Below are 72,089 nucleotides of genomic sequence, written 5' to 3'. Positions count from 1 at the left end.
AATGTTTTATTCCCACCAATAAATCCTGAAGCATGAACAAATATACATCCAGGTATGCCACTCTTCTCTGACAGTTCTTCATCTCTAAGCCCACGCCATTCTTCAGGCAATGATAACCTGAAATTGAAAAGTAGCTAAGTACATTTCAGAGAAACACTGAATTGAAAATATCTCATATGATAATACAGTGACTTGTGGGATGTTTGGCTGAGTGTCATATACATGGCTACATACCAAGGGGGATTGAGTTCATATGGAGAATGAGCTGAATTGTTTTTGCTGAGTGCCTAAAACCTTTTCCTAGAACCGCCCTCCCCCCCCCCCCCTCCAGGTCCACAAAAGAGATTGTCCATAGCACACATGGTATACCATAGCATGAAAAATGCGCTACAACATAACAATTTTGTTTTAAAGCACTGTCTTTTCTCAAATAGCACTCTCGAGAATGTCTCAGATATTTGAAGTACAAAGATTAACTAACCAAACATAATCATAGATCTGAAATTCCCAAAAATTAATCTAAGATATTACAATGAAGTCTAAATGATACATTCTTTAATTTTTAAAGTTAAAATGTTTAAAGTTTGTGAACTTAGAAAATCTCCCTCTGATACAGAGTGTGATGCCTTATAGTAAATGTTTTTAAAGATCAATAGCCACACTTGAACCTACATGTTTTTAAAAGATCCATCACATTCAGACTGGTACTGGTAATTATTTTATAAGATTAGATAAGATACACACCTGTTTTCAAAAGATCCAAGTTTTTTAGAGACACACTGCACCCTCCAGCCATTGTTCTGATCAGCAAATAAAACATAAACTATAGGTGGGCTTAGGTTTTGTTCCTCTTCAAGCGTGTAAAGATGGTCCTTCCAAGGCACTCCACCTTCTTTAAGATAGATGATTCTCCCACTGGAGTCAACCTTTCAAAACACATCATTTACATTACATCAGTTATGATGTCTGAGTATTCACATTAGAACATTAACACCTCAAAAGTTATACTGACTCAGAACTGTTACACTCTGTTCATTATCCTTAACATTAAAAAAACAATATAAATAATGTAAAAAGTATATAAATGTATACTTAATGATCTTCTCAGAATATTAGTACAATAAAATAATACACAAATTATACTGTGATTAAATGCTTTTTAAAAGTAACACATGAAATCAGGACAACCAAATTATAAACAATAAAAATAGAGCTTTCAGGTAGAAAATACAAAGTAGAACAATATGCTGAATGATCACTAAGTAAATTACTTTTGAGGGTCAGTGACACTATGTTACCTCCTTACCTCAAATCTATTTTTCACTGCTTCAGCAACAAACTCACGTGCAGGCAACCATCCATTCTGATAGTAAGTGATTCTTTCCATGAATTCCTCACCCGCTAATTTCATTGCTTTTTCAAACTGGAGCTGAGAAATGAAATAAAATTGAATCAATACAAACATTATGAGATAAACAGTTGACCTTAAGCCAATCTAAGCATAAACAAAAGCCACAAGAAAAGATTTGTCAGTGACTGAGAATAATGCAAGAAGAGTCTATGACAACAGAAAAGTACAAAATATGTTAATGGTGGTTTTAAAAAAAATAGAGATTTTGCTTTAATTCTATAAACCACTTCATATATTTCATGTGGATTTTTAGTATGCAGAGTATTAGGATATTAGGTGATTTAAAAATTTAATTCTTACTGAATAAGAGTTGGCTTCCTTAGTTTGTTATATTTCAATTTAAACTATTCTGTAGTTAATGTGTCACATATTGTTTACAAGCTGTTTTAAGGTTATAGACTTACTTGGACATCAACATCTTTTTCATTCCAACCTGGATTCAATATGTTCACTCTGCTGCTAAGATTGGTTGTTATCTGGTACCTAGGATATAAAAGTTAAAGAGTTTTTTTTTTGTGTTTTTTTTTAAATATCTTGAGAATATATATCTAAATATACGAAAACAACTAATTAATATATTGTAAGTCTCATTGGAATCCTTATAATATATATATATACATGTATATATATATATAAATGTTATTACATTTTGATAAAGTAATATTTAAGTTTAACATAAGAGTAAAGAACTTTTTTTTTCTTGTAGTACTTTATCTATACAACTGAATGCCATAACATCTAAATCAATTTTTTTAAATCAAATTAGAAATCCCCTGAAGAAAAAACGCATGCAGGTTCTGAAAAGAACAGGATCTTAAATAAAGAAAACATTTTTGTGGCTTGTAAAAAAAACAAAATGAGCATAGCAGTCTATATGTGTTCACCTTAATTCTCCCTCAGCTTGATTGATTCCATTGTCAATGGCATCTATTTCTTCCATGAAATTTTCATATACTTTATCAAAGATAACCTTTGTGATATGGTCATCAGCGGGTAGGTTCAACTGTTTAGCAATAATGTCGGCACCAAAGTGAAAATACACCAGCCCAGCGCTGGAGAGTTTAGTCACCCATTTCTTTTCAGGATAAAGGCTGTTCATACTCTCATTGAAAGTCCTGTACATAAATAGTTACAAACAAAACAGTTATATTACTAACAAACCAATCATTAGATCATTGACAACTAAAACTGGAAAAATAAAGTTCAAGAAACAGAGACTATAAAAACTATACCAGACTGGGGAAATAAAAACTATACCAGACTGGGGAAATAAAAACTATAACAGGCTAAGGAAATAAAAACTATAACAGACTGGGGAAAGAAACTATAACTGACTAAGGAAATAAAAACTATAACAGACTAAGGAAATAAAAACTATAACAGACTGGGGAAAGAAACTATAACTGACTAAGGAAATAAAAACTATAACAGACTGGGGAAAGAAACTATAACTGACTAAGGAAATAAAAACTATAACAGACTGGGGAAAGAAACTATAACTGACTAAGGAAATAAAAACTATAACAGACTGGGGAAAGAAACTATAACTGACTAAAGGAAATAAAAAATATAACTGACTAAGGAAATAAAAACTATAACTGACTAAGGAAATAAAAACTATGACAGACTAAGGAAATAAAAACTATGACAGACTAAGGAAATAAAAAATATAACAGACTAAGGAAATAAAAACTATAACTGACTAAGGAAATAAAAACTATAACAGACTAAGGAAATAAAACATATAACAGACTGGGGAAAGAAACTATAACAGATTGGGGAAATAAAAGTATCTGGACACACATAAATTGTGCACAATGTCAAAATGACAATAAATATTGTTTTTATTTTTTAAATAAAAATGATGGGAGAATGCCTGAATTAAATTGTGATTGAAATTGAAAGCTCTAGACTAATGTACCTCTGATGGTGATCATATCTATGTTTGCTGGGATCATAGGTTCCTCCCACATCAACCACAATATCACAAGTATCCAGTATGGCCTGATCTCGTGTTCTGAAAGAAACAAAGAAAATAAATTGAACTTCAAAGATGGAACAATGATAAACCTCTGTAAAGATTTCTACACTGCTAAAAAAAATTTATCTATTTTTAATTTTATTTTATATCTGAACGACATATGCTTGGATCAAATGACCAGCTGTGGCCTGCCAATAAGTAAAGTAAAGTTCCTCTTTCAGACCTTATGGTCTATAAGACAGTTGATGTAAAGGTCATCTGTTTCAGTAGTATTTTTCAACTGAAGTAAAAAATTCAGAGTAAAACAGCTCTATTCTTCTGAAAAAATTCATAGATAATGTCAGTACAGGAAGCAAAATAATTTACCTAATAATTTCAGCATCTTTGTAATCATCCAAAAGTTTTAGCATAAAGCAAGCTAATGCTTCATCACAATGAAACTTGCCATTATGAGTTCCAATTTTTTTTGAAAGATGTGGCTTTTTAGGAGGACTTTCCTTTGTTCCTGTCATGTTTGAGGTGATGAAGGAGAACTGTTTACAAGCACAAGGAATTTGTTTCTTCTTGAATGTGATGAAAACCAATCTAGCAATGAAAACAAACAATAGATAGATATTAAAAATTATATGATGTGCAAATTGAAATGTTTTGATGTGCTTTTACTTTAATATTCCACAAATATGTTTTTAAAAGTAGATCAATGTAACTGTATCTTTGATTGCTTTAAGCACTTAAAAACTTTATGTTCAATGAGAAAGCTGATAAAAGCTCTAAACTTTAACTTAACAGGAAAAATTATTATTCTAAGCTTTAGAAGCTGATTGTATGAATTAAAATTACAATCGAGACAGGTGTGAGACAGGGGTGCATCTTATCTCCCTTCCTTTTCCTCCTAGCCATCGACTACATAATGAGGAGAGCAATGAACCAGACTGCCTTTGGTATTCCATGGCATGAACAACTCCGATTGACGGACTTGGATTTTGCTGATGATGTTGCACTACTCAGGGCTACAAATAAATGCATTCAAGAAATGACGGAGAGCCTAGACAGAGAGGCACCCAAAATTGGCATCCGCATAAACTTGGATAAGACTAAAATTATGCGAGTGGGATATAAGGCAAAGGGTGTCCCCACCAGACTTGGCGAGTCAAAGCTTGAAGAGCTGGACAAGTTCACGTACCTTGGCAGCATCATAACAAATGATGGAGATGCTTACCATGATGTAGCATGCCGAATAGGAAAGGCAGGGAGCATTTTCCAAAGGCTGCAGCCTATTTGGATTAGCCAAGCCATTGGACTCGAGACAAAAATACACCTTCTCAACACAATTGTCATTCCAACTGCTACATATGCATGTGAGACGTGGAAGTCATCTGTCAAAATTGAGAAAAGACTAAATGTGACTTAACAGAGATGGCTGAGACAGATTTTGACAATCAGCTACACAGATCGGGTCTCAAACAAGGAAATCCTATGCCGAACTGGGAGTCGAACACTTAGTGAGGTTGTGACTGAGCGTCGCATGAGGTTTGCGGGACATGTTTTACGTCAAAATGAATTACGCACACCAAGAGTTGCAATAACATGGAAGCCAAAACGAGGAAAGCGCAAACAGGGACGTCCTCGTATTACTTGGCAACACACCTTCATGGAGGACCTCAGAACAGTGGACACCAGGTGGGAGGAGGCTTCAGACATTGCCAGTGACAGATCTTTATGGAGACAGCTTGCCGCCCAATGCACCGAACGGCATGGGAGGACATAAGTCTAAGTAAGTTAGAAGCTGAAGACTACAGGGGATAGAAGTCACCTAATCAATCATAGCAAGGTTCTGCCAACAAGCTTAATCCAAAGATTACAAACACAAATGAAAACATCTTAGCAAAATAAAAGGTATGATTCAGGGCAATGAGAAGTACAACAGAACAAATTTTAGTCTGCGGGCACTTTAGAAGCAAATAAAAAATTCCCTAAAATAAATAAAAATGGCTTTGACATTAAAAAAGGATTTGACAGATTTGACCACAGTGTAATCCACCATTTCACATTATCAAAAGCCTATTTATAAAACATGGCAACCAGTACACTAAAAGTCAACAAAGATTATTGACTGCTTCAGAGTGACAGGGGAGCCCAATAAGGCTATTTCCTTTTTTCAAGCCTTTTCAAAATCTATTAGATCTGGAAAGGACCATGACTGAATCATTGAAAGACCATATATGATCAAATAGTAATTTTGGTATAAATCAATGGTAAAAAAAAAAGACTAAGATCATGGCTTAAAGCTAAAGTAGCAGAGACACAAGTAAAAGGAAACAAACTGGTGATGGTCTACTAGAGAAAACATGCTTGTTAGAAGATTTCAGACAACTGCATCATTGATCTAAATAGCATTATATATGATGAAAAAAAGGCATTTCAAAGAGCAACAAATCTTTTTTCCTGGTATATATGAGTATGTGAAGCTCTGAAACTTATTAAAATCTATTTCCAGGTGAAGCTCTGAAACTTATTAAAATCTATTTCCAGGCCATTTATATACTAAAGATATTTTTGTGAATGCCATAGAATATATAAAACAAATGTTAAGTTCTACTAAATAGACAAATATAATTTGCATTTTGATAATTTGTTCTGCATTTTAGAAGCTAAATTAGCTTGTTTTACATGGAATGAATAAATGGTATGAAATCAAATGGAGGACTTTTTTTTCAAGTGGAAAAATAGAGAAAGGAGATGGATGAAAGAAATCATCAAGGAGTGGACAGGTTTATGTTCAACAAATTAACAAGTTGGTCATTGATTGCTAAAACAGGCGACTTAAATTGTGACGTAGATCTAGTTGAGAAAATAGAGCATTAGATCTAAGTCAATCTAAGACTAGTAAGACTTAGTCTAACTAGTCTAAGTTCAAGTGTTATAGATCTAGCTAGATTATTGAATCATATCCATAATATTAATAATAATAACTGCAGAAGATATAAATTAATAATGTCTATAATTAGACTAATTAATAGTAAATTATACTAATTGACTAATTATAGATCTTTAGATCTTTCATTCTATGGCTAGCTAGATTGCTAAATACACATCAAACAAAATAAATAAATGCTGGTTTAATAATAGACTAAAGAAGCTTTGTAAACAGAAGGAAAACCTATATAGAAAATTTAACCCTAACCCTTACCAAAACCTTAAGGACATAAATGAGCTTTTCATAGAAACTTTACACAACCTAAGTTTAGATCAAATCATTAAAAAGCCAACTAGATTAAACAACACATTAGATCTCTTCTTAACCAACAGACCTGGATTAGTAGTTGATTATGATATTATCCCTGGTCTATCAGACCATGAGATCATAAAAATACACAGTCAGATAAAAGCAGTAGCCAATACAAAACCCAAAAGAAAAATCTTACTCTGGAATAAATGTAACCTAACACAACTACACCAAGCTGCATTAAACTTTCAACAAACATTCTTATTAGAAAAAGACATTAACCAACCAGTCGATGACCTCTGGAATTTCATTAAAAACCATCTTAAAAGCATTATAGAAAATCAAATACCAACTAAATACACATCAAACAAAATAAATAAATGCTGGTTTAATAATAGACTAAAGAAGCTTTGTAAAAAGGAAAACCTATATAGAAAATTTAAAGAAACTAATGCAGAAAGAGTTTACAAAAAGTATATAAAAATTAAACACTTAACCCAAAAAGTAAGCAGACAGCTGCAGAGTGAATACATAAACAATGTAATATCTAAAGACAACAACAAAAACCTATGGTCATACATTAAGTCTAAGAAAATGGAAACAACAGGCGTAGCGCCATTAAAAGATGAACATAACATAATACATAATGATAATGAAACTAAAGCAAACATTCTAAACAAATACTTTGCATCAGCATTCTCAGCCCCAGGAGACAAAGACATATTACTGAATTTGAACCAAGTAGACAACATAGAAGATATAGTAGTACAAGAAAATGGAATTCAAAAACTATTAGCCAACACCAAACCAAATAAAGCTTCTGGACCTGATGGTATTCCAGCTAGATTACTCAAAGAACTAAGTAATGAGCTAGCCCCAGTGTTCAAAATACTCTTTCAGGCTTCACTTAACCAGGGCAGAGTACCAAAGGACTGGAAAGAAGCTAATGTCACCCCCCTATTTAAAAAAGGAGAAAAATCTGACCCAGGAAACTACAGACCAGTATCACTTACCAGCATCACATGTAAAATCCTAGAACACATAATATGTAGCAACATCATAAACCACTTAGACAAACATAATGTCCTCACACCATACCAACATGGCTTTAGGAAATATAGATCATGTGAAACACAACTAATAGGACTAATTGATGATTTTTCAAAAGGTTTAGATAATAGTGAACAAATAGATGCTATCTTACTAGATTTTTCTAAGGCTTTTGACAAAGTTCACCACCATAGTTTGCTTAAAAAATTAAAATATTTCGGCATTAATGGTCCACTGTATCAGTGGATTAAAGACTTTCTGATAGGGAGAGAACAAACTGTAATAATAAATGGCTCTAAATCAACACCGATAACAGTAAACTCAGGTGTACCTCAAGGAACAGTCTTGGGTCCACTACTATTTTTAATTTACATAAATGATTTACCAAATTGCATTACTTCAGGAACAAAAGTCAGATTATTTGCAGACGATTGCATAATATATAGAACAATAAAAACAACACAAGACACAGATATTTTACAAAGAGAATTAGATGAATTACAGAAATGGGAATCAAATTGGAGCATGTCTTTCCACCCAGAAAAATGTCAGTTGTTAAGAGTAACAAAAAAACTAAAACAAATTAATTCCACTTATCTTATTCATGGCAAACCAGTAACACAGACTAAAAACGCAAAATACCTAGGTGTTATAATAAATGAAAAACTGTCATGGAATCCACATATTGATGAAACTACAAAAAAATCAAACAAAGCATTAGGATTTATTAAAAGAAATTTCTATAAATCAAATAAGAACATAAAACTAAAATGTTATTTAACCTTGGTTAGGCCAATAATAGAATATGCATCCTCTGTTTGGGACCCCTCAACTCAAGAAAACATTAAGAAACTAGAACAGACACAAAATAGAGCAGTGCGATTCATAACAAACGAATATTCACATTTGACTAGAGTAACACCTTTAGTAAAATCACTAAATTTAGAAAGCCTTCAGGACAGAAGGCTCAAAAGTAAAGTAGCAATAATACATAAAACACTGAACCATAATCTTCAAATACAAAAACAAAATTTAATAAAATACTCTGAAAGACACAAAGATAAAGGCACATTCCTCGTCCCATATGCTAGGACAAATTTGTACAAATACTCCTTCTTCCCTAGTGCTATTCGAGCATGGAATGGGTTGCCTGAGCTAGCCAGGAAAACCAGTGACTTGGCAGAATTTAAGTCATTGGTTAATATGCATGACTAAATGCATGACGCGTAGGACGTAATCATCTTCTTTTTTGAAGTAACGTCTGTATTATATAAGATAAGAAGATGATCACTAGCAGTGAGTCACTATTACACAAGTCTAGAATCTAGATCTATAAGTGTATAAGTATAATGACTAAACGATCATGATTTTTCTAGCATCTAGACTAGATCTAGAGTAATAATATATATAGAGATTAATTTCCCTCTTCTGAACACCCCCTATTTTCTGACATTAACGAACACCCCCACAATCTTTATTAAAATGAGCCTCTATTTTGATAGCTGTGACGAAACTAGTCTAGTGTTTTTATTTATACCCATTTCTTTATAGTTCAGACACATTTAGTTTTGTTTACTCTAAAAAACAAGGGTTTTACACGGGTTCAAAGAGCACTGGTAGGACGATGCCATTTTTTTTCTTCTTGGACAGAAGGAGGGTAAGTCCAGAGGGAAGGAGATTTTTTTTTTAGAAAATTTGAGTATCAGCTAAACATGAACTATCTAAAATGCTTCTTCATGATATTCATTTGTCACAATTAATGACACTAACGAACCCTATTTTAATGTTGAAAATGCATATCAGAGGGATGTAACTCAAGGCTGGGAAATGGAAATTTCTTTGATAGGTTTTACATTTTCTTACTTAATTTTGCTTATGTTTTAGATGAGGGGTAGAGTTGGGTATAATGTGAATAATGAAAAAAATTAAATGTTTTCATGAGTGGCACAATCCTGCTCTCTCTCTCTTTTTTTTTTCCACTCCTTGTCGCTCTAATTATATACTTAGCATAGTATCACCAACACAGTACCAGAAAAAAAAAAGTAGTGGGAGGGACAATTTTTTAACAATCAGGTACCAAATTAGGTCACATTCAGTGAGTGGAGTGAGCAGGCTAGATGTGCGGGGTTGTGCAGTTATTGTTTTTTTTTGTTGGGTCAACTAGATCTAGGAAGGTCACAGTATATGTCCCTTTGTAAAGTTGAGGGATTAGCAGAGAAGGGAGCAATTAAAAGAGGGAAATGTGACACTAATCTGTCAGTCTTGAGTTGGTTAAAAAGAAATTGCTAATAAAATTTAAAAATTGAAGATAATATTATTTTAAAATGCAATAACTAAGAGGTGTTCGTTAGTGTATAGACAGTGTTCGTTAGTGTACAGAGCAGGGAATGGTGTTCGTTAATGTTAGCACTGGACCTCATTGACCTGACCCTCTTCAACATCATATAATGACATATTTTACTGCAACTATGCATAGCGTAACAAAACAATATAGCTAGTTTAATTGACAAATGAATGACGAGTTTATAGATGTTTGTAGTTTTTTCCTAGGACTAACCATTACATAGCTATAAAAATTCCAACGTAAAAATTGCGGCAGCAGTGCTTTACTTGTTAGGAAGAGGGAAATTACTATAGATTGATAGATCTAGAATTCTAGATTATATAAATTCTAGATTTAGATCTAATCTAGATTCTCTAGATATCTACTAGATTAATAGATCTATCATCTAGACCTAGACCTAGTGACTAGTTACAGTAGTACTACTAGAATACTAGATAATATATTTCTAGATCTACATAACATACTACATTACTACCCTCAAGCCTCAATTTCAATGGCCATCACCCTGTTCTCTAATTCTCTATTTTCTACTTGACTTCTTAGTTCTACTAGTTAGACTTAGATATTTCGGTATTAGTATACGACACTAGAAACGCTAAATTAGGTTTCTGTTATATTTTCAGAATATGCAGAAAAAAATGCAGATTACAAATATGTAATTTGATTTCCTCGGAGATAAATAGTTTTTAAAATATATATTTTTAAGTTTTATTTCTTATTACCATATATTGTCATTGGAAATACGCCATTTTGGTTTTAAGACTTAGTACTAGACTATCTCCCTTGAATTACTTGCCAACTTTTTTCTGTTGCTGCTTTGTCTTTCTTTCTAGCTAGATCTAATATTAAAATTCATTTAAAATGCAAACAATCTTTTGTACTTTGAAAAATAACTAAAAATCGAAATTAAAATCATGTAGTTAAATTAATAAAAACAGACAAAAAAATTAATAGAAAAATAAAAAAATAACTCTAAGCCTAACAAAATATCTTTTATTGGCAAAATAAAAGTAATTAAATAAATAGATACCGGTACCCTGACTTTAAATACATGAAAATAATAGACATTAAATGTTATTTAAGATATTAAAAACATGCAAGAAAAAATCAAATAGCTAAATAGATCTAATCTGAATAGATTGTAAGATGAAATATTAATCAACACTTAAAAATTTAGCCTAAAGCATCATACTCCAAGCAGTGGATTTGGCAAAAAACAGTTACATGTGGCCTCTTGTGGTACAACCACATCAAAGTGATTACCATTTGTATGCAATAGTGTTATGTTGCAGCATATATGGCTGTCTGTGTGGGATAGTATGTATGTGTTTGCATCATGAAATAAAGGTTTTAATAATAGCCATGAGTATTTTGTTTTGTTGTGGTTTGGTGAGAATGTATAGGTGTCTCTTTGCAGTAGTGTAGCAGCTGCAAGCATTTCTGCAGTTGTGGCCCATGTATCTTTTTTCATCAGCTCCATATGCTGCTGTTAAAAAAAAAATATGGTAGCTATAAGTACAAGTTCTTTATCCTTCTCTTATTATGTACGGTAACTTATAATCATATTGAATGAAAAATAATGCACAATATAAGAACAAGCAATATCTACAACAAGGTAGAGAAAGTAATGATAGGACTGAAGAGTGGAAGGGAACTCCTTTTATAACAGATTCGGGAAATGTTACAATGGCATCACAGTTAGTAACCTTGTGATGGCTCCAAATAGGGATGAGGCAATGAAAATCAAAGACTTTATCAAATCTCTTTAATGAGATGAAAGAACTTCAAGATAAAAATACTATGTCACTACTTCTGTGGACCAAGTAGGGGAGGGGGACTAGAATCTATGACAATCAGAGTGTATTTGTCATACGTAACTACTTCTTGATGTAACTACTTATAGACTGCCGGCCAACACGATATGATCCTACCACGGGAATTTTTGTCGTACATAACTATCTGTACAAGCTGGCCGACATTATAGGATACAACCAAGAGAGTTTTGATCGTGACATCGTTATGTTGCGTCACGTTTCAGTCTTAGTCTCATCCGACGTAGACCTCAGTTGAACTGCATGTCGGTGAAACGAACCGACAAAGAAAGCGAAGAAGGATAAATTTTGACCAAGTAAAACACCGTACCTTGCCCTTCTCCCTTTATGAGCATACCAGCGATCCTAGCAGTAGATGACCTAATATGACCACGGCGCCGGCGAAGCTCCGAGCAGGGGAAGGTGATGTTACATCACACCTAGTTCTGCCATAAAGACAAATATCGCGTGTGACGGCCGGCGCAGCGAGGGTTTAAAGGTACGTAAGAATAAACGGAGACAATCGCCACCTGTACGGTACGGCGGGAGAGAAAAACTTGCTTTGGACTCCGTAACGGAATGTAATACATGGGCGCTAGTGGATCCATGTGAAGAGAATGGTTGGTAGGTGGAGTCGCTAACCCCCCCCCCCCACAACTACACATCTTAAACAAATTTAGTGTAATAGGTGAGGAGTTGTTTTTTTTTAATGAAAGTAAAGATGCATAAATTATCTAAATAGTAGTGTATATGCTTCTTATCTGTTTCTTTATACATTGGCTTTTGTTCCCCACTCTACGCAAAGTAAATTTCAGATTGTGAAACATGATAGTTTAACAGGTGCTACGTAACGTTTAACAAAGACGTTCGTGATCTAGTTACATTCGACCTGTCCTCCCTCCAAGAGAGGTGGAGCCAGAGGTAGTGGTAAGAGTTATAAACACAGACATTAGTCCTATCTGATCATAAAACACACGCCAAACAATCTCTGGTAGACAGTAGACTCCACTCAGAAGACCTCACGGCGAAAGAGAAAGGGACACTGATCTGTGTCAGCTTCATAAAATTCTTTCTCTTCGTGGTGTGATTTTACGAAAATAGAGAGCGCTCAAAATTCGTTAGAAATGTATAGATCTAACTGTAGTCTTAATCATCAACAGATAAACATAAAAGTATTATTTCTTATAGTAATAAGTTTCCCGTACTAGATCTATATCATTTATTGTCATTGCTCTAAAAATATCACTAAGTCATAATGCATAATTTTGTTCAAAAAATAATAATAATTAAACATAACATGTATTATATCTATAATAGATGCGTGTTTCATTTCATTTAATTCATGCATATTTGTTTTTTATTTTATCAATATTTCGCTTTGCTTGGTGAGTTAATATATTAATTATAGATCTAATTGCTAACATATATTTTTTAATTAATAATTTCATAAGTAGAAAAAAAGAAGAAACAACAAGTTCATCAATTTATTAATAACATTTTATTTAGACCTTCATTTCAGTAAATACACTTAAAAAATCATAAGTTGACAGCATAAGAACAAAAACTCTCTTTAAAAAAAGTTATTGAAAGTTCAATATAGGTAAGGGAGATAAATATGCTTAACAAACAACATGGTGGTCGGCAAAGGTATCTGCGTATCTAAAGTCTAAACTATTACCGATATTTCTAGTAAATTCTAGTCTACCTGCTGTAACTCACTATTACCTGTACAGTGATGAGTAACATTAGTTTTAAAATACTAATCTAGTTTTAGTTTAGTAACAAATGTTATTTTGTGTTAGTCAATTAGTTGAGTTAGTCATTTAGTGTGTTACTCATAGTCATACATGATTATGATACTGACAATACTGTGACTGTGTAGTACCTCACTCAGGCTCACCTGGTGCTTTGGCGTACTAGAAGATCTAATTTGTTAAGCATATATAGATCTAGAGTCTAGATTTAATAGATCCGTATGCCAAGATCGAATTTCGATCTAGCGATATTTCAGTTTAAAATATAGATCAAGACCAACAGCCAAGTTGATCCAAAATGTGTTTAACCGTTAGTAACGTTACTAGAGATCTAGACTAGAAGAATATTATAACATGATCTATATAATCATAATTGTCTACATGGACAATTTTCAGTTCTTCAGTAATGAGAGTTCCAAAGTAAGTTCTCACTGACCTACATTTATCTATGTCTAAGCTCTAACTGACCTACATTTATCTACAGATATCTTTGTGAGACTTGAATTAAATCCAAAATATTATTATCCATATATAGAGTCTATACAGAGGGGTCAAAATAGATCTATAATCTTGAGCACATAGTGTTCAAGATGTAGATTGTGTAGATCTGCAGACCAAATTTAATTTTAAAGATTATTTTATTTTATTTTGAAAAATCATAACGTCCTTACCAGAGTTTTCCCAGTGTGGTCATTGCAGTGGTCAATTAGCTAGTATTTCTTTTTCCAGATATGTACATACTTAAACTATAACATTTCTATCAAAGTCGTTAGAGCCGTTTAAGAGATCGGTGTCCATGCAGGTTCCAGGTTTTTCTCATAAAAAATTTGCAAGCTGATAAGAGGAATTTTACAAATAATAATATAAAACCACAATGCAATTTAACGTTGATAAGACTATATATAGTATTAGAATATGCATTCTTTATTTGCCCCCCCCCTCCCGGCTCTAGAAAACAAAGAAACTTAAAAAGACGCAAAATATACATATGTGATATGTATAACAACGAATATTCACATTCGACTAGAGCTACACCATTAATATAATCAATAAAATTAGAGACAGAAGACTAAAAATACTTAAACATAACTTACATATATACAAAAAAACAGAACCTAATAAAATACTCATAAAGACCCGAAGATAAAGGCACATTTCTTATCCATATGGTAGGACTAATTCGAACAAAAGCTCCTTCTTCCCTTTAGAGCATTTAATGCGTTGCCTGAATCAGCCAGGAAAACCAACAACTTAGTGGAAGTGAAAGTTTCAAATTAAAATGAAAATGCACGACTAGATTGTAACTTATAAGACATGAGATCGAAACACTTGACAAACTTATTAAACAACAGTTTCTGTGATGCCCAAAGTGTTGTGTAGTCGACTTAAGATGGTCTCCATTGACCTCAAACTTTGTTCACCTTTGATATCAGATTAGAGTTAACTTATTAAATGATAGGCTAATGACTTTCATCTTATGGGTGCTGTGACAGTTCGCTTAATCAGATTCCTCCACTTTTCCTGATCCACAGCTGTTCTTAGCAGGATATCAAGAGAGAGGCCGGTCCATTCTTTTACGTTATTCAGCCAGCTTTGGAACGACCCTTTCTCCATCCACTGTACCCTGAAGGATGGCTTTCATATAGTAAAAATATAAAATAACTAATAACACAAATATTGATTTTATTTAAGTAGCCCCTAGAAAAGAATGGACTACACATACATTTAACAATTAGTTTAACCTCCTCCCATTCTGACAGTTCTAGTTTTCTTTCTTAATATATTTTTTTTCTTTAAATTTGCCTTGAATGTGTGTTTAGTGTTTATTCATCTTGATCTGCAACTGCACATTTTTTAAAGTAAAAAATGGACAAATATTTTTTACATCTGCATTGTCGTTGTATATCGCTAAATGAACAATTGATCAAGTATAATGAACATCAACGCCAATGATTAAAAGAAAAATTACTATCGAATTATGACAATAAGAGATTTCTTGTCTTCATACCGAAAGGAGTCTGTGACTAGATCGACTCCAAACGTTCTCTATTGCTGGAGACGTTTCTCTCCGTCTCTCTCGTGTCAGACCATCGTTCTGTTGAGGTCTTTTTTTTTTCTTGATCACAGCAGACCAGCAGACGATCTGATGATCTTTACTACCATCTAAGATGATCTTCACTATCATCTAAGATTACCTTCACTACAATCAAAGGTGATCTTCAGTACGATCTAAGATGATCTTCACCACGATCAAGACTATTACAGACGTACGCGCTACATGCCTCGAACGTCTTTCACAGTTAAGCCTCGAGCTAACCATCCCTTTTTGGCGCATGCGCCCTTATTACATTTTTATGAGGTCAGTTGAAAGGATTTCTGCAGCTCAAAATGCAAGAAATAGCCTAGATCCCGTAAAAGGGGGGGGGGAGATTTCATTTGAATTTAGTGACTGATTTTTTCTTTGATTCTATTTATTTTAGGGGAGATTACTAGACCATCACTTGTCCCCAGAGCAACTAAGGGGGTTTTGAGTTTAAAACCCCCTACCAGGGGGTTTTGCAGTCAAACCCCCCTCTTCTATAAAACACCCCCCCTCCCCCCAAAAAAAAATGTAAACGATAATCTCCAAATTCCATGAGCATAGCTAAGGAAGATTTTGATTTAAAAACCTCCTCCGAAATTTACGATAAAACCCCCTATCTATACATCAGTCACCACGTGACGTTTTGGCGCCGCCGTTTTGGCCCCGCCGTTTTGGCGACGGGACGTTTTGGCGCGAGCCGTTTTGGCGACGGGACGTTTTGGCGCGAGATATCATTTGACGATAATTTAATAAGCACGTAGCTTTTTTTTTTTTTGAACCCTTGAATTCCAGCGACTAAGGCAAATAACCATGGTGTCTATGTATACGTAATTTAAAGTATTTTGAGAAACATGGTACATATACTATATTTTTACTTATATTAGAAAGTGTTTGGTATGTATAGCTGGAGATACCATACAGTTATTAAATAAACCAATGTTAATGTAAACAAATAATTGCATCAATTTTTAGTCTTTCATCGTTTCATTTTGTTTTTAATTTTTAAAGTAATATCTTAAAAAACTTTTTTGAAAATAAAAGTGTGCCTCTTAATAAACACACATACACAAGCCAAAATGTTTATTAAAGAAAATGATGTGAAAAACAAACACACATTTACATTTAGTACGTGAAAAATATGTCTTAACACAAACACTCATGCAAAACATAGATATGAATAATTCTTTTAAAAGAATTAATACGAAAAACTTACATGATGTATTTCGCGCCAAAACGTCCCGTCGCCAAAACGACCTTCGCGCCAAAACGGCGGGGCCAAAACGGCGGCGCCAAAACGTCCTGCTTCGTATTAGCGTAGACCGGAGGGGTTTAGTGTTTAAAACCCCCCTCCAGCGGGATTAGAAGATAAAAACCACCTCTTCAATCTAAAAAAGCAAATTACACACTCAGAATTCTATGAGCGTAGCCAAAGGGTTTTTGAGTTTAAACCCCTTTCAGTGGGGTTTTAAGCTAAAAGATACCTCTTCAATATAAAAAAAAGCAAATTGCTTACTAAAACAATCTATGAGCGTAGCCAAAGAGGTTTTGAGTTTAAACCCCTATTCAGTGGGATTTGAAGCTAAAAAATACCTCTTATATATAAAATAAAAGCAAATTACACACTCAAAATGTTATGGTCGTAGCTAAAGGGGTTTTGAGTTTAAACCCCCTCCAGCGGGGTTTGAAGCTAAAAAAATACCTCTTGAATATATATTTCTAAAAAAAAGAAAATAACACACTTAAAATGCTGGTTCAAAATAATAGATTAAAAAAGCTTTGTAAACAGAAGGAAAACTTATATAGAAAATTTAAAGAAACTAAGGCAGAAAGAGTTTTTATAAAGGACATAAAAATTAAACACCTAACCCAAAAAGTAAGCAGACAACTGCAGAGTGAATACATAAACAATGTAAGATCTAAAGATAACAACAAAAAGCTATGGTCATACATTAAGTCGAAGAAAATGGAAACAACGGGCATAGCGCCATTGAAAGGAGAAGACAACTTAACACATAATGATAATGAAACTAAAGCTAACATTCTAAACAAATACTTTGCATCAGCATTCTCAACCCCAGGAGACAAAGACATATTACTTAATTTGAACCAAGTAGACAACATAGGAGATATAGTAGTTCAAGAAAAGGGAATCCAAAAACTATTAGCCAACATCAAACCGAATAAAGCGTCTGGACCTGATGGTATTCCAGCTAGATTACTCAAAGAACTAAACAATGAGCTAGCACCAGTGTTCAAAATACTTTTTCAGGCATATCTTAGCCATGGCAGAGTACCAAGGGACTGGAAAGAAGCTAATGACACCCCCCCTATTTAAAAAAGGAGAAAAATCTGACCCAGAAAACTTCAGACCAGTATCACTTACCAGCATCACATGTAAAATCCTAGAACACATAATATGTTGCAACATCATAAACCACTTAGACAAACATAATGTCCTTATTCCATATCAAAATGGCTTTAGGAAATATAGGTCATGTGAAACACAACTAATAGGACTAATTGATGATTATTCAAAAGATTTAGATAATAGTGAGCAAATAGATGCTATCTTACTAGATTTATCCAAGGCGTTTGACATAGTTCACCACTATAGTTTGCTTAAAAAACTAAAATATTTCGGCATTAATGGTCCATTGCATCAGTGGATTAAAGATTTTCTGATAGGGAGAGAACAAACTGTAATAATAAATGGCTCTGAATCAACACCGATAACAGTAAACTCATGTGTACCTCAAGGAACAGTCTTAGGTCCACTTCTATTTTTAATTTACATAAATTATTTACCAAATTGCATTAGTTCAGGAACAAAAGTCATATTATTTGCAGACGATTGCATAATATATAGAACAAAAAAAAAACACAAGACACAGAAATTTTACTAAGAGAATTAGATGAATTACAGAAATGAGAATCAAATTGGAGCATGTCTTTCCACCCAGAAAAATGTCAGTTATTAAGAGTAACAAAAAAACTAAAACATCTTTTGTTGTCTAGGTCTGTAGGAGTAGGGCTGTGCATGTTTGTTAATCTGTGTAGGTGTTACTTTAAAGTTAGCTGCATGATAAGGATGATATTGACAGATCGAGGGTAAGGAGGAATAAGAGTAGCCTTCAACATCGATAATAATAATTTTTATTTTATATTTGAATGCATTGATCTAATCCTACAAATAATAGATGATAGATGTTTCTTTAAAAAATATAATGAAAAAAAAAACAGACACATTCTACTAAATCCTTAATTTTCTTGGCTGATTAAGGCAATCTGTTCTATAGGCACCTGAAAAAAGAGAGTGGGTCTACTTACATGTATTTTTTTCTAACATTTAAATTTGGAAATCTCTTGTCTCTCCGTGTATTTTAATATGTAATATTAGTGTATTTGTAAGCTTAGGCTGTGGTGTTATTTGTATTATTGTTACTTTACGCTGTAGTCTTCGGTCCTAGAGTGTCTCAAAATTAAGTTATTTTATCAATGGTATCACTCTGTTCAAATGGGAGTAGGCCTATGTCAGAAGAGCGATTTTAGATAATTGAGCATTTTCATTTAAATGGAACTAGAATGAGGATAAAGATCTACCTAAATTAAACTACTAATTTAGCACTCTTAATATCTATATCTACTAGATATAGGTCTAAAATATATATTTGGGATAATGTAGATGTAATTTAGATAAGATTTATATTTAAAAAAAACACTAGATAATCAATAAATAGACTAATTGCAATATGAAATATTTAAATAGTAGATTAGTATGAGTATTTTATAACATTGCAATATTGACATATTGACAATCTAGACTTTAGAAATAAAAATCTACACTTTAAGCCTAGAAATTGAAATTATAGATCTTGATCTAGTCTAAATCATGGCTGTCTGGTAGTGCGGTTTGCGCGCTGGACTGTCGTTTGGATTCATCGATGGTTCAAACCCTGCCCGTTCCTATCCCCCGTCGTCCATGTAAAACAACAAACATTCTAAACTAGACCAAGAAATTCTAGATCTAGATTCTATAATGATTTTAATTAGAACTTAAATCTAAATCTAGTTTTAAAAATCTACTCTAGTGTAAGAAAAAATAAAACTAGATCTAGTGTAAAAAATCTAGCTCTAGTGTAAAAAAAAATCTAGATCTAGTGTAATAAAATCTAGATTAGATCTAAATCTATCTATTATGTCTTTAAAATGCGAGTCACATTACGAGGTTTAATAAACATTACTATACCGAGTTGTTTTAGCATTAAAAGAATTTATTCCATATGACGTCAAAGGAAAAAAATCCACTATGTCACACGGCCTAGTTAGACCATGGAACTATACTAATGGAACACCAGCTTCGAGATTTTATGATCAGAGTGCCGTCGCGCATCTTTTTTCGCGCACCATACCAATTTGAAAAATCGATGAGGATGCCAAAGAAGAAATTTACTCCGAGAGCTACTTGGATTGACCTTCATTGAGAGTAAAACTTCCCCACACTATATTTTATTAGATCTGTAAAAACTTTATCCATTTTCTGACTATCTGATAAAATAGATACAATTTCCCTGAATAATGGATCGTCACAAAAGATTTTTTTTTAAGGCCACTTCATTAAAATAGGTGTTTCCAGTACTTCCTCATTTGGGTATTTTACACAAAATCTGGATTTTTTTTTATGTACATGTCATTTTTATCATCTGTCCCGCGCAACCAAACCATCCACTTTTCCCGGTCACCAATGTCCTTAACAAGATATCAAGAGAGAGAGGCTGGTCCATTATTTGCGTAGTCCAGCCAGCTTTTTTTTTTTACAACCTTTTTTCGTTCTCTCTCATGAAGGATATGTTTTGAAAATTAGTCTTACAAAATACAATTCCAAACCAACTCATGCAGTTATCGTCTTTTCACAGTATTGAGGAGTCATCCTTTTTGCTAGCCAGAGTGTTAATTGGCAAAAGTGAAAAATTCATTTTCTTTAATTTTTTAAAGTAAATATTCATAACTATATCTTTTATATAATAATATATTTTTAAAATAATAATCTTTTATATAGACATGCTTTAATAGATCTAATAAATGATTAACTCGGACCTACCAATATGGGTATATAAATACTTAAATCTGGGTATTTAAAATTTAGAATGCGAATTTTAAAAAAACCGAACTTATATTGATCTAGATCTAGATCTCTTGTATAATATCTAGAACAATATAGATCTACAACACCTAGGCCTAGACTAAAGTTAAAGACTAAGGTCTAGATTTATTTAACGTTTAAAAAAAAAATCAATAGATCTAATATAGACAGTCATGAGATCCACTCTATTTTATCTAGATCTAGACCATACATGAGATCAATAATTGTCAATATGAATATTTATAGATCTAGTCAAATCTAGTGACTCTAGTCTAGATTCTCTAGATCTATCGATCATCTATGATCTAGTCTGTCTATAGCTATACTTACTATTATACACTTTTACAGTATATGAGTATACTCATACGAGTCATACTGGCTATACTATAGTCTATAGTATAGACACTATAGTTAGTATAGTTAATACTTTTTAATAGTAGATATATAAGTATAATCTATCAATTCTATCTAAATTATTCTAAATCTAGACTTCACTTTCACATCACATTCAGTCATTCACACGATATTTGATACAGACAGTGAATGAAACGAATGCAGTAGTTATACTGATTATACTTAAAGTGACGATACTACTTATAGATCTACCAGTTGATAAACATCATCATCATAGATAATAATCTACATCTATAATCATAGTGCCCTTTATTTAGTCAATATAGTCAAGTCAAGGTAGTGGAACGTAAACTCGAAGGTGTAATACAATATGGTATGAGTCTATGAGTTAGTATATAATCTAATTATTTTGTTACTTTGTATGTGACAGTATGTCAATGTCTCAATTAAAATAATTAATATCACCAGCCATATCATTTTAAATATTTAAAAAGTAGACATAGATTTTTATTATATTATAAATAGATAGATTAGATCTACATATAATTTTACAAACTTTAGAAATGATTTTTTTTTTTTTTTTTATTGATAAGCCTTCTAGACTAGATCTAGCATCTCTAGCTAGACTCTAACATGTAGATTGTAGATCTTTGAATTGGATCGATATTCACCTTCCTAAATTGTCTCTAAAGTCTATAGCTGATTTGAGAGGCCCAACGAGTCTATTAGTACTCTGTCTCTTGATCTATCTAGTAGGCCTACTAAGCTAGTGCATTAGCCATAGTGTAGTCAAATCTTGACAACTAGTCTTCTAGATCTAAGCTTCTAGAATAATTAGATCTAGATCCAGTTTAGATTTAGAGTATAAAAGTTTTTACTACCTAAAATACTAAATCTACTGATCTAAATTCTAGATATATAGATCCAGTTCAGATTAGGATATAAAAATATTCCACTAGCTAAAATTCTAAATCTACTGATCTATACTTAATATGTTAGATATTATATGACATCTATCTACAAAAATTATTATTAAGATATAATTATAGATTCTAGACTAGTTATATATGTACATAAAATATATAAATAAAAGATACAATTTATGCAGGCCTAGGTCCCATAAATTTATAATTGATCCAGATCTATCAGTAAAAGTTACCTTCGATTGGCAGTTTTACCCAATCTAATCTATACAAGACAATTTATAATCCATGCCTTGCCTACACCCCATATATATTAGTTTCCATTCCATGCCATACCCAGACCCATGAGTTCATGAAATAATAAATGATGTGGTGTCAAGTTGGATCTATCCCCTGAAATTCAGTACTTTAATATAAAACTCACATATCTAGTTAATTATTTGCTGACACTCTGATAAACTTGGACTTGTGTGATACATATATGTTTCTTATCAGATTTAATTAATGAAGTTTAGGTGCATTTTAACCAGTAATAAGGCTACAAAAGTAGCATCAGGTGTATTCTAACCATTGGTATTTTTCCTGGCAACATTTCTATTCTAGTCTGTGATAAATTATAAATAAAAAAAAATGTTTGTAATGTTTCAGTTATTAACAAGTAGAACCATGGCAACCAGTTCTGATGATGTACCAGAATGGCTCAAGGATCATACTTATACTATTTCTACTCTCTGGGCATCCATTCAATATTTAATGTAAGTACTACTATACAATTTTTATTTTAGTTATCTAATAGATGTTTTATGAATTGTGTGATTTTCATGGTCAAGCAACATCCAAATATCTGGGATGGAATTTAACATTTTTCTCTAAGTTGTTTTTTTTTTTATTTATAACACTCTTAAGCACATTCATCTTTCATGAATGCCTAATATACCTTGGCTGTTGTGCAGGCCATTCCTTTACAATAAACTGTTAGATGAAATTAGGCAAAATTGTCTGATAATTTGTATGTTTGATACAACGTTTTCAATTTAATAATATTATTTCAAAAGAAATTAACCAATATGCCTAATTGTATAATTACAGTTATGTTTGGAAATGCAAGAAAAAGGCATGCATTCCTGAAAAGTCAATGATTGGTTGCACCTCTTAAAGGTAAGGTACTGCAATTTTTCCCATGTACTTTTCTCATAAGCTGAAGTACTTGTATTTTTGAAAAACTAGTTTTCCATGAAAATGTAAATCATAATATATGTTATAGTTGCTTTTAGATTAGTTCAATGTGCATCAAATTAACTGAACATCTGCCTTCACCTATAGTAATAATTCATTACTATTAAGGTCAGGGCCATGTCTACACATTAACGCAGTAGCTCCTTTTAGGTACAGACTATTTTTAGAATGGCAAAATTATATAACTATAATTAATAACATATATACGTTTAGCATGGTCAACACATATGTCACACATATTTTTTAATTTTTAAAAAAATCCTTTTATTTATTTTTATAACTAGATAACTTTCTGTTATGAGAAAAGATGAGATTCTTGGACTCCTGCATAGCACCACCAGAAAGGAAAATCCCATCATGTTGCAAAATAAAAGTCTTGGACCAATTTTAATTTAAGATATATATATTATACTGTAAGCTGTATACATATTTATGTATATCCTGTCATTCAGCCAACAGGTTTGGATTTAGTATTTCTTTAAATCTGTTTGATATTGTACTTGAAAACTATTAATCTGAGCCCCATTAAAACAAGAGGGAGTGCAGTGGATGAGTGGTAAGGGAAATTTTACTTTTTTAAAATTAAAATAAGAATCTAACAAAAGTAAACATATAAAATATGGTGCATTCTCCTTCAAACTAAAACCTGGTGCAAAGGTTTAAAATGTTGGCAAAAAAAAAGCAACATCAATTAAATATTCTTAATTCCCTTTGCAAAACTTACTGAGAAGAACATGCATGTTGTTCCCTCATAAGTTTCTTGACAGAGGAAATCTTGTTTATATTAGATTTGAATTAAGCAAATTAAGAAAAAAAATTATAATCATTATTTCAAATGGTTGTATCTAAACCTTATGAATTATTTTTCAGTTATAAGTATATTGAAATGAATGGATAATCATGAAATTGTTAAATAATTGCTGCTATCATTCCATTGACTAAAGAACCATAATTTTTTTTAAAAATTAATTTCAAAATTAATTAATTAATTAATTTTCAAGCAGAGTTCACATAGATCTTGAGTGAAATTTTTCTTTTTTTGACTAATGCTTCAATTTTATTGTATCATTAGTTTTTTATTTTTATTACCCAGAATATTTTAAAAATGAGTACACTATTTTCATGTAATAATGTAACTTGGTATTTACACATCAAAATACGCTATAATCTTTAGGCCATATAGATTTGTATAAATATAAATTAATTTACTTAAATACACTGTAAATGTATATTGTTTGGATAAGAATAAAGTTTTTCTGTAGACAATTATTGTTCAAGATTTGTTGATGCTCCTGCTTAATAAATTATATACACAGGTCATTAGTTTTGACACACTACTGACACAAGAAATGTCATCTATACGAGCAGCTTGTCGAGTGTTCATAGACATTGGTGCACCGAGTGAGATCTTTTAGCATTTCATTTAAAGAATTAACTCCATATGACGTCAAAGAAAAAAAAGTTCCATTACGTCACACGTCCTAGTTAGACTAAAAAATGTCATCTATACGAGAAACTTCTCGAGGGATTATATTATAGACATTGGTGCACCGAGTTTGTTCTTTTAGCATTTCATTTGATGGGCTAGTTAGACTTAATATATATATACATATATATATATATATATATATATATAAGGAATAAAGACGCTTTTTTGTTTGTTTTGTCTGTCAGTCTGTCTGTCCGTTATGTTATATAATAGCGAGAGAAAAAAAGCCTAAAAGCTATTGAAAATCTGATTAAAATTTAATTTCCCTTCCGAAACATCGCATTAGTTTTAAGTTTCTATAATAGATTGTTTCGGATGTTTACATATTTATAGTGAGAGAAAATAAGAATTCCAGATAAATCAAATGCCGTTAATTAAATTTGTGGGATGGTCTGTTCTGAAAATTAGATGTACCATAGTCTTATTGTTTTCCTTAAAAATTGGAGCATAATATTAACGATAATTAGATTTTCTAACGTTTTAGTTAGAAAGTTAAATCTAGTGTAGGAGAGAAGTGCAATTGTACATAAATAGAGTTAAACTATTTTTCATAAAAAATCCGGAACAACCAATTTACGTAAATGAGAAAATTATTTGTTTTATTTATTAGAAGAGGGATTTCAAACATTTATTAGAGTTATTAGATTTTTCATACAAAATTCGGATCATTTTTGGCGACGATTTGTAAGAAAATTAAGGTAATGTAGGTCGATTTCTTTTTCGAAACAAAATCCGGAACATTCTTTACCGATTAAACAACTTTTATTATGTTTCGGCAAGAAAATTAACTGTAAAATAAGTCTAAAAATTGATTTTCAATAATCGTTTCTAGTAAATTACTTTCTTATTTTAAAATCCTGAATAACCTATTGTCGATATTTTTGAAAAAAATAAAATTATTTGACAAACATTTGTTTTAAGTTAAAATTCGGAACAATTGATATTGATAAATAAACTATAGTGACATAGTGTCAAAGAATATAAGTGTAATATTAGTCAATTATGCGATTTCAAACAATCATTTGACATAATTTATTTTTTATAAAACAAGATCCGGAAAAACTTTATAGTTAATGCAATATAAATCAGTATAGATATTTTTATTTAGCATTTATATGCTATTTACATTAAAAAACCGGAACGATATATTAAAGATCATGTGTTTCTTGCAACGTTTAAGCATGGAAATAAAAACTAATATAAGTTAGAAGAGCAAACAAATATTCATTGGCATTGATTTGTTTTTCACAAAACATCCGGAATAATCTATTATAGATACTTAAAACTATTGCAATATTTCTGAATTAAAAAATAAAGGTTAAATAAGATTTACAATAGCCTCTAGTTTTGTTTATTAATCTGATCGTGACGGACTGACCAACAGACAAAACGCACAAATATATTCTTCTTCTATTCGGATGGGGGCACTAAACAAAAAATAAATAAAATCAGATTTTTTAAAAAAGTTTAAGGAATTGATTATGGGTCGCCGAGGTTGCGACGTTACGCTACTGCACGAAAATCGCTGCATAAAACTCCATTTAAAAAAATGTGCGTGATATTTACATACAAAGTGCATTATTAGCCTTTATAAACAAACAGAAATGTTTTCTTTTAATTTTAGCAGCTAGTTGACCAGAAAAAACATTTTTAACTATTATTTATATTTGTTGTAAACATTTCCTGTACATTTTTTAAATATATTTGACTTAGTGATACTGAAAATACACAAAAGTGAAGCATATTGTAACATTGCCTCCCTTACATTTACGTAATTGTTTTAGAATTGGTGTATTTTTATGAAAAAATCGCTTGCATAATTAATTTTATAAATTAAACGGTTTGCTTTTAGAAAACCAAAAGTAGCCGTTGCCGCTAAACTTTTCAAGCCGCATTTAATGATGAAATAATATTTTTTCATATTTCTTCTAGTTTTCGAGATCTGAGTGTGACAGACAGACAGACGGACATTTTGCACAAACCTAATAGCGGCTTTTTCCCCATACGGGGGCCGCTAAAAAAAAGGAATTGATAAATTAATTTATTAGTGGTTATTAATTAATTTTGTTAGGTATAGGGCAAAGGAAATGAATCTTACACTATTGAGACATATCTGCTGTAGATGTACAGTTCTTTCCTTTATATACAGACGTCCATTATGTGACTACACACAGAGACGTCTATTATGTGACTACACCGAGAGACGTCCATTATGTGACTACACACAGAGACGTTCATTATATAACTACACACAGAGACGTCTTTTATTTGACTACACCCAAGACTTCTATTTTTCGACTACACCCAGAGACGTCTATCATGTGACTACACCAAGAGAAGTCTTTTATTTGACTACACACAGAGACGTCTATCATGTGACTACACACAGAGACGTCTATCATGTGACTATTTGACTACACCCAAGACGTCTATTATTCGACTACACCCAGAGACGTCTATCATTTGACTACACCCAGAGACGTCTATGATTTGACTACACCCAGAGACGTCTATTATTCGACTACGCCCTGAGACGTCCATCATGTGAATACACACAGAGACGTCTATCATGTGACTACACACAGAGACGTCTATTATGTGACTACACACAGATATGTCTATTATGTGACTACACCCAGAGACGTCTATCATGTTACTACACCCAGAGATGTCTATCGTGTGAATACACCCTGAGACAGATATTATTTGACTACACCCAGAGGCGTCTATCATGTGACTACACCCAGAGACGTCTATTATGTGACTACACACAAAGACGTCTATCATGGGACTACACACAGAGACGTCTATCATGTTACTTCACCCAGAGACGTCTATCGCGTGGATTCACCCAGAGACGTCTATCATGTGACTACACCCTGAGACGGATATTATGTGACTACACCAAAAGACGTCTATTATGTGACTACACCAAAAGACGTCTATTATGTGACTACACCCAGCGACGTCTATTAATTGACTACACCCAGAAACGTCTATCACTTGACTACACCCAGAGACGTATATCATGTGACTACACCCAGAGACGTCTATTAAGTGACTACACCCAGCAACGTCTATCATGTGACTACACACAGAGACGTCTATTATGTGACTACACCCAGAGACGTCTATCACGCGACTTCACCCAGAGACGTCTATCATGTTACTTCACCCAGAGACGTATATAGTGTGACTACACCCAGAGACGTCTATTATGTGACTATCCACAGATTTGACAACACCCAGAGACGTCTATTATGTGACTATACACAGATTTGACAACACCTAGAGACGTCTATTATGTGACTACACACAGATTTGACAGCACTCAGAGTCGAGACGTCTATTATGTGACTACACACAGATTTAACAACACCCAGAGTCGAGACGTCTATTATGTGACTATACACAGATACGTCTATTAATTGACCTCACCCAGAGACGTCTTTCATGTTACTACACTCAGAGACGTCTATTATGTGACTACGCACAGATTTGACAACACCCTGAGACGTCTATTATGCGACTACACACAGATTTGTCAACACCCAGAGACGTCTATTATGTGACTACACAAAGATACGTCTATTTTTTTTTTACTTCACCCAGAGACGTCTATCATGTGACTACACCCATAGACGTCTATCATGTGACTACACCCAGAGACGTCTATCATGTGACTACACCCAGAGACGTCTATCATGTGACTACACCCAGAGACGTCTATCATGATACTACACTCAGAGACGTCTATCACTTGACTACACACAGAGACGTCTATCATGTGACTACACCCAGAGACATCTATCATGTGACTACACCCAGAGACGTCTATCACTTGACTACACCCAGAGACGTCTATCGTGTGACTACAGACAAAGACGTCTATCACTTGACTACACCCAGAGACGTCTATCACTTGACTACACCCAGAGACGTCTATCACTTGACTACACCCAGAGACGTCTATCACTTGACTACACACAAAGACGTCTATCATGTGACTACAGACAGAGACGTCTATCATGTGACTACAGACAGAGACGTCTATCACTATACTACACCCAGAGACGTCTATCATGTGACTATAGACAGAGACTCTATCACTTGACTACACCCAGAGACGTCTATTTTTTTTACTTCACCCAGAGACGTCTATTATGTTACTACACCTATAGACGTCTATCATGTGACTACAGACAGAGACGTCTATCATGTGACTACACCCAGAGACGTCTATCACTTGACTACACAAAGAGACGTCTATCATGTGACTACACCAAGAGACATCTATCATGTGACTACAGACAGAGACTCTATCACTTGACTACACCCAGAGACGTCTATTTTTTTACTTCACCCAGAGACGTCTATCATGTTACTACACCTATAGACGTCTATCATGTGACTACACCCAGAGACGTCTATCACTTGACTACACACAGAGACGTCTATCATGTGACTACACCAAGAGACATCTATCATGTGACTACACCCAGAGACGTCTATCACTTGACTACACCCAGAGACGTCTATCACTTGACTACACCCAGAGACGTCTATCACTTGACTACACCCAGAGACGTCTATCACTTGACTACACCCAGAGACGTCTATCACTTGACTACACCCAGAGACGTCTATCACTTGACTACACCCAAAGACGTCTATCATGTGACTACAGACAGAGACGTCTATCATGTGACTACAGACAGAGACGTCTATCATGTGACTACAGACAGAGACGTCTATCACTATACTACACCCAGAGACGTCTATCATGTGACTATAGACAGAGACGTCTATCATGTGACTACAGACAGAGACGTCTATCACTTGACTACACCCAGAGATGTCTAATTTTTTTTTACTTCACCCAGAGACGTCTATCATGTTACTACACCCAGAGACGTCTATCACTTGACTACACCCAGAGACGTCTATCACTTGACTACACCCAGAGACGTCTATCATGTGACTACAGACAGAGACGTCTATCACTATACTACACCCAGAGACGTCTATCGTGTGACTATAGACAGAGACGTCTATCATGTGACTACAGACAGAGACGTCTATCACTTGACTACACCCAGAGATGTCTAATTTTTTTTACTTCACCCAGAGACGTCTATCATGTTACTACACCCATAGACGTATATCACGTGACTACAGACAGAGACGTCTATCATGTGACTACAGATAGAGACGTCTATCATGTGACTACAGACAGAGACGTCTTTTGTTTGACTACACCCCAGAGACGTCTATCATGTGACTACACCCAGAGACGTCTATCATGTGACTACACCCAGAGACGTCTATCACTTGAATACACCCAGAGACGTCTATCATGTGACTACAGACAGAGACATCTATCATGTGACTACAGATAGAGACGTCTATCAGGTGACTACAGACAGAGACGTCTATCACTTGACTACAGATAGAGACCTCTATCAGGTGACTACAGACAGAGACGTCTATCACTTGACTACACCCAGAGACGTCTATCATGTGACTACACCCAGAGACGTCTATCACTTGACTACACCCAGAGACGTCTATCACTTGACTACACCCAGAGACGTCTATCATGTGACTACACCCAGGGACGTCTATCATGGGACTTCACCCAGAGACGTCTATCATTTAACTACACTCAGAGACGTTTATCATGTGACTACACCCAGAGACGTCTATCACTTGACTACACACAGAGACGTCTATCACTTGACTACACCCAGAGACATCTATCATGTGACTACACCCAGAGACGTCTATCACTTGACTACACCCAGAGACGTCTATCGTGTGACTACAGACATAGACGTCTATCACTTGACTACACCCAGAGACGTCTATCATTTGACTACACCCAGAGACGTCTATCATGTGACTACACCCAGAGACGTCTATCACTTGACTACACACAGAGACGTGTATCACTTGACTACACACAGAGACGTGTATCATGTGACTACACCCAGAGACATCTATCATGTGACTACACCCAGAGACGTCTATCATGTGACTACACCCAGAGACGTCTATCATGTGACTACACCCAGAGACATCTATTATTCGGATACACCCAGATACGACAATAAAAAATGTTTTGGTCTTTTCGATGTTCGTTCACTTCTTCTAATTGTTAACTATGGAAAAAAAAAATTCGGGTGTAAAAAAGAAAAAAAAAAGGGTGCGGGGGGAGACGCTGCAAGGGATGTCAGCCTTCAAGTGCGAGTCTGATCACCTCCTATTCTCTCTGTCTACACATCATACAGTCAACAAACTAACTTCTCTGTTGTAGTGTGTCTGTTAGAAAATGTCAAGCAAGATGCCTGGACAAGCCATAGACGACCAACAACTGACCTTTGAGTAGACACATAAATAAACACACAAATATAAGCGTGCACGAACCAAAAAAAAACATTTTTTTCTTTGAATTCATTGCTTTGCGAATTGTTTCCCTTGAGTGAAAGGAGATTTATCTGCATACCGTTCCACTGCAAAGTTGTTTTAGTTTTGTTTTTTTTATTACACACCGACACACACACATAGACACACTTACATACACTGTGTTGCTTTTGTTTTGTACACAAAACACAGGTCAACGTGTGTACTCCAAGACTGTGATAACTTGGCCAGAGGTACAAACTACAAACACGCAGGTAAATAAAACGGAATAACTTATTAACTGAGGGATATTATCGATCGAAAGCAAGGTAGATATTCCTTCGCCATATTGCAGCCATCTGTGGGAGATCGAACTGCGAAAACATTTATTTCTCCTTGTTGAGTGTAGCAATGTAATGACTTCAGAGTGTAACTGGCCTCTCAATCTGTTAAGGATGCAGCATTGAAACCACTATATGACTTTAATTTCAAGTCCTACTAATAGCGCACACCTTTTTTCATAGGCATGAGTCAAAAGCAATGTCGTTGGAGGCGCGATGGTTGAGCTGTAAAGCGCCTGACTTCGGTCCTGGGTTCGAATCCTGGTGAAGACTGGGATTTTTCTCTGAGTCTACCCAGCTAAAATGGGTACATGACATTAGTTAGGGAAAAGTAAAGGTCGTTGTGCTGGCTACATGACACCCTCGTTAATCGTGGGTCATAGAAACAGATGACGTTTACATCATCTGACCCAAAGATCGCAAGGTCTAAAAGCGGAAATTTTCATTCAATGTTGTTAAAAGTTTTTTCTTGTAAAATGTTTGACATGTTTTGTATGTTCCTTCAAATTGGAAGATAATCTATATTCTAGTCCGAATTTCCCACAGAACGACGGGGGGATGTGTGGCTCAGATATTGAGTCCAACGGAACTGTTTTCACTGACAGGAGAAGGGGCTAAGGCGAGTAACTGGTGCCTAAACCAGTAAACTTCGGGCATGAAGATCTCGTTAGCCATGGCTAGTTACCCACCTAGGAGAAGGAAAACTCTGAATTCAAACCTCTGCTGCCTTGCAGCTATGCCCAAACATTGGAAAGGCTTTGAGAGTCAACTCTGAGGAAAAAATAGAATTCGGCTAGGCGGCAACTCTTAAGCAGTTTGCAGCACACAGTGCTAAACCCTGGCAGAGCCTGCGACGCCGCTAACACCAGGCATCTGCCGTCCCTTTGGATAGATTAGCTTTGTTGAGAGGGCAGGACTAGTCGTGTGGGAGACATCGTTCTGGCCATAGCTTATGCCAGGCATTCCTCTCATTTCTATGAGATGATAGTCGTTTCGCGACTGAAGGAGGTTATAAAATACACTTTTAATAACTCTTTAATATATGATTTATTGCGTGTTAGACTGATGGACAAACAGTACAAACACAATAGACCGCGAGGGCTGTAAAAACAGGTTTCAGATTGCGTCTGAACCCCCCTCGACCTCGACTTCTGTCCTATAGCTAAGTAAATCAACAAATGTGAGTCCAAGCGAATATAAACTGTCGTGAATGCATCAAACATGCCATATTTACTGGTGACCTCAAACTGGGTGTTTATAAGCAGAATGTATGATCGGGGGCGGGTAGGGGAGTGCACGAGCCGAGGAAAGGGGGGGAGGATCGATGGAGTGAGTAAGATTAAGTTTTCTACGTCGACGCCCCTTCAAAGGCAACACATGTTGCAGATGCTGCTCATTAACCGACTAGTCCGAAGGATGTTGTGATTTCATTGTCGTAGTTAAAGGAGTGAAAACGTGTCTTTGTCTCCAAGCTGGTCATTTCCTACACTTCAATCCTCTGGACTTTGTTCTCATGTCGTATTAATTTGCTGTGATAATTAAGTGTTAAAAGTAAGTAAAGTTTTTCTGTCCGTCTCCTGGACATGTGATGTAATTGTCCAACTGTTTACATATATTTTTTTTACTTTCCTAGAGGGATAATGACATTGAGCATTTTTATTCATCTGAGATTTTCATTAGCATTGTACGTTCAAACTTCAGAAGACAGAGATCTAGACCAATCATAGAAAGTTTATTTTCATTAGCATTGTACGTTCAAACTTCAGAAGACAGAGATCTAGACCAATCATAGAAAGTTTATTTTCATTAGCATTGTACGTTCAAACTTCAGAAGACAGAGATCTAGACCAATCATAGAAAGTTTATTTTATTGTTATTACAAAGTTTTGATATCTGCTTTTGAAATACAAAGAGACGCTACTTCGTCCAACTAATGAGACTCTTGATCACAAGTGTTTTTTTTTTCTTTCCAGCAATAAAATATTCTCCCCCCCCCCCCCCGAGTTTCGTGCTACATTAAACTAGTAATAGATATATGCAAAAAAAACAACAACAAGGTTACAAAGACAGTTTGTGTGGAAACACAAACTCAAAATCGGCCCCCGAAGTGGTCCACCCAGGTAGGTAAAAAGGCAGGTTTCAATATTATCAGAATGAAATTATATCAAAGACAAATGACAGAGAAGGCTGGAGAGAGAAGGTTAACAGATCTTATGTGGTGCCCCAGCGGTCCAGCAGACCAAAGTAATTGTGAAAGTGAATGTGAAGCTAGATGTGAACCTGGCCTAACTGATGTCTTATAGTGAATATCTAATTGATCTAATTGTTTTGAAAAGGGCCAATCTCTTATTCAAATCCTCTAAGTTATAAGCACTGTTGTGGACTATCGCGTTGCAGTTCACGCGATAATATGAAAACCTACTAATTAATTGTTGTTTTAAATTATGCCCAACTTATATGCATCTTAAATAGATTTTTTCTCTTTAAAAAACATTATTTTTGCGTAAATCTAGTAATTAGTAGGACAGAACTTAAATAACGTAGCAATACAAATGAGAAAAAAAATATTTTAAACAAAAAGCCTAAAACCATTTGCATAAATGTGTTCAAAATATGGCAATATGTTCTCTCCCCTACTAAAGAGCCTCTCGTGTGTTACTATTAATAGTGAATAGTTGTAAAAGTGTTGTATTTTTATGAAAAAACTGTTTGCATAAGTGATATAAAAAAATTAGATATTTTCGCTTTTAGAAAAGAAAAAAGTAGCCGCTGCATCAGAACTTTGAATGGACTAAAATATTATGATGTCGGATTTTCACTATGTTTTCTAGTTAACGAGATCTAAACGGGACGGACAGACATTTCACACAAAACCAATAGCGTCTTTTCCCCTTTCGTTATCCTATTGCTAGTGCTGTACCTTGGTAATTGACACTTCTTATCTATCTTATAAATTACAGACATTTATACAATATAGAAGATATCTACTTATATGTGTCAGGGTTATGTTAAGGCCTTAGCTCGTTTGCCCGGGCCCCTGACATTCAACCAGGCACCTTCGTGCTTGCAATAAATAAGTGACTCACTGTTGACAATGTAAATGTTTAATGATAGGACTTTAAGTTATGATGAACATTATAATACTGTGGATCTATTAATTAAATAATAATTCTACAGCTTGCTGTCCCACAACGTACACATTAATGTTCGAAAACCACAACACAACACACTGCTGTCTCTAGTCACCAGCGTAGACTTCCAATCCCAAACTAACTCCCTGTAAAGACAAAGTAAAGACAAACTAAAAAAGTCTAGTATACTATCACTATGGCATCAAAACAACTGCGAAACGCATTTATGCCTTAGATACTCACCCTAAACAGGGGAACACAGAAGAATCTCAACAAACGTTACACCAGCATAACAAAAACACTCCATCAGCTTACAAGCAAGGCAACAAAAAGAAAGTGCGTTCACAAATTGTGCACTTAATACACATTGGTGCTAGAATGCCATAATCTACGCACCGACAATATGCGTATCCATGGGCCAATCTAGTGTCGTGCATGTTAATAAGAAGCTTATACTCTCTACCAAGTTATTGGTTTCTCCTGGATGATTCAGGTAGCATGTCCCATGTCGTAATGGCACCAGGGAAGAAAGGTTTATAAGACTTTGTGCCTTTATCCAGCTCTAATGGGTACCTGACATTAGCTGGGGAAAAGTAAAGGCGGTTGGTCGTTGTGTTGGCCATATGACACCCTCGTTAACTGTGGGTCATAGAAACAGAAGATCTTATCATTATCTGCCCTATAGATAGCAAGATCTGAAAGGGGAACTTTACTTTTTTTTGCTATATGTATGTTATATAATTCAGTATGTGTGTGCCATGCTGATGTGTTCTAATGAAACATGATGTTGCAATAACTTAGCACTATGGGAGTCTATGTAACTAACTCCAATTTTTTTTTACTTTTACTAAACTCTATTGACTTGTAAAACTGCTAAATCTGTCAGGCAGTCGCGTCGGTGTGTAGTCAAGATGTTCAATAACTACACAAGAATCAATACGACAGATGTTAAAACGAGTTCACTCCCTCTAGATCTCTATAGGAAATAGTTTTGTTCTTAAAGCCTGAGATCTTGCTTGTGTGGGTGCAGATTTGATTTGATTTTGATTTTAGGCACATCGGCACAATTTAGGCCATGTCGTGCCTGCGTGGGTGCAGATGATGCCACATCTTTCAACGGTCCAACTTTTGAATGTGCACGTGCGACAGATGAATGACGTCAAATGTGATTTAAAACGTAGTAGAGACTCCAAGAGGAAAACATTTCCTTGCAGGGGAAGAGAGCTACGTAAGATTATGTACACTCGCCGATGTTGTGTTTCTGTTGTTATAGTAACGCTGTTGTTTTAGTTATAAATATTACAAAAACGTGATATCTTAAATACTTTGACCATAACCAGGCTTCGCGTGCTAGTTGAAACACACGAGCAAGATTTATTATCTTATCTTATAAAGTACAGACGTTACTGTTGCATTAGTCAGCATTAACATAAAGGTTGTGTATTGTTGAAAGTTGATGCAAAAGTAACAGCTTATACCACCGCTTCAGTCAATTACAATTTCTTTCACTTGCTCGATATAACAAACAAAATAATTAATTACCAATTGTTAATTAACTAATTGGTTAGTTTTTTTAATTGATTTTTGTTTTGTCAGATAAAAGAAAATAATTGTGCAAAATGTCACCTTCATCCGAGATTGGGTGTGGGAGAAATAACGTGCACAAACTGGTTACCAGACAGACAGAGTGAGTTGATTAAAGCTTTGTAATTATAATGTACATAATATTAAATATTTTGTTCATTTTGTTGACTAAAGTGTATTAATACTTTTCTTTTCATTTTATACTTAAACACGAGTCTTACATAAAAATAATATAATAATTGGTCTAATAATAATATGTGTTCAATCTTCGACGTCTACTATCCTATACAAAAAACACAGGAGATGGTCATAACGGAGCTTCTCTATACCGATGATTGCGCCCTGCTAGCTCACAATGAACATGATCTCCAGAACGTGGTCAACGAATTTTCATACGCTGCTGCCTCTTTCGGTCTATCTATAAACCTCGGGAAAACAGAAGTCATGTTCCAGAAGTCACCCAATAAAGCCTACTCAGCCCAAAGATCACCGTAAACGGACAGACCCTTAACGTGGTAGACCACTTCACATATCTGGGTAATATATTATCAAATGACGCCTCACTTTCAAGGGAAGATGATAACCGTCTGGCTAGGCAGCCACGGAAAATACTGCATTCCTCACTAATCTTCGGACTCGAAGACAAGCCTTATTATTATTTTCTAATAGGGTGACAAATAGACGATTGTTTATTGTGTCTCGTTACATTATGAGCTAGGACCAATAACACACGAGACTACAGTTATGCCCCTTTGCTTGTGGTGACAAATGCAACAGTAAATAAACTGAAATGAAAACTTATAACTCTGGCACTATCTGTAGCTAATTAGGTCACGTGTGTTTAATGCAGTCTTTTTTTTTTCTCTCCTGGAATAGAGCCAAGATGGACTCATTAGAGAAGTCTTTGAATGGTGATGGCACGATTGAGCCTAACCTTGACCTATCAGAGAACATGCCTGACATGATGACAGAACCCAACCAGGACATGTTGGATAGCATGCAGGAGTTGATGGCACAGAAAGCTGGAGTAGGTTGTATTTAGTTTCAACTGTTATAGCCTATCCATTTAGCAGATGTCTCAGTTTAACATTTAGATATCTTCATGACATAACACACTGGTCATTTAACATTTAGATATCTACATAACACACTGGCCATTTAACATATAGACATATTCATGTCATAACACACTGGTCATTTAACATTTAGACATATTAATGTAATAACACACTGGTCATCTAACATTAGACATCTACATAACACACTGGTCATTTAACATTTAAACATCTTAGAGACTCTCTAGTAATTTAACATTCTGCCTGACACTTCTAATCTATGAATGAAACAATTGTACTTGGAGTTAAGTGTGTTTTATTTCTTTTAAAATGGAGTTATTGTTTTTATTTGTACACTTAGGAACTGTTTCGTTTATGTGACAAGGAAGAAAAAGGATTTATAAATAAATCAGATATGCAAAGGCTGAGAGCGGAACTTCCCGTTTCTCCCGACCAACTAGAAGTTGTATTTGACTCACTGGATAATGATGGAAATGGATTTTTAACACTAGAAGAATTCACGGAGGGATTCGGTAAGTCAGATCTAATTATAACATTTGGTTTTTAGAGTCTAACGACCAACAAATTGGTGTAAATTACCACAAAGTCCAAGATCGTCATGGGGGAGAGTAATTCAACAATGCTTAAATTAAATGTAGCCTAAATTTTGCAAATAAAAGACTAAGACTAAGATTGTTTTTTTGATCCCCATGGGCATGGAAATTCGCTGTGATTACAAGGACTCATTTCTCATATAAAGACAAGACAACAGAAACATACACATAAATAGAACAGACACAACATAAAGAGTTCATTCAGCGATTACACACAGGTATCTTGGTCCTTTTCATGTTTCCTGATCAACGTGGCGTTGATATAGTCTGACCGAATAAGGAACGAACGAGTTTTTGTACCGCTCTGTTCTTGTTTTGATTGACAGCAGTCTCCCACTTCGCGACGACCTGACGTAGTTCTGACGGAGCGGGTGGCCGTTGTCTTTCATGATTTTTTCGATTTTTCTTAGACACTTTTGTTCAAAAAGTTCCTTTAAATGTGGCAATGTTGTGCGTGTAATTTTTGATGCCCTTTTTATGATGTTTTCTAGACGGCGCAACAGTTTAGATGAAGTGTTACCTTGCCAACAAGTTATTCCGTATGTTAGCAGATTTTGTATAGTCGCGCCGTAAAAAGTATCTAGGATCTTCTTATTTAGTTTAAAGCTATTGAGTTTGTATAGAAAAAAATGTCTATGGGCTGTTTTCTTTATCAGAGTTCCAAGGTGGTCCCTTCCCATGAGATCTTGTTATCAATGATAACGCCTAGATTATTTATATGCCTTCACTTGTTCTATAGATGTAGTGTTTATTTATATGCCTTCAATTGTTCTATAGATGTAGTGTTTATTTATATGCCTTCAATTGTTCTATAGATGTAGTGTTTATTTATATGCCTTCACTTGTTCTATAGATGTAGTTTTTATTTATATGCCTTCACTTGTTCTATAGATGTAGTGTTTATTTATATGCCTTCACTTGTTCTATAGATGAAGTGTTTATTTATATGCTTTCACTTGTTCTATAGATGTAGTATTTATTTAGATGCCTCCACTTGTTCTATAGATGTAGTATTTATTTAGATGCCTCCACTTGTTCTATAGATGTAGTGTTTATTTATATGCCTTCACTTGTTCTATAGATGTAGTATTTATTTAGATGCCTCCACTTGTTCTATAGATGTAGTGTTTATCTGCAGTTCGTGTATCGTGTGTTTTTTGTTTCTGAAATCAAAATAAGTTCTTTAGTTTTTGTGACATTCAGTTCTAGAAAGTTGTCAGTGCACCAGTTTGTAAACTCTTCTATCGAGCTTCGATACTGAGTTTCGTCTTCTGATAACTGAGTCATAGATGCTTCTTATATCATTAGTGTGAAGAAATATGCAGTACAGGAGAAAGCACACAACCTTGTGGAGCAAGTTGACGATTTGGCGTTGTTGACTGAGGACGTTGGGTTTAAACGTTTGGAACCCAAGCTTGTACGTAAGGGCTTACATTTAAGTTACTCAGTTTGTTTATCATTAGATGTGGCTGTATGGTATTGAAAGCCGAGGAGAAATCTACGAAGAGGATTTTGGGTGTATCGAGATGCTTATAAAGCATGTCCAAAAACAATATAATTGCATCCTCAGTTCCCCTGGCTGCTTTATAAGCCAATTGGTGAGGCTCTAGGCTGTTATTGACTTTTGCTACAAGTTGTTTAAGCATATATTTTTCAAAACATATCATAACTATAGGTGTTACTGCTACTGGGCGGAAATCATTTAAGCTATCTATTTTTGGTTTCTTTGGTACTGGTACGATCTCTGAAGTTTTCCAGATGTGTGGAATTACGTACGTTTGCAACGAGTAGTTAAAGATGTGAGAGAAGATAAAAGAGATTTGTTCCGCTTGATCAGCTTGCCACTAATTATATCTGGTCCAGAAGCTTTTGTTACGTTTACTCTTTTAAACAATAAGGTCACATCATCTTCAGTTACAAAATTGACGTAAGGTTCTTGTTTTTCTTTGGTCAGAGTGTTGAAAATTTCTTTCTGTGGGTCAACAAAATCTTCTTTATCGAAACGAGAATAAAACTCATTTAGTTCATTGGCGAATTTCTCCTCATCATCCACTGAAAGTCGTTCTCGTCTTTAGGCGCAGCCTGTTATTTTCTTTAATCCTTCCCAGCATACTTTTGAGTTATTATTTTTAAAAAAATAATTCAAAAGCAGATCTAGATAATAAGTAATAATTTAATTGTTAATATAGCCCCTCCTTCGTGATGGTAGATGATCAAATTCTCATATCCTATGAACTCGAAGATGACTGTAAAATCAATTTCTCATATCCTATGAACTCGAAGATGACTGTAAAATCAAATTCTCATATCCTATGAACTCGAAGATGACTGTAAAATCAATTTCTCATATCCTATGAACTCGAAGATGACTGTAAAATCACATTCTCATATCCTATGAACTCGAAGATGACTGTAAAATCAATTTCTCATATCCTATGAACTCGAAGATGACTGTAAAATCAAATTCTCATATCCTATGAACTCGAAGATGACTGTAAAATCAAATTCTCGCTTTAAAAAAGCCGGCCGCATACGTGGCATGGGTAGGTATGGTCAATTGCAGATAGGCCTGCTTCTGCTCTCAGCTTTTTGTTGGTTCGGCGCTCTTTCACGCTGGCCACTCTTCCACGCCATGAGGAGCGATCGAGAGCTAGTACTTCCCAGCCGTGAATGTCAATATCACACTCCTTGAAGGAGCTCTTAAGGGTGCCTTTTTGTTGCGCTTGTATTGACCCCCCTGGGAGCGCTTTCCTGCACACAGCTCCCCGTACAGAAGTCGTCTGGGAAGGCGATTGTCTGGCATGCGGACTACATGTCCCGTTCATCGAAATGGGAACCTTTGTACTGTCACGTAAGACAACTGTAGAATTTTCTTTAGACAGCGTAGGCGGAAGGAGTTGAGCTTTTTGATGTGGCGGGAATATAGGGTCCAGGACTTTGATGCATATAGGTGAAGGGACCATCATTGTTGGTCAATAATTTAATAATATTGATCTCGCTATATCTAAAATCTATTTCTTTTCAAGTTGTAATGTTTTAATACTAGAATTATATCTAGATATAAAGAAAAACAATTTTAACACTAGATAGGCGCTTAGTATAGCATTGATCGTATAGCATTGATCGTCATGTGCAACGGGCCAATATTAAGATCATTTTTTTTTCTACAAATAAAGGCACTAAATATAATGTAGACGTGTGCCAAGGTGAAGTCAGACTTTTTTTTTTTTAGAAAACGTTCTTCGTCTAGCGATATCACAGGTTTGAGACATTGTCAAGGTCATCACTCTGATGTGTGACACAACATAAGCAGCTTCATGTTACCGAAATAAAACGTATGGAAATATCATAGGAATGGGCTGAGGATAGCATCACGGTTGTAGAAGAAAAATGTAAAAAGAGCTTGCTGACGTCACTATGAACAGAGTAACGCTTGTGGTAATAACTAATCAATAGATGTGTAAAGATGCTGGATCTCAAAGAAGAAATCATTTTCTGTACACATCTGTTTTCAAAAACACAGCCATTAATTCGGATGTTGTTCATTCTGTCACTTTTTAAAATAGCTACTTTGAAAAGGCCCAGCCTGTATATAGAAGTCTAATACATTCAAGGAATTGTGTAATATATGTCCAGTTAAAGAGGCGATGAATGTGTTTTCTTCATACTTCTACTTTTGAGATAGAGGAAAAGACATTTTTCTTTTTTTTTTTAATTCATTTAATTCACCTAATGTTGCCTGGTTTCTGATCACTATTTGTCATGGTGTTGTGTGACTAACATAACGCTGAACTGTACCAACACATTCTAAGTAACACTTAGAGATGGTTAGACTTAGACCTGACATGGCTGGGAAACTTCTCTAATCCAGATTTAATATCTCAGATCCACTAGAATTTGAGCCCAAGAATTTTAGCTCAGCGCACTAAACTCTCTACCCTTATGGCCCTAACATTAAACACATATTTTAACACAAATGTAATTATATACTAATATAAGTTCAAGATAAATGCAAACTAAAAGGAACTTAGATGACATGAAAAAGGCTTTTAAAATATTTAAAAAAAAAAACAATAAAAAATAACTGGCTAACACTCTATGCTAGCAGACTTGTAAATAAATGACATTGCATTTTCAACAAAATGTCAAAAGCTTTAATTATTGCCACTGTCTTTTATTTTGTGTCAGCTGCTGTCGTGAGCCCACTTTTTACCTTCTTTTTTTCTTTTTGGAACTCGCTTCCGATCGACTTTAAACTTTGACCTATAAGTTTCAACGTTCTTTCATAAATGTAGATTATCACATCCCAGACCTTAAATTCCTTCAGAAATGGAGATTATTACATTCCAGACCTAAAGTTCCTTCAGAAAAAAATGATTATTACATTCCAGACCTAAAATTCCTCCAGGAATAAAGATTATTATATTCCAGATCTAGAATTCCTTTAAAAATGAAGATTATTACATTCCAGACCTAAAATCTCTGAAAACCTCTGGTTTATGCTGTTTCCTTTAATCCCATTATCCTACATAATGCTTTATGCTGTTTCCTTTAATCCCATTATCCTACATAATGCTTTATGCTGTTTCCTTTAATCCCATTATCCTACAACAGTGGGCCTGATTTTTCACTTCCGAACCTAGGAGTCCCATGTTCGAATCTTGGTGCAGACTCTGGGATTTTTTAATTTCGGGATTCTTAAGACGCGCCCAATTCTACTGTGCTCCTGACATTAGTTGGGGAAAGTAAAAAGGTTGGTCATTAACCGCGTGCTAAAAAAACAGATGATCATTACATCATCTTCCCTAACATGGGCGTAACCAGGATTTATTTCGGGGGGGGGGGTGGATTTTTTTCTTCCCCCCGACCCCCCCTCCTCGCGAAAAAATATATTTATATGTATGTATGTGTGCGTGTGTGTACATAATCTTTATTACATTCTTTCGAAAGACGTTTATTGGGCCCTAGAATATGTTCATCCTGAAGTGGGAAAATTGTAGACTCACTGCCATTGCCAGCAAGAGGTCTGGGGGAGCGATAGGAGCTCCCCTAGCGCGGGGCGGAGCCCCGCCGCCAAGCACTATATCTGATATTGAAAGCCAACAAAATGCATATTCTGAGGTATCTACTATTTCAAAAACCTAATGCGCTATTCTTACTGACTTAGACCCTCCCGCGCCGTTCGGCGCATTTGCCGTATAGCTGTTTCCACAAAAATCTGTCACTGGTAATGTCTGAAGCCTCTTTCCACATGCTCTAAGGACCTCCATGAATGTGTGGCGCCAAGTTGTACTTGGATGTCATCGCAACTCTTCGTATGCGTAATTCATTTTGTCGGAGAACATGCCCCACAAACCTTATGCGACGCTCTGTCACAATCTTACTAAGGGGTTGACTCCCAGTTCAGCATAGGATTTCCTTGATTTAGACCCGATCTCTATAACTGACTCCTAAAATCTGTCTTAGCCATCTTTGTTGAGCCACATTTAGTGTTTTTCAATTTCGACAGATGACTTTTCACTGCAATTTATTAATGGAGCCCCGCCATTGGTAGAAATGTGTAACCTCTTGAATACGCTGTTGGAATTAGGTGACTGTAGTTTGCTTTAGATTTTATATCGAAAAGGGAATTTTATCGTCAAAATCATCTGTTGGGGGTTTTAAACTAAAAAATCTCTGGAGTTATGTTTTTTTTAAATTCAAAACTCCATTTAGCTACGGTCATAGAATATAGTAACTGTAGTTTGCTTTAGAATAATATTGAAGATAGATGTTTTCCACCTCAAAACGCTCTGTAGGGGGATTTTAAACTCAAAACCATATGGAGGGGTTTTAAACTCTAAAAAAAAAAAAGCCATCTGTAGGAGAGGGATTTAAAATCAAAACCCTCAATTGTCTTGGCTATGCTCAAATAATTTTAGTGTGTAATTTTCTTTTTTTTAAATTGAAGAGGCATTTTTTAGCTTCAAACTCCACTGGGGGGGGGGGAGTTTAAACTCAAAACCCCTTTGAATACACTCATAACATGTTGAGTGTATAATTTGCTTTGTTTTTAATATTAAAGAGGTAATTTTTACCTTCAAATCCCGCTGAAGTGGGGTTTAAACTCAAAACTGTGTCAAAATCCATTTAGCTACGCTCATAATATTTTGAGTGCATAATTTGCTTTTTTTTTCATATTGAAGAGGTATATTTAGCTTCAAACCCCGCTGAAGGGGGGTTTAAATTCAAAACTGAGTCAAAACCCATTTAGCTACTCTAATAACATTTTGAGAGCGTAATTTGCGTTTTTTTATACAGGGTATTGAAGAGGTATTTTTTAGCTTCAAACCCTACTGAAGAGGGGGTGGGGGTTAACTCAAAACCCCTTTGGGTAAGCTCATAGAATTTTGAGTGAGTAATTTTATTTTTTTCATATTGAAGAGGGGGTATCGTAAATTTTGGAGGGGATTTGAAAATCAAAATCTTTCTTAACTGTGCTCGTGAAATTTGGGGGATTGTCGTTTGCATTTTTTGTTTTGTTTTATAGAAGAGGGGAATTTAACTGCGAAAACCCCTGGTAGGGGGGTTTTAAACTCAAACCCCCCTGGTAGGTGATTTTAAACTCGAACCCCCCTGGTAGGGGGTTTTAAACGAAGGGGGGGATTTCATTTCGGGGGGGGGGGGGGGTTTGAACCATGTTTCCCTATAGATCGCATTGTCTGAAAAGGATACTTTACTTATGCTTTATCAACAGCACTCTATAAATTGAATTATTGTTACTGTACTTAGGTTCCTCCGGTTACATGTTCTAAAACTGAACACAGAGTGTAACTTTCTGTGATTGGATACTTCTGATCATTGTTAAAGGAGATATCATTAAAATTATTTAGGCAAAATGATTTGAATTTTGAAGTGCCCAATCACAGACTCAGTCCGAAATCAACTTTACGAAATCAATTTTTCTTTGTTTTGTAGAGAGATTATCAATTTCTTTTACAGGAAGTTTTCTTGGCATACGATCACCGTCTGCTTCCCGGGAACACTATGACGAGGAGAATGAGGTGAGCATTGTTTTGCCTTCCTAGAACTAGATCTAAAAATCTAAATCTATGTTGATATTTCACCTAGGACCCTGTCTCCTCGTTGTCAAGGTTACGCTGAAAAAATTATAAAAAAAAAACATGACATGTGACATAGAATAATAGCAGCACCAAGGTACCAATGTTATTAAGAGAAGAAGGTGAAGAAAATGGGGCGAAACATAAATAGACCCAGACGGGGATTCGAATCATTGACCCCAACCCTATAATAAGCAGCGACCAGGTCTACCAAGCTTACATCTGCTTTGCCATCCCTCACTCTATGGGGAAAAAAAGAGCGTTCAAACCAGTATAGTTATCTATTCCCGCATCGCCACCCAGGGTCACGTGATTACACGCCCACACCCAGACCTCGCCTACATTCCCATAATAGTTCTCACAAATAATTCTATATTTAGGGTTAACACATAATTACAGCCCGGGGCTTCTCACAAAGACAAAGACCTTAATTTAAATTGCATGTATCTCTAACTATACAATAAGACGACATTAATAAATAACGTAGAGATAGCTAGTAGTAGTAATTAAACTAATGAAACATAAATGATGGTTTGAAGTTAACAAATTATGAATAAACATGACATGGTAAGTAAAACTCAGTTCATAAGTTCGGCTTTTAAGCGTTACATGCACACAATTGAAAACAAGTAGAATAGAAATGTAAACAAAAACAATCGATTCCTACTTTATTTTAAAATAAAAACAGATTGGATCGATTTAGGGATCGAACCCACGACGTTTTCGTTATTAGCGTCATGCTCCATCAACTTCTCTGCCATTTTCGAGAATTTCCTTCCGACCATCCACCCGTGAAGAGAGTGTAACAGAAGAAAACGTAATCATGCTCAAAGCGGAAAAGACAAACAAACAAACAAAAATTGATAGGTTTAACGTTTTGATGAGTATTTTGGGGGACGAGAACCTTGGTAGATTGCACCGCTTGGTAGATATTCTGGCCGGTGAGAGGGAGATCTTGTTCACTTTTGCTGACCTGATGTTCCAAGAGCCGAAGGCCCAAATCTACCTGACAGTTTCAAGAAGAAGAAAAAAAAAAAAGATAAAGGGAAGAAACTCTAATAATTTACACGAAATATTAATCTTTTGATTGTCTCCCTTGCATTGACAATTTCTTTTTATTTTCTCTCTGAAGGAGACTACGTTGTACGAGGGTGAGGCTGGAGTTGCAGACCCTGCTTTGGAAGAGAAACATTTTAAAGAAATGTTGCATCACATCGGCGCTGTCCATGTATTTCAAGAGTGGGTAGATCTGGGTAGAGAATAAACAATCTACTGGGTTTTAATTAGAAGATATAGACAATTTGAATGTGGGTGTTTTCTGTTAGCCAATACAGTAAAATTTCCACGATAAAATAAGTAATGTTAAAGCTAAATTTAATTTCAATGTTGCCACCCATTGATATTCAACTACAAATGAAGTAGCTTACACAATTTGATTCTGCAGTGCTAAAAACTGCACAAAAATTACCATATAACTTTTGAAAAACAGCTTAACAACACTGGCTTTATTCTCTCACCTGGATACACCATAAGCTAGCTAGGCCTATATATTTGTTTCGCCATATAAGAAAATCGAGAAAATATGCCAGCTCAGTTGATTTTGCGAATATTATTAATGTATTATAAAAGTAGGACAACTTGTATAATATCACGTACAGTTAAGACGGCAGTTTGGCTTCTGGGTTTTGAAGGCTAGAAATGGTGATTATTATGATAAAGAATACCTTTCAAAGAGAATGAAGGAGAAACAAAGATGGCGTCGAAATTTGTGAAGGGCTTAAAGAGTGACAGAAAAAATACTAAAAGACGAGAGAGAGAGAGAATTAAGAGGATCGTTCCAATCTCTGAAAACACTTCATTAAAATTATAACAGAAATCTCCCCAAAATTAAGATCCTCTCCTAAACTTAAGATCCTCTCCTTTAAGATCTTCTCCTGAAGTTCTGAATGTAAATGTAGAACAAAAACATTAAAATGAAAGTTTTGTGTATAAACTAAGAGCGGATGAAAAGTTTTACCATTGCACGAGAACAGTTCTCCATCTTGATTGAGAGTTCCCTCTTTAGATTCTGATGTAGACTCTTTGTTGTGGAACAAGTAGTGACAGAGAGAGAGAGTGAGAGGTAGGTGGAGAGGAGGGAGGAGAGTGAAACGGAAAGATAGCTAAAGGGAGTGGGATAAGGAAAGAGGGATGAGCAAGAGGGAGGGATGTGGTGGTGGGAAAGAGGAAGGGAACAAAATGGAGGAATAGAGGAGAGGAGGGAGGAGAGTGAAACGGAAAAATAGATAAAGGGAGTGGGTGGTGGAGGGAGAGATAGTGGTATAGGGAAAGAGGGGAGAGCAAGAGGGAGAGTAAAAGGGTGGTGGATGAAGGGAGAGAGGAAGAGAGTCCTAGGGAGAGAGAGATGGGATGGTGAGGAGGCAAGTGAGCAAAATGTCCCATTAGTTTCTGGTTAATAAACGTCTTGTTTGTCATTGTGTTTCAAACTCTTCTTGTAGCGAGGACATTATCAAAGCGATGTGGCAAAAACTTCACCACGAAGAGCCGGACATGGCCAGTACTTTTGAAGAGTTCATTGCGCGTGTGGCCAGTGACATCAAGAGATCTAAGGTGGACTTTCAGTCACTAGAGGCAGCTCTGTTGAGGTAGTACATTGAATGGTTTCTTGGCACAGTCTAGATAATTTATCTGGGTATTACATTTGATAAATAGGTGTCACTCAGTTACTGCAGGATATTAACATTACTAAGCCCCCTGGATAACAAAATTGGTCATCATCCAACCAATGTGGACGAACTTAATAAAAGTCATTGTACTGGCAACATCAGCGATTCTCAACATTTCAATCAAAACATGAAATGTTACTGTCAGTTCTGGTGTTTCTTTTATTGTGTTTAATTTTTTTTTAAATGGGCTATAAATTTGTACGAATTACTATAACCAGAATAAATTATATAGTTCTTGAAATTAAAAATGATAAAATATATATCATTGTTCGGCCTGCCTGTGAACTGGTTTTATTCAATACTTTTTGCTGATTCATATTAACCATTCTATGACTATAGCCTCAAACATTTGACATGACAGCTATATCAAATAGCTTGCATTAATCAAACACGTTGTCAGATAAGCACTGGAAAGAAATTACTTTTAAAGGGAAAAAGTGGAAATGAAAAACATAAACTTGGTAGTTATCAGGGAACAATACAGGAAGAGTGGTTCAACTATAAAATTTAAGTGTATCACAAACTTGATTACCCTCACTCTCTCAGGACTGGAATCGATTTATTTAGTAAGTTTATGTAACATTTAATGTAAAAACACTCATTTGAGGGCCTTCCTCAAGTGGGGGCCCTGGTGGGGATTTTCAAATTCTCCCCCTCCTCCCCCACCCTAGCTACGACTCTGCGGTAATGAGTAATGTGAATAAAACTACTAAAGTAGTCTGAGAATAAAACTAATAAAATTGTCTACTAATCACTTGCTACTCAAAACTTGCAAGTTGACTAGGGTATTAACAATAGACTGGACCTCCGGTTCTTTAGATGTACAGATTGGGACAGAAAAGCTTTTAGAGCCCTGAGACGACTGGGCTTGTGTTACGTTTAAGACAAGTTCTGATGACTGGTCATTGTCGTGACCTTCCAATTTTGTTATTAGACTTTAAGACTTAAACCTAAAGACGTACTCCAATAAAGCTAAATTATAATATGGATCTGGCAGGTTTTAAAAGGCTTACACATTCTCACTCTCTAACTAACCATCTCTCTCTCTCTCTCTCTCTCTCTCTCTCTCTCAGTTCTTATGTCATCACCAACACACTCAACAAAACCAACACACACACACACACACACGTGGTGCTAGTAGGAGCCATCCGTTGCATAAAGTGCACATTGAGATCTTGTGTATTCATATACAGACGTTAGCCAGATCGCCTAGTGTTTTTTTTTTCCATATCCGAGACTAGTGTCTAGCCACTTCAGCTGAATCTAGGTCACCCCCTGAATTATGTTCCTTAATACAGCGACCTTTAATGTGCTGTAGGTTCAACAATTGGCCTTATGTAGATATTCGTTGTGTATGATCGCACTTACAACCGGGTTGGGGCGATAAGTAATATAGAAATAGAAAGGCTTGCAAGGAAGGTACACTTGTTAGAATTTCAACTAACATATCTTCTACCGTTGTTTCTTAACAAATATGTAGATCTATTCCTTTTGTGGATTAGTGTGATTTTCTTTTAAACAGGTAGATTTAGAATCTACATCTATTAGTGGATCTGTATTATTGTGTAGATATCGTATTAGTTTCATTTTTTTGTTGTTTTGTTTTATATTTTTAATCAGATATGCATATGTTAATCTCGAGTAAACTAGACTTATATATTCTATTTCATTCACGCTTGCTTAAAAAATAACACAATTACCGGTACGTCCTAGAATCTACGCGTATCCATATGTGTATCAAGTCATGCGTGTTAATAGAATACTTAAACTCTGCTATTGACATAGAGAAATTGAATGGGAATGAGAGAGAGAATGTGTCTAGCTACTTGCCTGTCAAAGAGGTCCAGGATGTGTTAGTGATTAGTCAAATCATAAATTAGTCAACTAATTTTAGGAAACACAGTTGTAGGCAGAATTCAATGTACTCTTGGAGTTACTTGTAAATGTGACATCACTAGGTTACTGAAAGTCGAAAGTTTATAGATCTAGTGTATTAGCCTAAATATATATATATAGTTTGTTGTTTCAGGTCTGTGAGTAAAAAGCTAATTAGCTACAAGCTTCTTTGCGCTTCGATCAGGTCGCTTCGATCAGGTCGTGATGAGTTTGTGTGTATGCGTGGCGGGGTGGAGAGTGTGTGTATGTATATCCCATTTTCTCACGACCGATAGTCTCTTAACGTTATGACTTAGATCTGTAGACTCGCTTCTTTGTCTAGTAACACGCATACAATTGAGTTTGAGTTTAGGCACATCGGCACAATTTAGGCCATGTCGTGCAGGTCATTTCTTGCGCTGTTGCCAATGTGTCAAGTATGTATAGCCTCCCCTTTCCCCCTTTACGAATGCCATCCATCAAACTGTGACAGACCTAATGAGACCTGTGGTATTCCTCAATAGATTTATCGTGTAGGACATATACAACCATGTAGATCTATATCTATGTATGGTCTGTATAGAGCGAGAGTTTGGTGACGACCATAAAGTTGTACTGCATTTAAGGGGAGAGAATCGCACAGAGACTTTGAATCGGTTGAGTGAAAAGTTAGGCTGAAATCAAATGAGCGTGAACGTGAAAGTGGGAATGATTGGAGGGAGGGCTTATGTCTTTAAATTAAAACTAACCTAGAATAACTTTATTTCAAAGCAAAAATAATGAACATGAGAAAGAAGTGAAAAAACTGTATGAAGAAATGGAGCTGCAGATAAAACAAGAAAGAGAAAGAATTCTGATGGAGGCAAGATTGTTTTGGCTTTCATTAGTACTTTTGACATTTTTGTTAAGGATTTCATTAGTACTTTCATTTAAAACTTCATTTGTACTTTTCAAATTTCATTTTGGATTTTATTGGTACATTTCACCTTCTGTTTAGGATTTTATCAGTGCTTTTCATTTTCCATTTAGAATTTCTTTTAGTAGGCCTACTTTTTACCTTCTATTTAGGATTTCATTAGTACTTTTCACATTTTATTTAGGATTCCATACAACTTTCATTAAGATTTCATAAGTATCCTCTTCCATTTAGCATTTCATTAGTAATTCATTAGTAATAAGCCTTATTATTAGTAGTAGTAGTAGTAATTCATTGGTACTTTTCAATTTTCAAGTAGTATATGATTACTACTTTTTTCTCTCTCCTGAGAATGTTTTGTTTTGATTATCTAACACAAAGTTTAATTTTAAAGAAAAGGATGTAATGCTGCTTACTTACAGACAGTAAGGCCTTTATATAAACCAACTTAAAAAACATTGGGTATAATTTTGTATAGTTTTTATAAATAAACAAAATATTACATGTCAATAAATCAGATTACACTTTGCTTTTCCTTTTAATTTTTATTAACAGTATGACATAGCTGTGTATAGGTTACCATTTTTTTTTATTTCTCTGGTGTTAAAACAAAAACAAAAAATTACTTTTTTTTTTCATTTACTTTAGGAAAAGGCCAAAGAAAAACAGGTCAGAACAGAATTAGAGCAACAGTTGGAGGAGAAAGAGAGACAACTACATGAAATTTTGACAAAACACCAAGAGGTACATGTACAACACAGTTTTAGCAGTAACATCTTTTCATTAGAATTTCTATTTGTAGATCTTTTGGCCAAACTTTCTAATCATATACCTTTTTAGCATGTGCAGCATTTTTTATTGTTTTCAACTATGGATTGCTATGTGTGTACATTTTTGTTACTTGAAATTTATTTAATAAATCTGAATATCTTTTCTTGTCTGAAAAGAAAGGCAATTAAATAATAATTAAATACAAGAAGATTCTTTGGCATTTTATGTCATGAGAGATGATCTTATCCATTTGCATCTTCTCTTGTGACTAAGGAGGTCAATCCTTGATAAACAGCTGCGATCACAGGCTGAACATCTGTAATCACCAGGCACTGCTGCAATTTCACCCTTTAATCTACTTCTGACTTCTGGTGTGTATGCCATCTGCAATCCATGACCCTTCCTTTATGCTTGCTCTCCATGAAGCTCTATTCAGTGCCTCTTTCTCCCAACTGTTAGTGTCAATTTTGAAGAGCTTCAAGAAGATTACAATTCATTTTCCTTTTTTTTTCTTTGTTATTATCTTTATATTTTAAGACAGTCAGTAAAATGGAGGGCTTTTTCATCTAAGAAATTTTACAATAACTTTACGCTATACCAGCGTCCTACAAATTTATTGGTTCTAATGAGAGATTTTTTTAAATTGAACAGCTTGAGCATAAATTACAAAAGCTGAATAAAGTGGAAACATTGACAAAATTGGAAAATGAAAGACTTCTGAAGGTAAGTTTTGTTACACTTAAACCAGAACATATTTTCATCGAAATAAAACACTTTTTGCAGACATAATATTAATTTTCATGATGTTTTATAAAAGTTTTATACTATAATGTAATATAAAGCACTAATCTATATGTTCATAGAATGATTTTATAAAACTTACCGCAGTATGTATGTAACACTTGTAGTCACCATTCAATATTTGCATAAACATAATGTTTTTACATTTGAATGTACAGACCTAGATGTATATGAATCAAATCATTTTTGATTCAGTGTTAAGACATTTTCTTTTTTCAATTTTCCTAATATTAATTTAATTTGACATTTAAGATGATACCCTGAAGAGTGACACAGTAAAAAAAATTATTAAAATAATTATTTTATTTTCATTAAAACCTTATTTTAAAAAAAAAAACATAACCATGGTCTTTCTTTTGATCAGGAAAAAGAGGAACTTGAGGAAATGTTGAGTCAGTCTCAAGAAAACTTAGAAGAATCAAGGAATTATATACAACAGATGCAATTACAACAAAAAGATGAAAAAAGAGAAAGAGCAAGGTACTTTGAAATTTTGTAAAGATAAAAAACAGATTTTGCATAAATTATTTAAATTTCAAGTTAAAGATAGTTTTCTTCAAAAAAAATTTGCTTTAATGAGAATTTTGTTAAAAACATGAAAATATAATTATTCCATTAAACTGTTGTTCATGTCTGCCCCTTAAAAGGATCCCTTTCTTTTTCTGAAAGTGCTCAATTCTTCTAAATACTTTTTGGCATTGTTTATGTGTTGTGTTATCACCAAAGGTCATGTGAAGATATTCTTGAAGGAAGTAAAAAAAATAAAAACCTTTCAGTCCAATTTGAAGCTTCACATCTAATAGAGAAATCAAGCTTGACCAAAGGTCAAAGGTATAATTGATATTGTGAGAGTGCCACTGGTCATGGATAGTTTTCCCACCTTTGACAATTTTGCTGACTAAACAAAAAATCTATTTATAGAGTTGGGTATGGTTGTACACAAGGCCGGATTTAAAGGAGGGCAGGCGGGGCTACTGCCCTGGGGACTCCACAAGAAGGAGCCTCCACAAAAAGATAAAAATATATCCAAATTTTGACCTGTTAGAAACTTTTAAGTTTTTTTTTCCTAACATTTTTTAGAATTTTACCACCAACACTTTAAATCTTACATCAGCTGGCAACACTGTCATGATTAAAAAAACTAAAATACTTTAGCATTAATGGTTCATTACATAAATGGATATGGGGTGCAGTGGCTGAGGGGTTAAGTGCTTTGCTTCTGAACCTGGGATCCTGGGTTTGAATCTCTGTGAAGACTGGGATTTTAAATTTCAGGATATTTAGGGTGCCCCTGAGTCCACTCAACTCTAATGGGTACCTGACTTTAGTTGGGGAAAGTAAAGGCGGTTGGTTGTTGTGCTCTCCACATGACACCCTGCTTGTTGGCCATAGAAACAAATGACCTTAACATCATCTGCCCCATAGACGGCAAGGTCTGATAGAGGAAACTTTACACTTACTACTTACATCAATGGATTCAGGATTTTCTAATAGGAAGAGAACTAACTGTAATAATAAATTGCTCCAAATCAACACCAATATTAGTAAACTCAGGTGTACCTAAAGGAACAGTTTTAGGCCAACTACTGTTTATAATTTACATAAATGATCTACCAAATTGCTTTTGTTCAGGAACAAAAGTCAGATAATTTGCAGACAATTGCACAACACAAGATACTGAAATTTAAATTTAAAAATTATAAGAATTACAGAAATGTGAATCAAATTGGAGTATGTCTTTCCAACCAAAAAAATGCCAGTTATTAAAAGTAACAAGAAAACTAAAACAAATGAGAACTACTTACTTTATTCATAGTTGTCATGTTTCAGTCTAGCTGAATATAAATTTAATTCTTCTTGGATGTAACCTTAGTATTTAGCCTCACCTTTTCTGCTAGAAAATTCTAAAGACGGAAAAACCTCTGACGTCATCTGATCATGTGATTGAAGCGTGGGTTTGCCAAGGAATTATGGGATAGGATTTGGCGGTCTTGATAGCATCAGTTTGGAGATGAAACTCAAGTAGTCAAGTTGCATATATTTTATCAGTTGTAGAATTAATATTTATTTGAATCTATTTGTTAACGAGCTTGGAAGAAGATATTCATTTGAGACAGTTTTATTTGTACATTTTGTATGATTGAGAGTGATTCCTAGTTCCTGAATTAAAGTTTTGTATTTTGAATTGAAGGATCTTCATAATATGAATCTCTAAGATATTTAGCTCTAATATTAATATCTAGTTCTACACAAGAATCCCCAGCATGTCACAGAGAGAAGAACTAAGACAGTGACAGATACTGGCAACATAAAGCATCCTGTGACAATAGTAAAAAAGTCACATAGACTAAAAACTAATAATATCTAGGTGTAATAATAAATTAAAAGTTATCATGGAATTCCCATATTGATGAAATTTTTAAAAAAATCAAGCAAAACATTAGGGTTTATTGAAAGAAATTTTTACAAATCAAACAAGAACATAATATTAAAATGCTATTTAACTTTTGTTTGGCAAATATTAGAATATGCATACTCTGTTTGGGATCCCTTAACTCAAGAAAGCATAAAGAAACTAGAACAAATACAAAACAGAGCAGTGAGATTTATAACAAATAATATTCAAATTTGATTAGAGTAACACCATTAGTAAAATCACTAAACATAGAGACATTTCAGGACAGAAGAATAAAAAGTAAAGTAGCTATAAAACACAACTACTATTAATTTCAAATAGAAAAACAAAACCTTATGAAATACATAGACACAAAGATAGAGGCACATTTTTTATTTGATATTCTAGAACGAATTTGTATAAGTGCTCTTTCTTCACTAGTGCAATTAGATAATGGAATTGGTTGTCTGAATCAGCAAGGAAAGGCAACAATGTAGCAGAGTATATGTAAATGCAGCTCCAGATTTACTACAGTGCATCTATCAAGGGCCTTACCCTCCACAAACTTAAAAATATACACTTTTTAAACTAAAATATGTATATTAAGTTTTTTTTTATAAATTTGATTAAAATTTCAAAGTACTATGTTGATTTCTGCTAAAATATGGAATGCTTTTACATTTAAGTGGTATTATTCATAAGTAGAACTTTATTAAAGCTTTTAAAAAAGTGTTGGGGCCTCCACCAAAATCCTGCCTGGGCCTCCACATACTTAAATCCGGCCCTGGTTGTACTGTTGAGTTTGCTCTAAAACTAATTCATTGTTATCAAATGGCTTGCCTAATATCACTATATCCATATATGATATAATATATATATTAATATAATAACCTTTTTTTTAGCAAAGTTTTACATATGCTTATTTATATGTAGAGTTCATTATAATCAAGTGTAGAAGAAATATACTTTCTCTCCTCTCAACAAGAATAAGAGAATACTCTTGTCTTTAATAAAAGTATAAGTAGACAACTTTTCTGTGCTGACGTGGAATTGAATTTCTAATAAAATGTTTTAGCTTTTAAAACCATCTGTTAAAGTTCATCTCAGATTGACAACACTTACCTAGCAGTATTTCCCTGTATGAATTATCTCCATAGCAATGTTCTTAACCCTAGAAGTTATCATTTTAATATTAGTATTTGCTTCTACCAATAAATCAGGACAAGTGACTTATTGCTAATTGAATGCTGACTTTAATAATGTCTACAGTTTAAAATAAATGGACCAAACTATTTACCACACATTGGCTCTAGGCATTTGAAAAATACACTTAATAATGTTTTATGCATGTTAATTTTTAAATGAGCCTATTGATGCTTATAAGACTACCAATTAAGACATATTTCTCCTTAATTTATTTGAAAATTAAAAACAAAACAGTGATTTAGATTTAAAATCCATGGCTGAAATATAATATGAACATTGAGTAGAAAGCTTAATGAACATATTAGTAGTAATAATTTTGCTCCTTATCTTTCAGAAATTGGGGCATGACTTATATTCAGGCATATCTACTATATTGCTCTGCTTTTTAATATATAAAAAGAAAATGAAGAGTTTTGGAAAGTCTTTTTTTTTTAAATAGTAAATACTATTATAATTTACTTTGCATGTCTAAGTATAATAAAGTATGTAATGTTATGTAGCTTTTTATTTTCTTTTTATAATCTGTTTAGCTATAATTAACAGAACTAAATTAAATACTTTGTAGAACTTTTCAAATGAGTATATTCCCAACGTTAAAGCTTAAAGATCTATCGACCACCATGCTAATTTGTATATTTAGTTGTCTATATACCTTTCTAAATTGTTTAATCATCAATAATAGTAAATGTTTTCTTCATTTATGATTTATCATATAGCTAAATTAATTATTTGTAAAGGGTAAAATATATTCTTATCATTTTAGATTTTAGCCTAGAAGATATCTATTTAATATTTGTTTTTGTAATATCACCATTTATTTTTATAACATTCACTACATTCAAGAAGAAAATTAAAACCAACCTAGTAAATTATTTAGCCATTGTAACACTTTAGTTCATGTCTGTTGTGCTTTCAAAGTTGCTTGAGCTTACATTAGGTTTGTTAATAGCGCTATTTTGAAAAAAAAAATTATTATTATATTTTGTTCAGGGCTGCACTTATGCTGTCTGAGGGGATAGCAATTGAAAGAGAAAGTTTAGTCAAACAGCTTGATCTCCTTAAGTAAGTGCTTCTCTTATTTCATTTACATCTCTAGTTAATCTAGCATCAATAGATAACTTTTGTGCATCAGGTAAATATTTGCTTTCTTTATTTGGTAAGATGATTTGTAAAAATGTAAAAGTGTTTCTACATTTATTGTTTGCATTGGTTTAGCTGTTGATGCTAACAGAATATTGAATGAACATACACATTAAACTTGTAGTTCTCCTCTATATCTGTATAATTTGTTTAAGATATTCTAAATTGTTAGAATATATATTCTTTATTTTGTAAGTTAACTGTACAATTGCTGAATATTTTAATTCAGTTTTTGTTTCTTTAATTAAGCTTTGATATTACCTTTATATGATGCATGTGTGTACATCATGATACAAAAATAATAAAGTAATGCCTGCTAAGCTCTTAAATACTTTAATACAAAAAAAACACTTCTGAAAACAATCTAGCAGTACAGCAGACTATTGCATAAGAGTTTTTATCATAGAGGTCTACCATTCATTATTTACATATACAGTTTTAAACGTGAGGGCTTAGCATTCAATATTTACTTAAACAATTGTAATCATACTATTCTATTCAGAGATGTGAACAAAAAATTACGCGATGACAAAGATGAAGCAGAGATAACAGAAGCAAGGCGGGTATTACTTTTTACTTGACTAACATGGTGATGGTTATAATTAACATATTATTTTAACATAATTTCTTTGCAATTTGAAATAACTTTGAAAAATGTCAAACCGAAATTTAACATTCTTGTTTTCTATTAACTATACTGTTTTTAAATTCTTGTTTTTTTTAAATTATTGCAGAGATTACTTTTAAACTTTTGCTTCTAAAAATTATGTTTTATCACATTGCTTTCTTTTACTATGAGATATATTCATAAATAGCACAAAGTTATTTTAAAATCCTCCTTTAGCCTTAGCTCAAATAATAAATGCTGTACTATCTTTTGTACTATCCTTTGCTCTTTTATTATCTCTGTGACCATTGTATGTTCACTATATTGCATTTGCTTTATCTCACCATACAAAAAAAATAATGCACCTGACCAGGAAGTGGGATTTTCATTCGAGGAGGAGGTAGATTATTAAATTAAGTCATTCTGTAGCGATGCAGTATTAGTGGGTTATCCTGAGCTTTTGCTTTTTTTTATAGTTGTCAAAACTTTTACTAAAACTCCTAGCTCACTCCCTCTAAATATATTGTTTGAAAGGTTAGTGATTCAGATTTATTTAATTGTTAATTTGTTTTAGAGGCCTATATTTTCTTTTTCAAGGCTACTGAATTTCAAAAACTTTTTAATTTGTGCTTTTTTTTATATCAAAAAAGTTATTTAGGATTTATATATTTATTTATTGTCTCAACAAGTGATACAAATAGTTCCAGGTAATTTGACTATTTAACTTTAAATTTTCTATATTCAACCTACTTCTATTTAAATTATAATTTTGACACTTTAATATTTAAGTCAGGTTTAGGTTCCCACAATTTTCTCCTTATACAATTTCCATTGTATTTTTATAATTATCTTATTGTTTGTTTCATCTAATCAGCATTTTATGTCAAAACTATTTCATTGAAAATTAATGCATTTCATGATCAAATCCTTTTTTTTTTATTATTGTTTATTATTGGGTTTGGTTCTTGTTTGCAGATAGCATCTGGTAAATGTGACTCCTGGAATATAGATCTAATTTTTACTTGGGCTCTAAATTACTCAGATTGTACTTTGTACCTTTCAATAGCTTAGGCCTATACTTTTAAAAAATTAATTATGTCAATTTTCTCTCTTTAAAAAAAAAGATCTTTCCATTTAATAGTTATGGCAATGAAACATATACCAGTTGGATGGACTTAAGAGATAGAAGCTAAAATACAGAAAGAATTTTTTTGATATTTGTGCTTTTGAGACATCCTTGAATATAAACTGAAACAGCCATGTGATCAAAGTCAAAAATAGGTGTTCAACAAAAATATAAGAAAAATAAGCATATTTGAAATGAGATGTCTAAGACAAATGGGAAGAAAGTACAAGTTTTTTTTAGAATACTTTAAAAACAAGACATTGGGAGCATAATTTATTTCATATCATTTAGTAAAATTATAGCCCAAAAAGAAAATAATTTGGCAACCATTAAGAATAACAACCAGTCAACTATCCCAGACAATATACAGTCAAGTGCAAAGATACAGCCATATGTTTGATTTTATTAATAACTTTCCATTTAAACCTTATAACAAACATCCTTGTAGCTGCAATTGTTCTTTGTGATGTCAGTTCTTAAACATCTACAATCTCCTCTAAACATTAAAGCTAGAAGTCAATAGTTGGGCTTTGCTATGAGAATTTTTTTTTAAATAGAGACTTGATTAGAAAATAGCCAATTTTATCTGATTTTTCAATGGTGTTTTAAGGTCCATTTGACAAGTGTAGATTTAATTCAATTGAGTGTAGGAGCTTGCTCCTAATTTATTTCATAATTTTGACCCACATTGATTTTAGTTTGAATTGATTTCTGTGCACATTCCCATCTCCTTTCTTTTGGGACAATTTAAGTGTCATTTTTTTTTATTTGGGAGAGAAATTGAGAAATTCCTGATTCTCTTGCTCTTTAATATAGAAGTTCTCATCTTTACTTTTCTGATGCAATATTAAATTAGTCATAAATCATATCATATGGAAATAATTTCCAAAATTGAAATTATTATTAAGTGACTTTTTCTTATATTTCAATGTTTCAAAGAGGTTTTATCTCCCCTCCCTTTTCTTTTTTTAAACATTTGCTGTAGTTTTGACATTTTTAAAGAAATTGTTACTATAAAAAAAGTAGGCCCTATTGCTCAAATCTAGATCTAAATATTTTTTTAATTCAATTGTTTTGTTGAATATGGAATGACCTTTTCAGTTGAATATTTACTTTACCTAGAAAAACACTTAGTCTATTTTATTTAATTTTTCTTTTATTGACAAAAGTAACAAGCTATTTAGTGCTTATAAGTCCTATATGACTAAAACTGAATATTGTTTTAATACATCTTTTGACATTCCATAAAGTTATTTTACTTTTGAAACCATTTTATAAACTTTTCTCAATTTTATATTGAAATTAATTTTCATTTGAATATGCACAAATTAATGACAGTTTTGAAATCTCAGTTTTTGTTTTTGATTCATTGCAATTTAACCTTTTTTTTAAAATAACTCAAACAGGTTAAAAGTGTCGAGAGCTCAAAGCCAGACCACAAGCCTCAACCACGGAAGAAAATTTGTAAGCAAGGGTCAGTTCTGGGTAAATACTTCCCAGGGTTAGTATTGAGTTAATCTCTTATCATTAAGCTTATATGAGAACTGGTGGCAAAGTAGCTAACTGTTAAAGTGCTAAACTTCTTAAACCTAGAGTGTTAATTTTTTGGGAGGAGAAAAAAGCTTTGGACACAGAAACTATGTTTTACATCATCTGCCTACATACTAACTACAGTTTGATTTTACTTGTACATTCATATTGCGGGCACAACATGGCCTAAAGTGTGCCGATGTGCCAAAAAACTCAAAACTCAAACTCTCATTCATACCATATTTGTGAACTAAAATAATAAAGCATCTTAACTTCCTACTTAGCTGCAGTTGGTAAAATATGCTAAGAATGAAGGAAATAAAGGGAGCTGAGCTCTTTGGTTGTACATTCTTTAAGTATAATAAAGATCAATTGAAATCTATTTTACCATTTTAAAAAATACCTTTAGTTATTTCCCTTTTGGAAAAGTGCACTATTAAACACAAAACCATTTCAGTCAAACTTTTATAGTACAGCTAATTAGTAGAGATATAGGCATAGATATAAATATATATATATATATTGTTTAATAATAATATATTCTAACATAATCTTTGTAAGATTGTTGAAAAATGTTTCATTTCATTTCAAAGTACTTTTAATCTTACCTGTGATAAGATTATCATTAAGAACAGAAGTTTGCATTTTGATTGATCATATTTATTAATGAACACAATCTATCATTTATTTACTTTTCAAAAAGTATTTTTTCAGTAAAGGCTAAACAAAATTTAGATTTCAATGTTTCTTTTTATTTACAGGGGATCAGGCAGGTCAACCGAGCTGGTCTCAGTTGACCTAGACATGGACGACCTGGCAGAAGTGTGTGGGGATGATGTTGATGCTGATGAGCTGAATGATGCCAATGTCTTTATACCTGGGATCAACGAGGATGAAGATGATGCTGCCTCAATGATTGAGGAAGCTACTTCAGCCCCTGAAGATGAAGTTCATCTCTCTACAGATCAACATCATCCTTCCCTGAGTGGGGGGGAGAAGACTGGGAACGTAGGGGGAACAAAACAAAAGTAATTTATTTTTCAGTTGTTATTTTTTAATATTATTGTTTAATGTAATTATTATTTTTGAACTATTGTTGTTGTTTTTTTTACACTTTTATTAAACAGAAAGAGAATTAAAATTCGAAGTTTAAAGAGGTCACAGCCAGTTGGAGCTGATTCCTTTCATGTTAGTATAATTTTTATATCTTTTACTAGCTTAGAAGGTCTTTTTCCAACAAAATTTCATGATTTAAACCTCAAGAGACAGTGATCCAAGATGAGTCTATTGTAAATCAGAATCGCCCTTCAAATGACATCTTTTTAAACATTTTGTACTTGACTTAGTGTAATTAAGAAAATAAAATTCATTATCTTTTGAATTTCAAGATTTTCATTAAAAAAAAAACATGCATACATGTGCTTTTTCCCTTAAACATTTTTTAGAAATTATTTAGCTCTCTTTAGTTTCTCCTTCAAATTCCTTTAATTTCTTGATGATATATTTTTAAAAAAAATTATAATAATGTTCTTTTTGTAACTGGACAACATTATCACTTTCTATTAATAATCAATTTTTTAAATATATATTTCACAATAAAAGTGTTTGATTAAAGCTCATATGATTTTATAGATGGAATTAGCTGTACCTAAGCCACAAAGACTTTTTAAAGTTGTATTCATTGGAGATTCTGGTGTAGGTAAAAGTACAATCATACATAGGTTTTGTCATCAAGAGTTCAAGTGCAACTTCCAAGCTACAATAGGTAATATAATAATAGATATTTTTTTCATCGCTAATGAACAAAACATGTCTCTTTGTATACTATATTCTAATATAACTTAAATATTATAGCTAATGGTAATAACACACTGTACACATTAGAGAGATTTCAGAATCCATTTTGTGCTGTTGTTTTTTTTCCCCTTGGATGTTTTTACCATCACTGAATTGGACATTTATTGGTCTCTATCTTTAATATAACATTAATATTTTCTTGCCTTTCTCTTCATAAGAAAAAAAAGTAAAGTTTTCTGTGTGCCCATTGGTCAATCTATTCAAGGAATGTTTGTTCTGAAAAAAGTTTGAGCAATGAATTGTGTATTAAAAGGAAAATAATAAAAATGTGTTTACTTCTTAAAGGTGTGGACTTTCAGGTGAAAACCATTGAGCTAAAAGACACAATAGTTATTCTACAACTCTGGGACACTGCTGGTCAGGAGCGGTATAGATCACTTACCAAAACATATTTCCGCAAAGCTGATGGTGTCATTGTTGTGTATGATGTCACCACTGAGTCCACCTTTACCAATGTCAGGAACTGGATGACAAGTGTCAAGGTTAGTCAAGAGCTAGTTCAATTTCTATCAATGCAACCACACTTGTTTCAAGTGGTAGCTTTGGGCTGATAGCATGGACTAAACTTGGTTGCTATCTAATTTGATGAACTTTTGAATATAGATCTATAAAGTAATCACAATTAATTGAAATTAATGCTCTTATCAAATTGGTTTTTGATAGAAATGCTTAATAAATTTGCTTTCTATTGTATTGCATACAGTCAAGACCTACAGATAAACCACAAAACTATGGTAAAACTTTACAACTTTAAGGAATAAATGTAAATAATCAAAGTTCATCATCTTGATGAATATAAATCTAGATAAATAAAGAAATAATAAACAGCACAATCCCAGTCAAGTCTCAATAGTAGTGTACTTCTTCTTCTTCATCGTTCTCATTGTTATGTTGGAGTGTTCATATGACTAGACCAATACATGAGATGAACTGCGCAGTGGTTTCAAAATCAGTGAGCTCTCCATATAGTTTTCTTTCTATTGGGGTGATGTGGGGCCAATGTCTTATATGGGCCTCTTGGTAAAGAGAGCAGTTTTGGAGGATGTGGTCGGCATTTTCTGGTGATGGGCAGATTTCACTGGTTCCAATTTTGAGCTTCCGGTGCATGTGTTGTCGCATTCTGTTGTGTCCGGTCCTGAGTCCAAAGATTAGACGTTGGTCTTGTCTGGATAGCTTATAGTAAGCGTCATCTTTCTTGTGATTTGGATGGGAGCTCGTCCATTTCTCATTTATTTTATCTACAATTAATTTCTTCATTTCTTCTGGATAGAGTGCAGAGTTTACTTGTGAGTTTGTTCTCCCACTCTTGGCGAGTGTGTCAGCCTTCTCATTTCCTTCTAGTTGTATATGAGCTGGTATCCATTGAATAACAATTTTTTTGCTGTTGTTGAGCTTTGTAAGTGCTGTTCTGAGGTTTTTAATATAAGAGGAATCAGAGTTTTGCAAGCTTTGGAGGGTTGTTTTCGCGTCTGTTAGAAAGACAATCTGACTGTGAGGGGAACTTGGATGATTTGCTAGCATGGTAGCAGCTAGTGCTAGTGCTTCCCTTTCTGCTCTGTGACTGTCAGAGAGCTCTCCAGTTGCAATGGATTTTTCTAGTTTTCCTCCATCTGGCCATTCAATAAGTATTCCAGCTCCTCCATTTGAGGTGGCTGTATGGGATGAGCCATCCGTGTAAACTCTGATCCACTGATTGCTAGTGTCACGTACACTGTATCTATATTTGGCAACAGTCTATATTTAGCTTGTCGATGGGACTTGAGCTGGCTCTGGGAAAACCAGGCATGCATTTACTTTCAGTTTCAGAATGAACATGATTGGTTTAGAAATGTTAATTGTTGTATGTTGAGCTGCATTTATTGGTTGGTCTTGCAGTGTAGAGTTGTTGATCACGCGATTACGCTCTAGTAGCCGTGGAAGATCCTAAATTGCGCCAGTCTTGTTTTGGAACGTGTTAGTGATAACATCAATCTTGTATGTAACGTGAAATAGAGAACATGTACCTTTTGTATTAGGACTCAGTTATATTATTGTGTAGATCAGTTATTATATTCAAGTACATTTAACCATTGTAATTATTTGTGAATAGCGTTTTCAAGTTCTGAATTAAAGTAACTGTTTTTAGACGAAGAGAAGTTTCTTCATTGAATACAATAAAATACTTAGATCGTATTTCAAATAGTAACTCCCAGATCTAGATGATCCTCTTATCAACTGGCAACTTCTGGATGATCATCCTATCAACTAGTAATTTCTAAATGATCATCTTATCAACTGACAACTTTAGAATCCTCGGCAATCACAATCATTGATGGTGTGATACAGATCAAGATAATCTACAACGTGACATCCATTATAGCATCTTCATAGATCTTGACATCTGACATCCACAATTGATAGATTGTAACTTCAAGCACCACAACCATTGATTGAACGTGATAGCTAGGGTAATTGGTATGTAGAAAACTGTTCACTATTTCCTTGAGCTCTGTTGGTCTGTAATCAGATTTTCTTTTTATTTTTTCAATATGGTCCCTTATAGTAGGAAGAGGGCTTTCGTCCCAGGGTGGAGATTCATTATAGTGTATCGAGGATTCCAGAGTAATTTTTTAAAGTTGGTGTTTCTTTTTTAGATTTAGAGATTCCTGTATGAAATTGGTCCTTTTGAGAAGTTTTTTTGTGCCAGTTTTGTGGATTTTTGTTCTGAGTGGGTGCCTCTCCAAGGTTTCCAATTTAGTGAATTGGGAAAGGTTTTTTATTTCTCTTCTTTCATCCAGAGAGATCAGGGCAGCGGTTCCTCCATAGCTCTTATGGGTGTTGTTTTGATTGCTCCTGTCATTATCCTTAGACCAATATTTTGAACCTTGTCTATTTTTCTTAGGTTGGTTTGGGCTGCTGATCCCCATGCTGTGGCACCATATTCTAGTACAGGTCTTACATAACTGGTATATGTCTTTTTCAGGATGTTGTGATTAGCTCCCCAATCTGTGCCAGCTAATTTTTTCAAGAGGGATAGTCTCTGGATGCCTTTACTCTGTGTTTTATCTATTTGGTTTCTCCAGGTTAGTCTCGGGTCATAGGTGACTCCAAGATATGTAGGGCTGTCATTTTTTTCTAAAGCTTCCTTATCTAATGTTAATTTTATTGTTTGTTGTTTTGTTGAATGTGAGAATATGGTATATGTTGTCTTTTTTGTGTTGATGGACATGCCCCAGTCTTTGGACCAATTATTGAGTTTATCAAGAGCATCTTGTAATCGAAATTTCGATGTTCCTACATATTCTTCTGTGCTAATTAAGGCAAGGTCATCTGCATACATGCTTTTTTTAACTTTTCTTGGTAGGTTTTGATTTAGATCGTTTATGAATATTAGGAAAAGTCTTGAGGATAGGACTCCTCCTTGGGGGACGCCATTTTTTATACCCACTGTGTGGCTTCTTTGTCCTTGCATGCAAACTAAGGCTTTTCTATTATTTCGGTATTCCTTTATCCAGTTGTACATTCTGTGGGATATGTGATGCTGGATTAACTTGAGCAAGAGACCTTATTCCCAGACTTTGTCAAATGCTTTTTCTAAGTCAACCCACACAATTGTTGTTGGTTTCTTTTCTTGAAAGCCGTCTTCTATTTCTTGTGTGATGAAGGCAATTTGATCTGTTGATCTGCCTTTTCTAAAGCCAGCCTGGGCTTCAGTGAATAGGTTATTTGACTCAAGGATCCATGTCAGCCTTCTATTTATCACTCTTTCCATCAGTTTGCAAGTACAGCTAGTGAGGCTGATGGGACGGTAGCTATCCAGTTTATTTCTTGGTTTGCAGTGCTTTAGTATAGGGATCATCATGGCTTTTTTCCAGATGTTTGGAATTCTGCCAGATTTCCAGCTAGCATTGAATATTTGTAGCAGTTTTCTTTTGGCTTGAGGACCCAAGTGAAGAAGCATGTCATTTGATATTTTATCTGGGCCCGGGGCTTGTTTTGGTTTGAGGACTTTTAAGGATTCATCTAGTTCCTTCATTTTAAGTAGTAGTGTACAAATCCAGCCACTTTACATAAAACAGTCAACAGATCATGTGTGTTGCTCATATGGTCCAAAAAATTAAGGGACAGATCTGTGATAATAGGTGATCATGGGGTAAACAATGAATGCAACCTACTCAGAAAAGACATATTCCAACTAATCCTGCCAATGTTCAGTCAAACTTCATTTGTGTAGCTAAAACAAGATTATTTTCTAAAGAGGAGTACTACAATCATACAGAGTGAAGGAAAAAGCTTTTTATACAACTTAGCCAATTTAATATTGAATTTAAGTTTATTTCATGCATTAGATTATCATTTTAAATTGCTGAAAACAAAATTTGACTGTACATAGGAAAAAATAAATTATTAGACATTTAATTGCTAAAAAAAATTGGAAGGAAAAGATTCACTTGTAAAACTGGCTCTTTCATACAAACAGCAAACACATTTTTAGAGAAATTTTGATCAATCCCTTCATTTAAAAAAAATATTTTTTTTAATAGTCAATTAAACATTATTAATAAAATTAGCTGTTTTGCTGTTTTATTAACTGTGTTGTGTGAAACTTAAGATGGTAGTAACAAAGAACTATTTATCAAAACAAAAATGGGCCTTGGTTTCCAATATTTTATCTTATTTTAGGTAACATGATGCATTGACTATATTTCACTTGCTATTGGTAACCAAGCTATTCATTTCAATGCTGAGTATTTTTTCTATTATTACAAGTATTTTATTTATCTAGGAAGAAGTGGAACCTGGAACAGTAATTATGTTACTAGGCAACAAGCTGGATATGGCAGAAGATGATGCATTTCGTCCAGTGAAAGAAAAAGATGGCAGGCTTTTAGCTGAAGTATGTCAATTATAATACACAGATCTATGCATTTTACATTTTGTTAGAAAACATTATTTTTTTTACTTGAATAAAGAAAACAATGTTTGTTGTATAAAACGTAACTGCACAGGTTGTCAAATAAATCAAGAAATATTAAGTAAAAAAGTTACTAACAAAGAATTTAGTCACATGTGGAAATAAAATTTTTAAAAGAAAAACGTTAATTCATTTTTATTCAGAATAATTGCTATCTATCTTTGATAATCACAGTGAATATCCAAATTATTGTATATTAATTATAAATTGTTAGGCACATATCATATGATATTTATTAAGTCAGTCATTTTACTGGGCTTGTTTTTCTAATATTGCATTACATTCCACAACTATAACTATTTAGCTTGCTCCTTCTTTGCATACTTTCTTTTTAAAAAATGTTCTCTATTATAGCACACTGACATGTTGTTTTATGAAACAAGTGCCAAGTCTGGAATAAATATCAAAGAAGCAATGGATGCTTTTACAAGGTAATAATTACTTTCATTTCACTAGAAAATAACAAAAAAATTTAATGTATTAGAAAGAGATCAACATTCATGAGATGTTGACATCTAACTGCTGGATTAAAGTTGAAATCCAGCTTAACATTATTACCTGCTTGGATATAATAACCTATTTGAAACTTGATAGCTAACTGAAACAAAAAATTGTGCAGTTTCTTTTAGCAAATACTTTTAAAAAGCATCCAATTTTTTCTTTTATGGTTTCTCTTTTGCCCATTAGGACAGTTTTACAAGGGAGATGAAGGGTTGCAATTTTCCAAAGTAATAACTTATCAGACTAGTTTCTTTGTGTGTGTTTAAGTATTTTGCCTGTCTTTGCATCTATATTGTTTTATTATAGTAGTAATACTGAGGTCCCCCAGGAATTGAAAGACTCCAACATAGTTACAATTTATAAAAATATAGGCGACCGCTCTGATTGTAACAATTACAGAGGCATCTCACTGCTTAGCATAGTCGGAAAGGCTTTTGCTAGAGTATTACTAAAGCGATTACAGATCCTGGCAGATCGTGTTTATCCAGAGTCGCAGTGTGGCTTTAGGGCAGGTAGATCTACAACAGATATGATTTTCTCTCTGCGGCAGCTACAGGAGAAGAGCAGAGAACAAAAGCAGCCCCTCTTCATAGCATTTATTGATTTGACCAAGGCCTTTGACCGCAGAAGCGGTCTGTTTGCTGTACTAGAGAGAATCGGCTGCCCAAATAAGTTAAGAAAACTAGTGTCAGCTTTTCACGAAAATATGCAAGGCACTGTTCAGTTTGAAAGTTCTTCCTCCAGGCCTTTCTCCATTAAGAGTGGTGTAAAACAAGGATGTGTGCTGGCCCCTACACTATTTGGCATCTTCTTCTCAGTCATACTAACCAGTGCTTTTAAATCCCTGGAAGACTGAATATATATTCATAGCAGATCCGATGGAAGGCTCTTTAACCTGGCTCTTAAAGCTAAAAGGAAAAGACGTTGTATCTTGATAAGAGAGCTGCTGTTTGCCGATGACGTGGCACTCGTATCTTACTCACAAGGAGGTCTACAGAAGCTAGTGAATGCCTTAGCAGCTGCTTGTCAAGAGTTTAGCCTTACTATAAGTCTCTCCAAGACCGAAATCCTGGCACAAGACCTCGCAGAAATACCTATAATACATATTGGGAACCACACCCTTTCAGTGGTGCAGGAATTTACCTACTTGGGTTCAACAATTGTCAGTAACCTAGACTTAGACATCGAGCTGACAAAAAGGATAGAAAAAGCTACCACAGCATTGGCAAAACTCTCCAAGCGCGTCTGGGAAAATGGTAAATTGACCACAGCGACCAAAATCCTAGTCTACAACGCCTGTGTTGTGAGCACTCTCCTTTATGGCAGTGAAAGCTGGTCAACATACATGTACCAAGAACACAGATTGAATAGTTTCCACTTGCGCTGCCTGAGATGCATAATGGGCATCTCTTGGAGGGACCATGTCTCCAATCAGGAAGTTTTGAGATTGGCCAATATGAACAGCATGTATGCTCTCCTGACACAAAGAAGATTACGCTGGCTCGGACATGTCACCCGCATGCCAGATGGTAGAATCCCGAAAGATATCTTATATGCTGAGCTTGTGGAAGGAGTCAGACCCAAGGGCCACCCAAGACTAACATATAGAGATGTCTGCAAGTGAGACATGAGAGCCACAGGCATCAGCGAAAGTATGTGGGAAAACATAGCCAAAGACCGGAGTGCATGGAGACAGACTGTGCGTGCTGGGACAACCCTTGCTGAGAACAAAAGAATTGAAGCGGCCTTAATCAAGAGGGGAAAAAAAGAAAGCTGCCCTGTCCGCTAGCTCTGAATTGGCTTGATTAGCCACACCAGATTCTGCCCCGTCTCAAGATTAAGCCAAAACCAGTGACTCATTTGGGCGCATCCATTGCCTTTTGAGACAAAAGGAGCCATATAGAATACTGAGGTAGACAACTGTAGTCGAACTGTATTTTCATTTGTGTGGACCAATACAATTGTCTTGTCATATCTTAAATAGCTTTTCTCTATAATAGACTAAGATAATCAAATGTTCTTTTCTCTCGTTTAATGACAAAGTGACCTGTTTGGTTGTATTTTTTAGTTTGTTGCAAGAAAAAGAAGACAAGAAGTTAGAGGAAGGCTTGAAGCTAACTGATTCTAAAGCAAAGAAAAGATGTTGTAGCCGGTGAATGTTTTGAATGCCTTAAAAGATTTTTAAAATATATCACAAAAAAAAGCATGAAATATGAAAGATAAATTAGCTCCAGGCTGTGACCAGAGTAAAATTCTTTAGTTTGAAAATTTTGCATTGTTATATATTTTATTACCACAAAATGCACTTCTATTTCTTGGTTTTATCAAGATCCAAAGTTTCTTAATACGATAATGTCTCCTCCCACCCCCTTTTTTTATAGTTCTCAGCTGCTTCCCATTATTCTCCCTCCCTCTCCTGCACAATTTAATTCTTTAAATTTTTTTTTTTCTTTACTGCTTCTTTTTGATCGCTCATTGTATATTTGTCTCTATAAAATCATATTTACATTATTCGTGATATTAATTTTAGGGTTCACTGTTGACTTTTGTCAATATTTAACTTGTTGAGTTCAAATATATATTTATGTACATTTTTGTATTACCAAGTTCCTCCATTTATTTCTGAAAATTGTTTTTTCCCTGACTTATTTGTTTATCATTTGTTAACATGCTAATAGTTTTTTTGGAATTGTTTTGTATTCATGTTTTATTTTAATACATGCAGACTTGTCCATTTCAAATTAGAGATTTGTAATGTAATATTTATACTTTATGATGTTTTCATTTTGAAAAAAAAATCTTTAAAACTGATTTTTGAGAGACATTGTTGTTTTGAGCTAAGAATTTTCTGATTTTCCACAAGATTTTCATTGAAAACTTTCATGGTAAATATCAATTTAAAAAAAAAAGCAAGACTAGGTGATTGTATTTGTTTTTGTTTCACATAAACTCATTAACAGACCCTGTGGGTAAATTTTTTTCAAACATTGTACTGCATACAAACTTATATCTAAATTACATTAAGGATTAGTCATTTAACCAATTATGGACCATTATAATCATTGGAAGACTTTGTATGAGAAAAATATGAGAGTTGTCAACTTTTTTTTATAATCTGTTTGGATTTCTGGATATGGTACTTTGCATACATTTTTTGATGAATAATTGGAAAACAAAAGGGCTGCTTTGGAAGTACCATAAGTAGCCATTGTACATATGAAATATTTTAAGCATGGTAAAAGTATTGTGACATTTGATATTCTGTCTCTGTTTGGTTATTGTAGATTTGTGTGTGTGTGCGTTTAACATATACCACCTTTTCTTTTCTAAAAATGGTCTATATTTATGTGAATAAAATATGCATCATTACTTAAAAAAAAAGGATATGCTTTTTAGAGGACCTATAATAATCTGTGCCTAGAATTTAAACAATAGTAAAATTGAATTTTCAGTAGCACTTTTAGTCCTTGAGATAAAACTTTATCAAATACAAAATTCCTTTTTCCCAAACCTTAAAAAGGATTTAAGTGCAGACAATAAGCAATATAAAAAATATAGTTACAGATAAGACAAAATCAGACTTTTCCAATCTCGCTTTAGATGATTTAGTTATTGAATTCTTAAACATACAAGACTGATGGCACATGAGCATCTTTTCACCAGGAGATCAGTTAAAATATGACCAGCTTGACACAGATGTTCCACTCTGTATTAGGCTTGTCTGTCAGTCATAACAATGTTTTTGTAAAGGTCTCTTATAATTGTACAAGTATTATTGGTTAATAGTAATTCAACAAGTGCAATTATTTCTATTATCTTAACATATTTATAAATATATATGAACACAGGAATCTAAGTCTCGTTTAAATCTCATATCTAATGATTGCTCAATTTGATGACTACATGAATGGTAAATATTAAATGATCATTGTAAACTTGTGTTATATGACATTGGCTTGTTCTATCAGTAATAAGTTTCAAAGTATTCCAACATTTTAACTGCTGATATTGTTTATTTGAAAAATGGTTTGTATATAATCATGATGAAAAGTTTGTAACTTCCACTGTGACTACTACTAAATAGTTTTTTTTTACAACTGATCTAGGACTTAATTGTGTTTTTGTGTAACATGTCTTGTGCAACTTTTCTTATTTCTTACAGAACAGTACTATACAATAATTTCTGCATTTATCACGTATGAACAGTACTGTAGGCTATTTGAAAATGTGAGTGATACATCTGATTTTTCTTTTACATTTAGCACTCTGTAACTCCTAAGATTACAGATGAATGCAGTATTTCCCTGATGATTTTAGTATTTCATTTGATTATGCAGACCAAGGTCTGACCTGTATATTTTGTCACCTTTCATGCAGATAAAAGATGTTATCAGCAGAGTTCTGTTTTGGATTCTCTTATGATTATGAAATCATTGTGCAATTTAAACTCACAAAGTCAAACGGTTATAAATAGTTATTGGTTGATGTTACTTGAATACTGTTGGTGACTTTCCATTTAGATATTGTCTGTCAGGCATTATAAAAGTCAAGTTAATTCTACACTATTTTCATTCAAAACTGTATGCTGTCTCACATTTTGTACACAAAATTGAATTCTCTAATAGTATATTTGACAATAAACTTATTGTATTTGA

General features: G+C 34.0%; 2 protein-coding genes, 1 long non-coding RNA gene and 1 pseudogene across 14 annotated transcripts in view; 3 read left to right on the top strand and 1 right to left on the bottom strand.

The window, feature by feature from the left end:
• Window positions 1-14,400, bottom strand: part of LOC106051297 (MYG1 exonuclease-like) — a 14,506-nt gene extending 106 nt beyond the window's left edge. Inside the window, exons 1-8 of one of the 3 annotated variants that reach the window (XM_056045032.1) lie at window positions 14,249-14,400; window positions 3,759-3,977; window positions 3,333-3,428; window positions 2,296-2,526; window positions 1,816-1,894; window positions 1,307-1,429; window positions 745-926; window positions 1-117 (exon numbers count right to left, since the gene is read on the bottom strand). The exon at window positions 1-117 is cut by the window's left edge and continues 106 nt beyond it. In XM_056045032.1, the coding sequence (XP_055901007.1) occupies window positions 1-117; window positions 745-926; window positions 1,307-1,429; window positions 1,816-1,894; window positions 2,296-2,526; window positions 3,333-3,428; window positions 3,759-3,904 (974 nt within the window). In that variant the 5' untranslated portion in view covers window positions 3,905-3,977; window positions 14,249-14,400. Of the gene's footprint in view, window positions 118-744; window positions 927-1,306; window positions 1,430-1,815; window positions 1,895-2,295; window positions 2,527-3,332; window positions 3,429-3,758; window positions 3,978-13,708; window positions 13,955-14,248 lie in introns of those variants that run through there. The other 2 variants (XM_013206457.2, XM_013206463.2) reach the window with 2 other exon arrangements.
• Window positions 14,401-19,984: 5,584 nt separating this feature from the next.
• On the top strand, window positions 19,985-24,596 carry LOC129928818 (uncharacterized). Of its 4 annotated transcripts, XR_008780312.1 has the most exons (5): window positions 20,874-20,918; window positions 21,289-21,527; window positions 22,726-22,832; window positions 23,167-23,235; window positions 23,598-24,596. It is a non-coding gene; the product is annotated as an uncharacterized LOC129928818 (long non-coding RNA). The 4 variants fall into 4 exon arrangements; XR_008780311.1 differs by lacking the exons at window positions 20,874-20,918; window positions 21,289-21,527 and adding an exon at window positions 19,985-20,651 and having other exon boundaries at window positions 23,598-24,588; XR_008780310.1 differs by lacking the exon at window positions 20,874-20,918 and having other exon boundaries at window positions 21,222-21,527; window positions 23,598-24,588.
• Window positions 24,597-28,325: 3,729 nt separating this feature from the next.
• Window positions 28,326-31,186, top strand: LOC129928770 (uncharacterized; annotated as a pseudogene).
• A 1,730-nt stretch (window positions 31,187-32,916) lies between these two features.
• LOC106051310 (EF-hand calcium-binding domain-containing protein 4B-like) lies at window positions 32,917-71,535 on the top strand. 7 transcript variants are annotated; one of them, XM_056045025.1, is made up of 22 exons: window positions 32,922-33,096; window positions 37,137-37,287; window positions 37,677-37,848; window positions 44,911-44,972; window positions 46,162-46,268; window positions 47,528-47,674; window positions 50,402-50,492; window positions 51,195-51,290; window positions 51,969-52,040; window positions 52,483-52,598; window positions 52,845-52,949; window positions 56,710-56,781; window positions 57,362-57,422; window positions 57,840-57,866; window positions 59,999-60,093; window positions 60,884-61,150; window positions 61,250-61,310; window positions 61,755-61,887; window positions 62,265-62,461; window positions 66,745-66,855; window positions 67,288-67,364; window positions 69,503-71,535. In XM_056045025.1, exons 2-22 carry the CDS (start codon window positions 37,144-37,146, stop codon window positions 69,588-69,590), a joined length of 2,301 nt encoding a protein of 766 aa, XP_055901000.1. In that variant the 5' UTR covers window positions 32,922-33,096; window positions 37,137-37,143; the 3' UTR covers window positions 69,591-71,535. The 7 variants fall into 7 exon arrangements, 6 of the variants coding, with proteins under 6 accessions (XP_055901004.1, XP_055901000.1, XP_055901002.1 ...); XM_056045026.1 differs by lacking the exon at window positions 32,922-33,096 and adding an exon at window positions 35,887-35,904; XR_008780308.1 differs by lacking the exons at window positions 67,288-67,364; window positions 69,503-71,535 and adding an exon at window positions 64,942-65,041 and having other exon boundaries at window positions 32,917-33,096; window positions 66,745-66,834.
• Window positions 71,536-72,089: the final 554 nt, after the last annotated feature.

Source organism: Biomphalaria glabrata, chromosome 10 (genome assembly GCF_947242115.1).
Source record: "Biomphalaria glabrata chromosome 10, xgBioGlab47.1, whole genome shotgun sequence".
Lineage (NCBI taxonomy): Eukaryota > Metazoa > Mollusca > Gastropoda > Planorbidae > Biomphalaria > Biomphalaria glabrata.
Note: the sequence above shows the minus strand (reverse complement) of the source record. Positions and strands in the feature narration are given on the sequence as shown.

What these genes read in the sequence shown, in the direction of transcription:
- LOC106051310 (XM_056045025.1), top strand. Translation starts at nt 37,144, where the DNA reads ATGGACTCATTAGAGAAGTCTTTGAATGGTGATGGCACGATTGAGCCT. An exon ending in CAACTTCCAAGCTACAATAG is followed by an intron (nt 61,888 to 62,264) that starts GTAATATAATAA and finishes TACTTCTTAAAG; the next exon opens with GTGTGGACTTTCAGGTGAAA. An exon ending in ACTGGATGACAAGTGTCAAG is followed by an intron (nt 62,462 to 66,744) that starts GTTAGTCAAGAG and finishes TTATTTATCTAG; the next exon opens with GAAGAAGTGGAACCTGGAAC.